Genomic DNA, 63,552 nt, shown 5'->3' on the forward strand with positions numbered 1-63,552 from the left:
ACATTTCTAAAATGCAGCTTTTACAAATGAGGCCCCACAAACCATTTGTTTTGTGTTTCTTTCCTTTGTGAGTTTGGCCAAAATGCACTGAGGAGAACACCGTGGGGCAGCAGGATGTGGACAGCCTGCCCTTTTGCTATTTGCCTGAAAATGAAATCCGTTGCAGAGCACACATAGCTGATTTTTTCCCAGGGTTTTGATCCATATCTCATCCCTCACTTTGTGTCAAACAACTTGGGCGGCCCTTTCATATTAATCCCCGTTGTATAATTTAGATTGACAAGGCATTCCATTTGCATGTACAAATTAATTGACACCATATGCATCGAGATTAATGATTTAAATCAGAGTGCATGGCTCTGGTGTTACAATCAAGAGGAAAGCAGTGGAGCACAAAGATCCTTTTGTGTTGTCTAGAGAAGTGTTCAGTGCCTGGCTGTGAGCCATGTGTCTGATGGACAACCATGTACCATTCCAGAAACATGTCAGGCTGGTTTGAGCCAATCCATTGTGGTATTATGTCTGGCATCCACACCATACTCTGCTATCAGTGAGAGGAGGAATATGTGTTGACACATTTCCCTCAAATGAAAATAAAGCTCTTGACAAAGGTGGAAGAAGCACTTTGTTGTACAACTTATTAACATTTTTTTTATTTTAAACACAGAAGTCATGTCAACCGAACAAAGAGAAGCTGGCTGGAATTGGCTTAGAGACAGTGATACGATAAATAGCTCGGAGAGTAAGAAGCACTTACCATGTACTGTAAGGCAGGAGGCTGCCAAAGTGAATGAGGCTTCAATCAAAAGAATGACAGGTAAAGATGGAAAGAACTGCTGCTTGAACGACGGGATTTGTAGAACCTGAAGGTACTTATGGGCTAATATTGTCAGCCGTTCTTCAGCTTATGATATTCAAGTCATAATATGCATGCAAACTAAATTTAATAGCCCGAGAGAGCAGTAACATTTTACATATATTCTTTTGAGAGCAGAATTAAGAAGAAAGCGGTAAAGTAAATAAATTGATAAAGGCTGGTGGCTACAGTTGAAAGGCCTGCCTGTTCTGCTGAGAGGGCTTCATTACAGCAGTAGGCGGTTTTAAAGAACACTGACATGTACGAGTATTGGCATCTTCCTAGTTGCTGAGTTCTCCTTTCAGCGATTGATCACAGTGTTTTTTTCCTCCGCCTTGCGCTTCTTTCATCTCCGCCGTAAACAAACCAAACACACACACACACACACACACACACACACACACACACACACACACGAATATACGCTCAGTGTATGCCAGTCTGGCACTGCAATACTATAACAGCATGCAACACGATTACCCACATCTATACCAGCACCAAAACCATCCAACTACCCAATTAGACACATATACGCATACCGTACACACACATAAACACACAAATTCAAACACAATCCACAAAGCAAGGCAACAGCTTTAAATCCATTAAGTTTGGCTGTGAAGTGGATTTGAAACCTGGATCATTAAATGAACGTACTGCCATAATGGGAACTGAGTCCTCCCAGTCAGCAGATGCTGAGTTACTGCAACATTAACCAAGATTATGATGGAGGCATCAGGCCACAAAGCTGCGGAGTGGCCAAGTGATGTTCCAGTATATATTTGGACCGGTTGCTGGTTTGGCATCAAGAGGGAATCCCTGAAAAAGAATCTGACTCTAAAATGAGATATCCAACATTTGAAACTGTTACCTTTATCTAGTGGTGGAGATAATACATGAATCCTTCACCTAAGTAAAAGTAGCAATATCATAGGCTAATGGAAAAATAAATTGACTGCAGCTGTCAGATAAATATAGTGGAGTGCAAGGTACAAATATTTCACAAGTCTCAAGTACAAATAATGTAAAGTATAAGTACCTCAAAATTGTACTTAATAACAGTGCTTAAGTCATTTATTTTATTTTATTTTATTTTACTTTTCACTATTGTCCTTATGCAGACAAAATGATGCCATGACCAAACTCATTTTAATCTATAGAAAGCCTTTGAGCAACCAAGGGAAAAAGCACTTCAGATACAGCCGATTGCATTCTTGAAATACTTAGCAATGAACATCACAGATTCATTGCTCATGTTTGATCAGGTTCATTTCATTATTTCAGTGAAGTATAATGACATACGAGCACTAAATATAAAACAGTTCTATTTCAGTAGTGCAGGTGTTATATGTGCAAACCTTTTCTAATCATCCAGGAGCAATAAGTTATAAATTGTCAGGTGGCATCACAATACAGAATTTGAAATTGACCTCAATTTAGTATACAGTATAGAAAAAAATGAAAGTATTGGACCATAAGCGGCTAGAGTCCATTGATTGAATTGACTATAGCATGGCACTGACTTGTTGGATTCAGTCCCAACTGACCAACTGGAGCTACCTTACTCACAGATAAAGATGCTAAATCCTGTTATTCAAGCAGTAAACATTGATGGCCTCTGATATAGTAAATACAGTTAATCCTGTGTTTAATTACACATTTGAATGAACCAGTGAGAGAAAAATGTTGCAATCAGTGATGTCATGGTAGCTATGTTACCTTTGGCTGACTCAAATGGTTTGTGATCAGAAAAGTGTTTCTGCCCCCGAAAAATCATGGATGATGTGCAATAATGACAGGCACACACCCTTATTTCAAACCTGTGTGGACCTACTAGACAGAGACTGGCTGAAAACAGTGTGATACATTCACAGATGTGCTTTTATTAATGTATTAATTTATTAACTCCTCAAAACAAACTGTGTGAGGCAAAGTGCATCAGTGTAGGCAGAAGGCAGACCAGGCAATAAAACAGCCTACACCACAATACACAATATACAAAATAATAACAGAATAATAACTTGCATAGATGCATACTACAATAATTAAAAGCAAGGCAAACAGAAAAAAGTGTGTTTATGCACTCTTTGAAGATATTTGGACTTCAGATAAAAGCCTTTACCAAATGGCATATATTATGGATCTTCTGATTTGGAAAAATTAACTTTGGGATTAAAACTAACACTTAAAGATTCAAGTCTCAAAGCTGCTGTGAATCGTTTTGAACCACCTCAATTAGCGGAGATGCACTGCAGTGGTTTGAATATCTCCAAGCATACTAACTAGGAGATGCTTTTTACATACTCATGACCCATCCGTGGTTAAGCAACAGCTTGAAATATTCTTCGTAGCTTACCTTCACATTTTGCTTTCAGGCATTTAACAGATGACCTTTCAGAGCCGTTTCCAGTGAGTGCAACAGAGCAGCAGATGAATGAATTTAAAGTACCACATTACTAACTAACAGAAAGCTCTCTTAGATTATTGTCTGAATGAAGGTGAGGCCCTTTGGGTTGCAGCCCCATCTGAGAACGTACTACCAGCAGGTTAGCCACATACTGTAAGTATTCCTCTAAGAAGACAACATTAACAACATTAGGGCTGGGTAATGAAAAATTATATATTTCTATACTCATTGTATTGAGTTTTGAAGTATTAAAATGTATAGAAAGGTATAGAAAAACACCAAATATCATTTGGGATTTTTACCATGGGAACTTTTTCATGCTTGTTTTTAAAGGTGAAATAAAGAGTGTGATGTGACTGTGATTGTGGAAAACAAGATTGCTCATTAACATTTGATGATCGCATGTTGACATATGCTTTACTGACAGACACAAATGTCATTTTACAACTCATGTAGAAACTTGTGTGTTGTAACTTTCAGAAGTATTAAGAAATTTCCTACAGTACCTTCTGAGGCATCATCAAACTCATGCTCATGGGTCCAAGACTTGCCTGTAGCTTTAAGGGGCACCACCAGGGGGCTCTGGTTTCAAAGCCAAATCTATTTGCAAAGCAGGGGCAATTAATCACCATGATGTAACACTTTCACAGATCAAACTCAGAGGATAAGACCTTAATGCATCATAGATAACATTAATTACATGCTGATCTCATTGATATACAACAGCATACCCCATAAATAATGGACACTTAGTCAAGTCTACATTAGTACTAGCAGGACCTTGTATCTCTGTATGCAATTACAAGCACTCATGAGACATAGTCATGGATGGAAAAATACTTTAATTTGTCATAAACTCTGTAAGAAGTGAGTCATTTCTTTTTGAATTTCTCCGCTGGCACATCTCCACTTGCAATGAATACCACAGAGGTGCACTCAAATAATTTCTGACAGGACAACACAGCCAGGGCTGCTGCTGCTGCTGCAGGAGGTTTTACCATAAAAATGAAGTCGTCTAAAAGAACCAGACCCCTTTTTTTCTTCAAGCTGCAATAATGTGCTACGATCTGGATTTAGCAAACAGTTCCACTCCCGCCTGTTACACTGTATTTCACCTGGGACACAACTGGTGTTTCACAGGCACTGTGACAAATGCGTTGTGTAATACACACTGATGGTACAGGGGCATTTGTTTGTTTGACAGCATGTGTCCCAAAAAGGCAAGCAAGTCTAATGGGATTTAGCTGGGAGCCGACGACTGTGAATTCTCTATTGTATACATTTCAATCTCAGCCCGCTCAGTGGATGGAGAGCCCTCCTGGTTGGCTGGCATGCCTCTGTATGTTAGCTGTGACCCAAAAGGTCTGCCTTGTTTCTAATTTCCTCTGTTTATTATATTTCTTTGTATCAAAGCCTCCGCATTTCACAAGACCACCTTGGAAGCGGCAATCAAATGTGGACAGCGAGACAAAATACCCAGCTTTTACAGACAAAACCTCAAGGGGTGAATGAGTGTGTGTGTGTGTGTGTGTGTGAGAAAGAGAGAGAGTGAGAGAGAGCGGGAGAGAGATTCCACAATGTGAAGTGCTGACATCTGCTGCAGGCCTTTGCAGGGCTGGAATGTGATACTCTCCTTTACACAAAGGGCCTTGGCCCTTGCAGCAGGCACAAGAGGACCTCTATATGCCCCTCTCCATGGGGGCAACACACATATGAAATGACTGTATCAGTGCCCCATGCCTTCTTTTCCCAGCCATTAACTTTGATTAAAACCATAAAAGCCTCCCTCATACCTTTATGCTGGAGACATCATTGCTGTGCACTTTCTTTGAGGTGGTACTTTCTGAGCTATGTGAGACTGGGGGTAAATTGCTGCAGCATTGCATCATGTGTCTGGCTCAATGGATTCAATATGTCTCCAGCTCTCTTTGATTGTTGTGTCTGTGCTGCAGCAGACTCACCATACAGTGGGGGATACACCGCTGGATTTTGCCAACAATAGGATGGGAGGAACCACATGAAACACATTTGATGAGGTACAACACTGTGCCGGGGAGAAAGGAAATTGGGAACAGGAGGGAGTATTGTTCCAAGCGGTGTCTCTGCTTTGATATGACAAATTGAGAAGCCCTTAAACATTTCCTTCCCCAGAAACATTTAGGCAAAACGCACAACAGCGTGTTGAAACTCCTTTGGCCAAATAAGGGTGTCCACATTTATCTTTCATCTCTCTATGGATAAAATGAGGTTTAAACAGTCACCCCAGTCAGGCTTTGTGGTTAACACAAGCTTACTTGGACATTTAGTGTTATGTAAATTTCCCTTTTGGAACATGAATTATGAGGCCTCTGATGTGCATATGCACTGTACACATCATTGTTCTGCCATTTGTAGGCTGTAAATTTGTTGGATGGGTAAGGAATGTGTCTGGGCAATGGCTAAAAATGCATAGCCTACTAGAATTAAATATATGAAGATGATACTTAAATATACTGCAGCGATACAGTGGGATCAAATGGCATATACAGCAGCAAATGAATGATATAGTAAAAATTGTTAAAAAAAAAAAATGTTTTTCACCTGCAGAATGTATAGCTCTGTTAAAATAGCAGTCAGAGGTTTCTGTGTTGTGTGTATCAGTGTGTAAGTCAGTGAGTGAACTCTCCCACAACGCAAATAAAGTATGTTTTAATAATGTATCCAATCACCTATTTAGTCTAAAAATCTTATTTTTCTTGTTACAAGTGAAAGAAGACACTGTAGTGAGATACTTTCATGTTTCCGATACAAGTTAGCAATTTTCTCTTTTTTTATTTCAAAAGAACACAGAACATGACAGTCCACTCCACTAGTATCAAGAAAATGATAACGGATTCCAGAAAGTCCTTGAGCTGGTTTGCTTTGGAAACAAGTGAAATTACTTCGCCTCCATGCCTTTTTTTCTTGTTATTTTCTGGAAAATTAAGCAGAAGCGTTCACAATATTGCTGCAAAAATAGTCAGTGAATCTAATTTTGAGCATTTGACTTATTTTTCCTTGTATAAGTGGAACATATATGTCAAATAGGAGAAAATTTGCCTTGAATCAAGTATAATTTTTCTTGATGCTGGTGGAGTCAGCTTCCTTGTTCTGCCTTATTTCAAGACACACGCTCTTGTTCCTAGAGAATTCATGAGTCAGGCCAAATTGCATTAGTTGTAGGAGGAATCATCTTTGCCAGTGTGCAAATGAATGAGTAAACCCCTCCGCCTCCCTGGACCAGGCAGCAACGGAATAGTTAACATCCTGGGGAGTTTCCTCGGCTGGGAAGTTTTACTTTATGTATAGCACCTGTTGTGCAGTCAGTTGGCAGTCTCCAAAAACCCAACCCCGGCCGTCTCAGCTTCAGCGACATTTTATCTCAGTCTCCACCAAGTTATGAGACAAGACCTCGCCAGGCAACACAACTTATCTTGGTGTTGAAAATAATTTCTCTGTGCAGAAGGTATCGGGTTGCAAGACGCTTTCGCCGCTTGCGTTTGTGAGCGTTTTCTCTAATGCCTACAAATCTGCGGGGGATTTTTCAGATGGAGTCCAGAACGCAACGTGGACGCAAAATGCACTTGTGCAGTTTCCAGTGACTTCGTGCCACATGTGATATGCCTGCATCTGATAGGACAATTTTACAGCTAAATCCAGGAATCTAATAGTACAATACCAAACTTTGCACTCAACTTTCCATAGAACCAACAGGTGCGCACTTGCATCCAGATCGCCAGAGCGCGCAGAGGCCACCGGACTAGAAGTTTTGGAGAGGACTGGACATAATATAGGAAGATTTTTTTTCTATTATTTTTAAAGGACTGAGCTCACGATTAAGATTATGTGGATTCTACTCTGCGTTTATCCCCTACAAATGTGTCCCAAACAGCACTGCTGCCTTCTAAACGACAAATGTGCGTGGTGATATAAAACATCCAGTCTACAGCGCCTTGTGATCGCCGACCACCACTAATCCAAATGATCCTTCCATTATTATTCCTTCTTGCATCGCTTCTCCAACAATATGGCTCGGAAGCTGAATCAACTCATATCAGCAAATTTCACCATCCAAGCGTAAAGGAACAGAACGGTGAGTGAGTTTTCACTGCGACCTGTCACTTTTAGCAAAGCGGCGGAGTTGAATATAAACTGGTTGGGAATTTCTTACAGCCCCTTAATGCTTACTCTTGCTTATTCTTCCAGGGCTCAAAGCAATTCCTGAGGTAGAAAAAAAAGAAAGCACATCTTGCTTGAATTTAAGCTGCGATGAATGAGAGCGTTTTATTCTGTTCAAACAGCACTATCCATGATAGGAAGTGGAAATTACCTTTTACCTTTAAAGTGTACCCGTGTATGTTTAAGAGGGAAAACCCTCTGAAATTTCATGTCCCCCGGGAGAAGTTTCCTCTATGATCATAAAAAGGCTCCATTCATGCAGCGGTTGTCGCTCCGGGCAATGTAATTTGCTTACCCTCTGAACTCTGCAGAATTGCGCTATCGAATAAAAAAAAAATCTGTTTTGTCAATGCTTAAAGGCGCACGGCCACTTAGTAGAAAGAAAGTATATGCTGTCCTGAACATAAAATGGATCGGGGTAAGTAAATAATTACCCCCAAATGATTTCTTGCCATCATGGGCAATTTGGCAATCAAGCTGTTTGTTGTTGTAAGGCGTGTGTGTCCGTGCGTGTCAGAGTATTTTTGGTGCGCGCGTGCGCGTGCAACACAAATAGGCTGCACGCTACCTCTTATAGCCTACATTAATGAACGTCAGTTATGTAACTTCATCAGCCTTTGTTGCTCTGATGTGTGCTCTCATGCTTTTTAAGATACCCACAGCTTATTAGGGTTACATTAATAACAAGCTGTTTGGAAAATTTCTTTATTGCCAAAAACACACGCCAGTAGTTTTTAATTAGAATGGGTTTGTGACAATCTACAAATAACCTTTTTTCATGACTGTACACTGTTTTCACAGCCTGCATATGTAAAGTGTAGTAGTTTAATACAGGAGCATGGAAAGCAACACAGAACAGAAACACAAAACATTTCCAGATATTAACCCAGCAGCACTATATTGACACTAAACATTTACAATAGACCTTGCAGAATATCTAAGAGACATTAATCCAGATAGTTATTTTTGCACGAGTCAAAGTCTCTGCAAAGACAGTTTAGCCAGTTTGTGCTAAGATAGCATGATGGAAAAAGGTATGATGGAAAAGGGTGAAATGTGGTGCTCAGGGCTCTACCTTATATAGTGAGTAATTTGCCTGAAACACCTCCCTGTCACAGTATTCCTAGGTGGCTCCTGTGTTGGGATTTGACCAAGCCTATGCATATGGGCAGGAGTAGCACCATATGGGCTGTGAGTATTCTGGCTTGGCTCCATCTCGTTCCCACTCTAAAAGAGAGCAACCCCAAAAGGTTGTTACAATCAACATCAGGATTATTTTAATAATAGCCAAGTACAATAAATGGGTCTAAATTTTGTTTTGGTAGCACTGGTGCACAGACATCTCGCCAACTTGGAGAGTTTCACAGTAGCACACAGCGTAAAAGGACAACAGAACTTAACATAAAACCACAGTACAAAGGTAAGACATATCCTGTGAACAGTATACTAGTCAAACAGCACTCAGTATGCTATAGCTAGTGGGGTTGGCTGGCCCTCTGTGAGGACATGTAGCACTGACTTCACTGCAGCAACAGTGGGGGCCGGGGAATCAGAGCCTCCCGTTGGGATCTCCAGGTTTAATCAGGGCGGCTGAGAAAGGAAAACAACAGGGAGGAGAAAGGAGGGGAGGAGGGGAGAGACATGGGGGGGAGGGATGTTAAACCGTCAAAGAGCTCTTTAAAACAGCGGTCACACGTTGGCTGAGAGCTAAACTGGCCTGGCCGGCTGTAACCTTTGACTGGAGCGTCTGAGTACTCACCGTTCTGGCGCACTCCTGATGCTCCAAGTCGATTTGATATTGATCTGAAGGAGGGGAGAGAGCCAGACCTGTCTGGCATGTTTAGTAGTAGTTGCCCGGAGAGTTACGGTCCCCGTCGTATTAAACTTGGCAAGAGGTGGCTGATGACTCTATAGATAGCTATCAGAGGGTTTTGTCTGCCGTTGAGGCCAGAGCAGTGCCGAGTAACAATCCTCTGATGCTGCAAATGATTTGGATAAGAGTCTCAAAAAGAAAATGTGAAATGAGCCCAAGCTCTGTAATGCAGATTGTGGTCACAAATAATGTGAAGATTATGTTCCTCCACCGTGAAAGGATTAGGTGACAATAGCACCAATTGGACACGCCATTTTCACGCATTCATCTCATGACTGTAAAGTTTTGGTCATGGTTTTATATGTCACTGTACCCACAGTTTCAGTCTCGCTCCACCTGCCCTGCTCGTTTGAAAACATATAATCCACTGGGAAATGAAGAGCAGCAGGGGAGGAGGAGGGAGAGGGAGGAGCAGCTATCAATCAATCTGATTATGTAGAGCAGTTCAACTTATGTACTTATAGTGCATGATGAGATAATGCTGTGTATTATTTTCATCTGTCTCAAACAACATCCAGATATCCCTGTTTCTGATTCCTTTAATAGAGAAAAGTTTTGCCCATAAAGAAAAGATCATTCACATTAGTAAAAGTATTTGGATGAGTTGGGAATTTGAGCCAGGCTACCAGGGTTGCAAGCCAGTGTTTCTGTCCATGCACCACTCCAGACCTCCACAAACTTTTACATTTACTTTTACTCTTTCTTGTCTCCACCACATATTCCTTTTGTGATGGGAAACACATTCCTCTCACTTTAATTGCACAGAGCAGAACATTGTGCCCATTTCACAATTTTTCATGATGATTTTAATTTGACAAACTGCGAGGCAATCATTACTGCATTTGCAAAGGCAATGTAATCTTGATTTGATAAGATTAACTTTCCAGGCTTAAAAAAATCTCTGCATGTGACAGAGCTCTTTTTGAGTTGTGTTATTGGTGCTCATGTTTAAAGAGTTACGTTCATGCTTATCACAGTAAAACTACACACTGCAACTTGTCTTCTAGTTTATTACATACTAGACTGTAGGCTTGTTTCACTGCACTAGAATGGCATTGGTTCATGTCATGCTACAGTGTTTACAATGCCTTTTCCATTAGGCTGTGAGTTGCTGGCAGAGCAGCCAGCTATAACAGTGCTCCTCCAGCTACAGATAGATCTCAGCTTCCCAATCAAGGAGGGCATCTGCAGGGCTGCCTCTTGAAAATCACTTCTCCGAGTTAAGTGGTCTGGCTCCTCTTTCCCGTAGAAGGCCATGTTTTCACCACCACTTTGCCCACCCACAAGCACAGGCCGAGGTCTTATTAAAGGAATCCGGCTGCAGATATTTGTAGAAGATGCAGATTACCTGTGGATATTCTCAAGTCACCCCCCACAGCACCGCTGGAGGGAGGCAAGGAACGCACTGGACTTGCCAGTGATCACAGAAGCTGCTGTTCCACTAAAGATCATGAGATTAGGGGGAGGAGTGTGGTTTATGGGGCTCACAGGCCAATGGGCCTATGTGTGTTTTTCCACGTATACATGCTTAGATGTGTGAGGATACTGAGGTGCATTGTGCATTCATTAGATTGCGATGCCGACAAATAAACACTTTATGGTGGACATTTTATACTGGGAAAGTGGGTGGCCTGCCTAGGCTCTGTGACTTCTTTTGGAGAACTGTGACACATACTCATATAATGCATGACTGCAAGAGCACAGTCAAATTAAGTGTTTACACAATGTGTAACTGAAAGCACATTTACGTAGAGTGTATCATTAGAGTGTATCATTATATTACTCAGAGGATCTAGTGTGTGATTTTCCTCCAGAATTTTATGAAACAAATATTGTGCATGTAGAAACTCAAACGTTACCACACCTAAATTTGTGCAAGTTAAATATAGCCAACATCATCTTGTTGTCATGCTTTGTTCTGTTTAGGAGCTACCTTCTTTCCCTATCAGGCAGTTATTACCCAGCTTCTTCTGGCTGGCCCAACCAGAGTGGTTTATATAGCTGCAAGCCTCCTCTGCTGGCAGCTACCAGCTTGGCCAGCTGGCATTCACGTTACCACTATGTTGTGCTAAGTGGTTTCCATTGCACTTAACTTTATGTTTTAATTTGAAATTACGATATGGCTGTAAAACCGGTGAAACAAAACTAGCCGGGCTTGGAATCTCCATTCATTCTTTAATACAGGTCAGATGTTTTCTGAGTCTGTTTCCCTGGGAAAGCTTGTTTCCAGTTAGAAGAAGCAGTACTTTGATGGATATGTTTGGAAATGAATGCAGCAATATGCAGTTAATCAACGTAGGGGGCAGTGAAATAGCGGCCGGTATGCTTGGCTGAATTAAACCCATCAAAGAAAATGGATGACTTGAATGTTTACTGAACTCAGTGGGAATCGAAGACTCAGAAGCCAACAATTACACTGAGTATATCACTATTGTCAGAGTAAAACCACATATCCAGTGAGAGTAGCTTTTTCAGAAATGTTAAAATGATTTCTTATTTCCCCACTGATGGCGATATATTTTAGAATTTGAACAATGGGTTTTTAACGGGATTCATTGGCTCATTCATCACGGAACTCACGAAACACATGGGTTCCCATGTTAACCTACAATTTCAGTAAGAAAAGGAAAATTTCCGCACTGCAGTTATGTGGTTTTTCGATATAACAGCAGTATGAACTTTCTTGATAGTTCTCCCTCACGTCAACCACTGAATAAAGCAGGTCTATGTGTCCTGGCACTAGTAGTTTTTACCCTTAACATCTCACTCCAGAGCAGGGGACCCCGGATAACTGTGTCTGTGTTTTCCCTGTCAGCACTATTTGAACGCGGAGTGCTGTATTTGGCAAGTTAAGCATGCCACCGCCTGCCTGCTGTTTGTCATTTCGGGCAGTGAGTGTACATTCTCCCTCGCAAGCAGCCAAGGGAGTTTTCATGGGATCTGGGTCACAGGTTTAAGCTCTACTGTTGGAGAAATACTCTCCACAGCCTCCAAGTCTGTCCTTTGCCCCGCTGAATCCACGACAGCCGGGTTTTTCTTACACTGGCAGGGCATGTTTTGGTCAAAGCAGTAAGAAACAGGGCAGTGGTAGCAGCCTGGTCTCATGAAATTTTGTGAAATGAGCATTATGTCTTAAAATGCAAATAACATCCTCTGTGCACATGAAGTGAAAGAGATACATCCTCTATTGCAAAAGGATCATGTGGAAGACGAAGAGGTTTGACATTGAACTAATGCAGTCGAAAGTAAGGATGTGGACGTCATCGGCGACGGATGGGTGCAAACATTGACCTTCAAATCTGCAAACCTGGACTGAACTTCGAATTTGTGAAGAAATTTTGCACTGTGAGTGGACTTTTCATTTTCAGTTTAAGTTTCGCTTATTTAACCATGATCAAAACTTGAGCCATAACTATTTTATTTTAGTTGCCTAAAGTTAACCCTAAAGAGGAGAGTGAACTCCAGTGTGATAGTATTTATATGTTTAGAAATCACTGTTATGGCACATTGGCTTCTTGCAATATATGTTTGTGTTTTGTCAGTGGTCTAACCTTAACCCAGACTGCAAATGAGGATGTTTTACTTGTCTAAACTTAAGCGTTTGCTGGCCTTGTAATGTGACAGACGTGTGAAGATGGCATATCCCTCATGTTCTATTGTCACATAATCCTTTTGCAATGAAAGAACATAATCTTCACATTGTTCATGACAGCATCACATACAGCAGTCAGCATTTCAGTGTTTGTGCTGATTTCATTAAATTCTGTGCATCTGTGCAGGGCGATGTGGGATGCAAGAGATGCAAGTTTGCGACTAGAAAGTGTTGTTTGTGACAGTTTAAGTCCTTGGACCAGATGGGAAAATATGGGAAGGAAATGAATGAGAAATGTGTACCTACATCTCTATAGCTATACTGTTGAGATGCCCTCAAGCAAGGTATTTAATTCCAAGCTGTGCAGTGGCTAATAGCAGAAGACTGTGGCTGCAAAGGCCAGCCAACAGGTGTGTCCGAAACAGTATGAGCGCACCATGAAGGGAGTTGCTGAGAAAGCACATGCACGTTCTGTAAACATTCCCTGGATAAATACTGGCTTGAAAAAAATAGAAACATCATACTCATATCTTTGTCAGGATGTTATTTGTTTCCCCTCCTTCAATTTCTCATCAGTCCTGCCTCTTTCCCGGTCTCATTGTCCTCCATCTACTGTTCTCAAATAAGAAACCCACTTCCTGAACTATTTGCAGTTTGTGGATGAGGAATGCCAGTGGGTTGCACCATGAGCTTTATGATTGTATATCAAATGACAACGCCATGGCTGGCGTCAAGCTTCAGCTTTGTCGACATTTCATTGCAAATGTTTCCTCTGTTGTAAAGCTGCTATCGCATCAGCAGGCAAAAAAAAAAAAAAATTATATTGCTGCTTTCCATTGCAAGCAAATAGACTCAGATTAAATTTCTATCAGTTATAGCAGCTTTGTTTCCTTATCGGTGGAATGAAATTACTCAAATAGAACAGCAATTTAGCTTCTTTAGTGGAAGAACTCTGTGAATGTTATCAGCTGCCTGTGCACAATGACTCAAGTAGCTACTGTCTAACTGGCACAGAGCAAAGAAGCTCAATATGAGGCAGACTGAAAAAAAAATATATAGCGCAATTGTGAGTTGAACGTGCATCTATGGCATCGAGATTCCCAGAGGAAACAAACGCACATAAATTTAGCCTTCTAAACAAGGCACTGTAAATAGCCCCAGTGCTAACATTGACTCTGACAGGGAGAAGAAAGTGTTTGCCCGGTGCAGTCTAGACACGAAGGGTGGGGTATGTCTGCCTAAAGTCAGGATTACCTGTCAGAACAAATACCTGTCATTCACAGCAAGGCAGCATCATTTCCTCCAATCCCTTTGTTTCTCTACAGGGCTGAAAAAGCCTTGGATGTGCCGATTGTTGCCCTCGCACATGTTTTTACTGCTGCTGCGGGTCCAAAACATATATCCACAGAGGACGGTTTGTTTATCCTCCCATTGGCACACGTGTTTTTCAAATAGGGTTTTGGCAGTTTTCAGGGACCTATGGGTCATGGAATTGACTCAAAACATATCATAAATGTAATTTTCCCTTCATAAGAAAGTGAACAACAGCAAACCTGTAGTTATGCGGTTTACTGAATACTTTAGAAACACCCCGATTCACACATATCGTTCAGCATCTTCAACCGCACATTGAAACACACTCAATAGCGCAATCAGTAACTCAATTAGTAAAACAGTGGTAATTGATGTATGTGTTTTGTGAGCATGCCAAGGCAGGCGAAGTTTTATATCTTTTGGACCACTATCAAAAACTTAATTTTTCATAAACTATCTCTTGAAGTGTTAAAAAAAAAAGTGATGATAGCTCTGAAAACTGCTGTTGATATCTAAATGTTGGCAGGTTGGATCTCAGGAAGATTATCATTCTTGTGGTTTAAACACTAATTCCCCCTCAAATAGGAGTCTCCATTAATAAAACAACTGGCTGAGCTAGAGCCTTCTGGGAATTTAAACATATTGCCAGAAATGTGCTTCTCTTACACGGACCTAAGTTGTCCTGTGGGTAATGGCGGTCTTAAGGCAACTGAAATTCCATTGGACTAAAAATCTTGGCAGCGGGATGAGATGACCTTGGTTACCGTCTCTCGAGGGCATGTCTGCATAGCTTGGCAGATGTCATCACCTCCTATCAGAGAGGTATTTCAAAGTGTCCTGTAATGACTCTCCTCCTCAATTCACAGGGCTTGGGCGTCACCTTGCAGTTGACTGACAAGGAGCTTGACCCAGAGCGAGAGCTGAATAGTTGCACAGCTGTGTGTAGTGTCTGCGAAGATAGACCCAGTTTCTTCCCTCTGTAAAAAAAACGAAGGTAGTGCTGCTTCTGTGTAGCTCAGTAGGCACAAACATGGCCAAGTGAGGGGGCTACTTTTCTGCTGGGGGCTAATGCTCTCACAGTGCTGCAGGCAATTTGGAGGGAAAAAAATACTCCACACAGTCCATCAAATGGCATATCATTGATGTCACATGGAAACCTTGTTATTCCACTATTCCTGCTGCCCCACTATGTGGTGTGAAAAGTCTCAGACCTCCGGGGCTTTTGAAACACTTTGAAAATCAGATAATGTCGAAAATGCATTAGAATGCAAGCTAAAAACAAGGCTGGCTTTCCCAGGTCCTAACATTTCACCTAGCAGCATTGATATGTCTCATTACATTGCATTAGGGTATGTATATCCAGATATGGGGGTGGCATAATGTTTCAGTATCACAGTAACAAGGACAACACATACTTTTTTCCACACAATTTTGTGCAGAAGTTTTTGCAAAGGACACAACTGTTTTATTTTATATTTTAACAGCTGTAGCCACAGTTGATTTCAGGCAGTTGTCTGTGGTTGCTCTGTGTTTCAGTTGCATGTCTCCAATATTTGCTCCCAAAATCCCACATTAAACAGTGTAGCCACAATTATGGTTTGATAGCGAGAAAGACACCAGCTCGAAGGTCACAGCAGACCCGGCATTGTGGTGCAAACAAACAAACTCATCTGATTTTGCTTCCTCTCTGTCATCATTTGAAGGCTTCCTCATGTGTGAAACAGAGCTACCAGATTCATTCGATACAGCAGAGACATTTCACAGTTATCAAGCCCCATCATTAGCCATGCTAATTTTGGAAACCAGCGATGGGTTACTAATGTGTGATCGGCCTCATGCAATTCAGAAAACCATAACACAGTGGATACCTCAGGGCAGTTATAGACATGAATACCTGGTGTCACCAGACACAATGAAAATAAAAGTACAGTGTATCACAGTGTGACTTTGTGACCTCAAAATCTCAGTGTATACTCCAGAATAAGTAATAATTGAATAAGTATCAGCTAATGCACTGAAGCAGATTGGCTCTCCTTGGAATGAACCCAATTCTATTGTTTAATTTGTCTTAATCAACAAGAAAGCAAATGTCAAACATTTAGTTATTTCATACACTTTATGTATATACACTCTCTAAATAGAATCTCAGTGTATTCTTAAAAACAATATTAGGTTTGTATGCTTGATTAGTAGTTAGACTGTCATAGGATTTACAAGATGCTATGGTTTGTGCCTTATTTATTAGTTAATGTGGCTTATCTCCCGTCAAATATATTCCCAAATATAGTCTTTAGCTGTTGGGCCCTGACAGTGCTTATTGCTATTGCACACCATTATTTCCATTTCCTCCTGTGCTATACAGTGAGATTCTGCATGACAGTCAGCTTAATGCCACTAATAAAATAATAATGAAAAGTAGTCACTTTGTAAAGTCGGTGAATACATTCGGCTTTCTACGTAGGGTTCCTAGTTGTATTATTTTCATATAAACCTCAGCTAATGAGTTCATCTGTGTTAATTAATTTTTTCATCATTCAAACTTTGCATTCGCTGGTATATTAAAATAGTCTTTACATGTCTATACTGCAAAAATATCCATCTCAACAAGTCATTTAATCTTGTACCGAGTCATAAAACCCGACCCCTCTGAGATATTTTTCCACCTCCACTAAGATAGATTAGATTTCTAGACTCAGTAGAAGAAAAATTTGAGTCTCACCTACTCAGAGCACCGGTTTCCAGGCGGAAGCACGACATGCAGTGCTGTAAAAATCTCTGCAACTCCATTCAGTCAGAAGAATAATTTACTTGTCAGGATGGATGTTTTTTTTTCAGTGTTTTCTCGTGTACTTTAGGTCAGAGATGCTCCCGGGATGTTGGGTTGGGTCGGATGGATCTCACATGATTATTATTTATGAACAGCTGAACTGCTTTACATCTTTAATGCATTTGGCTCTTGAGCCATGTATTGTTCATGTGCCACACAGTCCGCCGTGAAGGTGCAACTGTACACGCAACTATTCATCCCCCCTGAGTTCATATGGAGACATTATTCCTGCTTTCAGTTCCTATTGCTTCAACTACTCACAACACTAACTCATAACTCATGCATGCCCATGGAAATCAAACCCCCACTGTGTCTTCTTTATTTGCCATCCGAGGAGAGTGAGAAAAGAACCAGAAACTATTAAATGGAGATGTGAAATATCCCAGTTCTAATGCATTTAGGGGGGAAATAAAAAACGCACCTGTCCCAGTAATCATCGGTGCAGCGCCGTCCCATGCTAGCTGGATTATGTCACCTCGCACATGGTGAGATGTGATATACGACGCTATGCCACCAGCATACAGAGACGGTAACCCAATCACACATACTATTTTGAGAATGTATGGCTTTTCCCAAAGCACAAATAGGTTTTCGGTGCAGACTGGATACGCTCAGCCACGGCATGCTTACACTTGGTTCCCCATGGGAGGGTATCCATTTCTTCGGCCCAAATGGAATGAAAATGCACATTAGCTATTAGGGCTTATAACTGACTAGAATGACTCCAGCAACTGTGTGTCGTGTATGTGTGTGTGTGTGTGTGTGTGTGTGTGATGCCGTCTGCACACTAAGCAGGATCTGCAGCAGTCTCCATTTAACGAAATAAAAGAGAAATGACCTTTTCTCCCTGGTTCTCATGCCAGCTTCTCAATAATACATGATCATTCTATAGTGCTGGAATATCTGTTTCACTTTTTGTTTAGCAGGTGTGGCTCAGACCCTGATACTTCTCATCACCGGTCGCTTGTAATGTTGAGGATCTGGGAATTCACCCACACTGTTGTACTCAAGTAACTTTGGATTAGATAAAATGTAATATAAATGTCATTTGCCTAGAGGGTCTTGATTTTGAGATCACGATAGCCACAAGTTTTTATTTTATGTATTTATTTTGACAGAACGGTGTACAAAGGAACTCTATCTTAACAAGTCATTTAGTCTCAAATTGAGGCTTAAAATTTTGTTTTTCTTTTGAAAGAAGTGAAAAAATCTGACACTAGGATGAGATAATCCCACTTTTTTCCAATGCGAATCAACTTGCTTCCAGAATTTTGAATCAAGTGTCATTTTCTTGATCCTAGTGGGCTGATCTGCTTCATTCTGCCTTGTTTCAACATATTTATACCTTCCTAAAATTCCTTTTAAAAAAACAACAAAAACAACAACAAGATTTTTAAGACTGAATATGAGATTAAATGACTTGTTAAAATGGAGATTTTTGCAGAGGAATAAGGCAGAATATCATCAAAGTTCATGACAAAACCTTTGTATGCACTCCCCTTTTATTTGTTCATGGAGGACGCTGTTCTGGCCTTTTGCAGTGCATGCAAGGTGCTGAAAGTCTTGTACCATGTCTAAAATGCACTCTTTATTGCACATGTTATCATGAGAAATGTCTGTGCATTTAATGTGCTTGATGATTAGAAGAGTTTCAGATTCTGGTTGTGATTAAGCAGCTGGTGCAGAGGTGTAGAGAAGGAAAAGGAGAAAAAAAAACTCACTGCACAGATTTTGCATGGCCTTACACCAAGAAGTATACAGTTTATGACTAATTTAGTCATGTGGCGTAAATGCAAGCAAATATAAGGATGATCTACTATTACACACAATGAGTAAATGCTGAAATCAAAGGATGTTAAACAAGCTTAGAGCTGGCAGTAATGTAATACATGCCTTTGGTGAAGACTTTGGCCATGGCTGCACTAAAACTGTGGAATATCCTTCCCCCAAGCACCAAACCAGCATAATTTTTACAATTTTTAACACTCATTTTTTTAAAAATCTTGACCTTTTCCCAGGTTTTGACATGTTTGCGTATGCCCCCAGTGCTCTAAATTTGTGCTTTAACCACACTCTTACTTCTCTTACATCTTAACTTTGTTGTCAGTGTTTCACATGGCCAGCCGTCTGTTTTCCTTGTTTCTAACCCTACTATTTTGCAAAGCACTTTGGCACCCGTTGGTTTTGTATTTCTAAAGTATGATATAAATAAAATTCCCTTAACTTTCATGCAAAGTGCCTCGCTGTGCCGTGGGTGCGTGCGTTTGCACTGTCTGCGGTCCAAACAGGGAACAAACCCCAAACCTTGACAGCATTAGCATAATGTCTTCAACTGGCCTTAACCATAGTCGTGTTGGTGGCATGCTGCACCCACTGAGGACCAGCAACACAACACAGTACTTAAGCTGTTTTACAGGAATAATCAGTGACATTTTCATGTAAGTGCATCTTTTTGTAACTTTTTTTGGTCACTTATTTGTTTGTCATTTATTCATTCATTTTTTACTTATCTATTTTTTTGTTACTCTCTATTTTACACAACAAGTGATTCCATTTCTGAATTTTACATTTGCTGCTACTGACACCCAGTATCTTTCCTAGGAAAAATAGTGATCTTACATTTCCTACAGTAACAAAAACCAATTTGGTTGAAATACTCAGCGTAACTGGGTGGGTAGCGTGATCATAAATAGCCACCATGGTTGAACAGACAATGAAAAGAGCGCCACCTATAGAAATTTCAGCCTCATCAACAGAATATCCAAGGAAGAAGATGTCACAGTGCTGCCCACATTGTTTGACTGACGGGGCAGTGCAGTACTGAGGAAAGAAAGAACTAAGGGTGTTAATGCTGTGTGAAAAACACTGACCAGATTGTTGAAAACTCACCCCGTGCAAAGGTGACACACCCCAGTTCTGGCTTCTCAACTTCTCAAGACTCCATTACAACAGCTTGAAAAGACGCCTTTTGAATGCATAACGCAGAGAGAGACTGAGAGACTCTGAAACAGGAGTATGACAGGTTACCGACCAGTTTGCAGCAAAGGTGTTAAGCCCCCTCCTGCTCTTTTTTCTTTTTTTTCTGCATCTTACATCTGTTCAGCTGTTTCTAATTAGGGCTTTTACAGACGACGGCATTAAAATGGCTCCGGAACTGGGGCAACTAATGAGATGCCATTGACAAGGCAGATCTGTCATGGCCTACTCCGCTGGCCAAATTCCATCTTTCATTTTCTGCCTTGACAGCCAAAGTTTGTTCTACACTTTGTCTCCCTTCACACCTGTTGACAGGCCTTAGTCAAGATTTAAAGCGGGTCACTGAGTTGGCTTGTTTCAGGCGCAGGTTGCAATGCATCAGATGCTCATGGTGATGGATTTTCTCAGGCAGATCACTGACATGCCTGTATGCAACACGTTGGACAGGAAAAATTCTTCACCGGTCTGTCGGTGCCAACATTTCCATTATGTTGAGCACAATCAATCCATCACTCTGCTCTTGTGAGGCATTTTTTTTTTTTTTATTGATACAAAACATATTTTGATGAAAATGGTGCAGATGAAATTTACATTAGTCTCATCTAGCTGCATACTCTGTATTAACAAGATTAGATTTTTGACAAGCTATTGCATTTCAAGATAGCCTAATTAGGAAATGGCTCTAACACAAACATTTCTTATCCAAACATACAAATCTTAATAATGAGATTATTCAGTAACTTGCATTTATAATAATGGGTCTTTAGCCATAAAAAAAATAAGGCACTGCAGGAGAGAGCAGTTTTATTGCAAAAGCAGATATCCACTATTTGAAAAAAAAATAATAAAGAAGTACTTGCCCTGGAAAAATGATTGATAGTGAGAAGAATCAAACAAATGATGATACTTTTGAGGATAGCAGCTAAAATCCTGACGCATTTGGTTGATAAAAATCCAACAAATTGGATCATCTTTATCTCAGACACACTGAATCATGGGCTTTTTTTTGTTTTTGGTCCCTCGATTAATTCATACCATGAACATGAAACCTAGACATGAAGTTTAACATATCGAATAAATCAAATCTTTGCATTGGTATGGATCTGATAATCAATCTCAGAAAGTTTAGCCTTTCTCTCCCAGTTATAACTTGGAGTAATATATTGCTAAGACAGCACTACAACAAATCAGTCTACATTGTATTTTCTTAAGGCAATATGAATTGGGCTCCTTTTTTTTCTCTAACGGATTTCTCACATAACTTTTGTCCTAAAAGACCCCTCTTTCTCCATTGTAAACACATAGAAAAACAACCCCCGAGGATGTTTTTTCATAACAGTCAGACAAGACAAAGCAAATTCAACCTCAGAGACACTATATAAAATATTACCGGGATCTCAACATCTCTGTCTGTGTTGCATACAGATTTAATTACTGACTGATGTGAGTTTATTAATCTACTCATATCTCCTGTCCCTGATATGCACCCATCTAAAATCTTGATGTGGAGGAGAATTCACCAAAGAGAATTGTAGTTAGGTCTTTTTTTTTTTGTACAGTTAAATGCCACCATAGCCTCAGGGCTGTCACTATTTCTCCATGGAAGGGGTAACTGGGAGGTCAATGTCCTCACTCATCTCTCAAGAAGAGCTTTGAGAAACGAAGTGTATTATACTCTGATACACACATGAGCTTTTAAGTGCATCAGAGAGGGAGGCATCTGTTTCACAACCATTCATCATGGCAGGCAATTAGACAGCTATTGTTCCTTAAATGCAGCCGCATGAATATTCATTGTTTCCAAAGATATTATAAAGCTTTCAGTGGCTGGCAGTATAGTTCCATTTCTCGATTATGTCTCCCTGATAAGGTTTGCCTCACACGGCGGGCACATTTTCGGAGGCACATGGACACACGTGATTGAGCAGCTGTTTTATGAGCAGTCAGAGTCAGGAGACGGGTGCTGGGAGGCCGTGTGACGAATGGATGACAGTCGGAAGCTTAATGACCTGTGTAGCCCAGTCTATTAAAAAGGCAAACTGGATGCTGAGTGTTTAGCGTTTATCCACCCTTTGTCATTTCTCAACCCATTTCCCAAACAAGCACATAAAAATGAGAACCACTTAGTTGAGTGAAGTCCACAACAGATAATGATTCATGCTGAATTGTGTGTGTGTTTTTTTTTATAGGTGTCTGGGTGTAAAAGTTCATTGAAGGTCACATCATTAGGGTTAATTGCAGGTCATGGGCTCAAAGAGACATTGTACAGTTTACCTTGGACAAAAAGGCTCAGTGGGATACATTTACATGCAAAGTGCAACCGCATCAGGTACCCAACCCAATGCACTATGGCACTGGATTAATCGTTATGTGAGTGATTTCAATGAGTAAATCATTATCACTTCAGATTTTTAATGCAATTACAATTTACATGATTGATTTTTAATTAACTGAGCTGTTTCCATTAGGTGAGTTCAATTAAAATAAGAGTGAATTAGTTATATTATCTAATTACTAGCCTGCATGTATAGACAGTCAATGATTAGGCATTCAAGTGTAAGCATATGGGGTTGGGTGGTATTTCTCATTACGTTATACAAATCTCAGTATGGAACTCGGTTTGTTTTGTTTTTTCTCACCATGAGATGTGATCTCACTGTGATATTTTAATGTCTCCATATAAAAAATGTCCAGTTGTGTTTTGTATTGCATTTTCTTGTACATTTACACTTACTTTACCAAGAAAGTGTCTATCAGGGTCAATATAATTCCTTGTACAACTTTAATTGGTGTTGACTCCCCAGAACAAGACACACTGAGTGCCTTCATGCAGGTTTTCCTTAGCAATTTTCTTTTTTTTTTTTTTTTTTTTTTTTTAAATTTAGTAACCCACATGAAGGCGCCCTCATGTCTTTTGGATAAAATGCCAACTAAGCTGTTAATTGATGTAATTGCAACAATTGGGCCATGGTTGCTCTCAGTTTTCAGCAGCTCCCTATGCCTGGGCTGCATCCCAGACTACTTCAAAACTGCCCGTGTTCAGCCACTTCTGAAAAAGTCAGGGCTTGACCATATGGTTCTTGAAAATTACCAATCTGTTTCAAAATGACCTTTTATCTCCAAAATACTTGAAGAAATTGTGGCTAAGCAAATCCTCACTGCTGTGGCAGAAAACAGCAATTTTGAAACCTTCCAGTCTCCCCATCTTAAAGTCACAGATGATCTTTTAAGGAATAATTGTGCCAGCATGTGTTCCTTCTTGTATTGGCTGATTTGAGTGCTGCTTTTGACACAATAAATGATAATATTTTTTTAGACAGGCTGAGGAAAAGGATGGGTATATCAGATATTGCCCTGAATTTAATCAAATCCTATCTTTCAGACAAAACATTCTGTGTGTCCGTCAACAACTATATGTCACCATATGGGGTACCTCAAGGGTCAGTTTTGAGACCAGTTTTATTCTATTTTTCTATGCTAACTTTAGGTGATATTATTTGTGGCCATGGTGTTTCTGTTCACTGTTATGCTGATGACATGCAGTTATATTTCCCCATTAAGACCTCTGACCTCAGTATGTTGAGTGCCTAGAAGATGTAAGAAACCAGATGTCTAAGAATTTTCTTCAATTGAACTTGGCAAAAACTCCAGCAACACAAATGTTAAAATACTGCCATCTACAGGCTACCCATCTGAATACATTAAGCCTGTTTCTAGAAATCTGTGTGACTTATTTGATTGTAATTTAAACTTTGAGCAGCACATTACAAAAACGTATGCAGGCATGCTTTTATCAAGGAACATTGCAAGAATTTGACCAATGTTAAGTTTTAAAGATACAGAAACTATTTTACACACTAAACTAATCACACCTAGATTACTATAAGAGATTTTTCAAATGCCTAAGTAAAAAATCTTTAGAGCAGCTACAGATGTACAGTTCTCATCTGCCAAGGTTTTAACCGGAGTAACAGATTTGAACACACCAGACTGGCTTTAGCCTTTTTACATTGGCTTCGAGTGCATTTTAGAATTGATTTTAAGGTAATTTTAATTATTTACAAGGCACTACATGGTCTGATTCCTCAGTATATCTCAGATGTTTTATCCCCCACTTGTCCCTGGCTGCATTTTGGAGTCCTCGGGCAGGGGCTTTCTATCTGTTTCAGACTCTGGGCTGAAGACTAAGGGGGACAGGGCTTTTGAAGTAACAGCTCTGAGGCTCTGAAACACCCTGCCCAAGGAAATACAGCAGGCCGAGTCAGGGGCTTCTTTTAAATCTAAGCTTAAAATTTAATTTCATTGCACTGCCTTCCCCGATTTCATCTGAATCTAGTTTTTATTCTGTTTAAGGGTTTTACCCATAATTTTAAATTTTTAATGTGGTGTACTTTTATACCGTTATTGCTGTGTTTTTATGTGTTTCTATGTTATGTTTTATGTGTTCTCGGTTTGCTATGTGAAGCACTCTGTAGCTTTGTTTTTGTAAGTGCTACATAAATACATAAATAAATATTTTTATTGTAGAAATGTATGTGATGCTCAAGAGTGACTTACAAAGAGTAGAGAAGGTTTCAGCTCCTTGATCACTAAAATTATAAGTGACTGCTAGAAAGAAATGTGGGGGTCAAAGCTGTATAGTGCACTTACAATATTCCTATAATCACAGAATGATAGAAATGCAAGGAAAAGACATTAAATAAGAGCTAAGTAAAGAAGTAAAGCTTGTTAGAGTCCAAGCTGAGGAGAGAGGATCAGTAAGGAGAGGGTGAGATCGATGAGGTAGTTCTTCAAAAGGATTCAGTTTGAGTTTTGATGGTAGTCGCACTGCTGTTCAAAACTGTATACATCAATGTATTTGCTTAAGTAGTGCTGCCATAGAGATTGAAATACAGTCTTAGGAAACCCTTGGATGAATGCCTCCATAGAGAGCAGCTCTGTGCACAACGGTGCAATTAGACAATAATTGTATTCCCCTCTTATGGGAATTAACCTGCAGACACGAAGTCACTGCCCTTGTCTACAGACGTTTCCCCTCAGAAACATCAATTTTCCCATTTTCTAATCCTCAAATTACTACTCATGTCAACTTGGAAGATCCAGGTAAAAACTTGGCAAAGGCACCCTTTGGCAAGTTGTTTGGATGGGACGTCTGCACAGACATCATCCCCAGGCATTTGGAGGACAAGAGTTTGGTTTTGGCATTAATGGTGGAAAAGACTGGACTGACTCACTTCTGGTAGTGTAATGTTCAGAGGAGCAAGTTTTTGGCGAGAGGGTTGCCTGTATGAATCCAGTCATAAAATCTTGGTCAGGGCAATGAATGAGACATGAACCCCTTGTTTTTTAAACAACTGCTGTCATGGTGCTCATGAGCAGAGCAAGAAACTGTGGTTGCATTGGATAGCAACAGGCCTGTATCTGTGCGAGCTCAAAATAGGATGTTACTGGAAAAGAGCATTTGTGCTCAGCAAACCGACCCTGGGTAAACAGGGGTTGAAAAGAATATACTCTCATTACACAGGGTTGTCTGTTGCTGCTCCCCTTCTCCAGACAGCTGGGCTAAAAGGTGACTGGGGCTTGGTGGGGTAGCAGTAATTAGAGATCCAGGGCAATCCTCTTAAAGAAATCGATCTGTATCTGGGGGAGAATCTCTAAGAGGGTGGCAGAGCCAGAGACCAGAGCATTTTATTCCTTAAACTGACACAATTAAAATGTTCCTTTACTTGTTTCCCTGTCTGCTGCTTTGGATTAATCATTCAATTTGCTGCAGCTGAAAATCTCATCAGACCTTTGAAAGCTTTACCCAGATTTGCTTGCATAGCTCCAAGCTTGTTACAGGGTTGTTAAGACGCTGTTTTTCTACGTCTTTGTAGTTAGTGAAATAAACCGCACCAATCTACTCCATCTTGTTCTCCAGTTTTCTCGTTTTCACTTCCAGTCTAAGCTGCTGATGTGCAGGCTGATGTGGATGGCAGGTGATTAATGGCTACAATGCTTCATGTTTACAAGGGCAAGGCATATACCAGCAAATTAAGTACTGTGAGCTGTGGGAGGTCGTCATTACTTGGATTTTCACCATTTAAGCCACGATTACAATGCAGCAAGGGAGGCATATGTGTGAAGTCAGAGCTCACTCAGCATGTGAATGTGGCCATTATCCAAGTCTCAACCTAAGCTTTACTGAGATTCCAGCACAGATTTGTGGAGTCCCAGATCAATGTTGAATCATTAGTTAAAAACATTATTGACCTATTCCAAGCTGTCCATGCTTCTGTCTTGCAGCCAGAAAGCTGAAAAGCGAACTGTGACTGTCCATCAATCCTGTCAGCTACTTCCATTGCAAAACCTGGATCTCTAATCAGTCTTTATAGCAGAATCTGGATCTGGTAAGGCAAAGCTGTCTTCCAATCTGGCTGGCCACAGATCAAACTGTAATTTTCTCCAAACATCCAGCTGTCCTGCTCACAGATGTGACTACAAAGGAGCCTGGGGTTGCCATCCACAGCTGTGGAGAGAAGTTTAAAAAAGACATGGTTTGTCTGTCAACGCCTGGCTCCCAGCCAGACAGAGAGGTTAGGCCTGTTTTCCAGTGTTTGTGAGAAACAGCTCGAACCTTTCATTTTTTGCTAAATTATCAAGTTAACCATAGAACAAAAATTAACTTTGATACTGATTCTCAACTTGACAGCTGACATGGAAATTAGAGTTGATATGGGGCAACCCACACCCATAGAGCCGCAGGCCTCAGTGTGGGGAGATATATATATATATATGTATATATACACGTGTGTGTGTGTGTGTGTGTGTGTGTGTGTGTGTGTGTGTGTGTATGTGTGTGTGTGCATGTGTGTATTTATGTATGTATATAAGAACTTAGATCATACTCATGTTACTGTAGTCAGACTACAGTAAATTTATCATTGTGTCAGAAAATCTATGAGAATTCACCATTATGTGGCTTTTGGTATAGAGGTTGATGTTAAATGAATCTGGATGGCTCTAGTACATGTCACATGGTTTTGGTCAGTGATGTGGTGATGTAAACGTGGGAACTTAAGCTGGTTTTCATCACGATGCAGAAATGAAACAAATAAAATATTTTGGGATTTTTTATTTTATTTTATTTTGCCCTTGTATTTAGAGTTGTTATTGCTAATACTGTATTTGGTGGACAAAGTCGGAATTCTTTTTTTCCCCCTTTTTTTTGTTTTCTTGTCTTTTCTTTTGACTTTAGGGGTTTTTAGTGCTAAGCAGGCACTGCTGAATTGTTTTTGTGCTTCATTTCATGGATTCACCCAGTCAATCAAAAAATATGATCAGTTGTAACATCTTCTATCACTGGCACTGTTTTCCTCTTCTGTTCAGCCGTGGTGGCTATCGCTGCTCATGCAAACTATCTGGGTCTTTTTCTGTTTAAACAAACTGTTGTTTTTACCTCTGAGAACATAAAAGGCATCAGTTCCTGTGTGGCAGAGGATTTTTTTCTCATGTTAGATCCACCAGGCGTATCAAGCGGCAAATGTGAAATCTTAAATGAACTGGCCAGAGGTTAATTCACTATTGTATGACATTAGTGTGTTATACAGAGCAGCATACACATGCATTCATATAAAACTGTTACATTTTATTATTATTATTTATTACGTATCGGTCAACTTCATTCATTAAATAAAAAGAAGGGAAGGCTAAAGTTAGATTGATTTAGTCCTCATTTCAACTTTCATTTTTTATGGTGATATCATGTCTAAATCCAGGCTCAGAGGCTCAGGAGAAACAGACTTCCAGAGAGTCAACACTGAGCCTAAGCCCAAATAGGCCCCTGTAGTGAAAGGACTGACACCCAATCTTCCTTTGTGAAGATGTCAAACACAAGTGTGGGCACTAATTAGAGGCTGGGAGAAATCATTGAGGGACAGGGAGCCACTGTAACCTGAGGAGAGGCCTTCGCGCGGTGACAAGTTTTAGTCGCTGGAAGGGGCAATGCCTGAGGTGTCGAAAGAAGTCAGTTTAGCTGTGGTGTGTCTCCTTTACACCCCACAGGACATGTGTCTGCACAGTTCTGCATTCATTCATATTAACAGCCCTATTAGGTGGCTTTGGAAACCTTGTCGCATTTTGTAATCATTTCACAGATAACATTTTGCAGATTGCATTCGTGGCACATTTCATAGCAATTATTAAAATGAAATGCTTCATAGGATTGAGGGCTTTTTGGGGGGTTCTTATTCAACACAGGCTATTTTTATGAATGATTCACAGGAGGTGAGTTTGAATTTTTATTGCTATGTAGAAATAGTGGGCACTGTTTAAAATCCTTTTTGAAAAATGTTTCATACACAGCTCTCTATTTTAAGTTGTTGTAAAGCATAAACAGTATTTTTGTGACATTATATATACTTGTTCCTGGCAAAAGAAGTGCACTATAAAGTGAGAGTCTTGTATGTTATTCAGTTTAAAGCTGAAATCCAATTTCCCCCGGTTTCCCTACTTTGTCTTCCCCGCTGGCAGTGAGAAGTATTTCAAATGCTTTTTGGACTACAGCAGAGAAGGTAGCAGCCAGTGTCACTTATGAACCATCAGCTCACAATAAATGCTTCTCATGGCATCACTGGACCAAGTAATGTGACTCTCAACAACTGTAAATTTTATAATGAAAGGGAATAACATTTTGTGTGCCTCTGGCATATCAGTCTGGTTGGCCCGAATTATTCCAATGTAAGCTTTTTGGCTTGTGTAAAGTGCTCACTAGCTAGCAGCACTTGGCTTCCTACATGGCCCACATTAGTCTTACCTGGTCAAATTTTTGAAAAGCAGTTTATGGAGAGCAACTCTAACCAGTAATACTGTCAACTGGTATTGAGTAACTTGATTCCACAATCCAAAAGAATAAAATGATCCATGACTTGAAAATAGCCACAGATTCCAAGCTAATATTTCATTGTGAATGTTCTCAAATGTTATTACTATAGCCAAAGTTCAACTTTGAGATACATTTACCAAGAGATTCAGCAGTTTGCATCACTTCTTCATGACTATAAAGTGCAAAATATTGATGACGCTCGACCGATACACCTTCTGTGGGAAAGTGTCAGACAGAATATGGCAGAAAGAAAGACACTGAGGGGGAGAAATGTAGTTACAACGTTTCTCAAGAGCTCTGAAACACAAACTCAAGAGAGGTTAGTGGCTGCCTCCTTACTTTCACTCATCATGTACATGTGCGCGCAGACACACACACACACGCACACACACTTAGTCTGTGTGGTGTCAGGTTGGGCCATCTGATATGATGCAGATGTTTTGCCGTGCTTCAGCGATTGGTGTCAACAGACATTTCTCCTGCCCCCTGTTAGGGTTGGCAGGTTGGTCTGGTGGTTAGAGAGACGATCCTTCAACCAGAAGTCGCAGGTTCAACCACCCATGTCAGCAAATATCCGCCGTGCTGAAATGTCCTTAAGCAAGAAACTGCATCCATACCATCTTCTGGGGCACTGCTCTGGCCTCCCTATAGAGGGGGGCAAGTGGAAGGAGCATTTTATTACAGGAATCAATAAAGTATCAAATTATTATGTTGTGGCAGACCGAAATCTGAAGAGAAGTTCAGTCCTCTAAGTGCTGGGACTGAGATCCCACCTTCATGCGACCTTCGACACCGTCACTCAGAGAGACTTAAGAGCTTGTGATCACCCACCTGTTGCTGACATGGACTGATGTTCAGCTTTAAAAAAGCAGAATTGACTGGAGGGAGGTCTGTACTCTGGCCAACAACTAATGTAACCTCAAGTCTACCAGCATTCAGTTCCCCTACACTTCTACCCAATTTTACCTTTCGCCCTGTGCAAAACACATAGGCAACGGAGAGGAAATGGAGAGGAAATGACCCCCGGAGCTTCCTGAGGTGTTGGATCTCCCTGTTCCTGTTGAGCTTTTACCCAGCTTTGCCTTAATAGGTTTTAATGGATCTCTCATTAATCTGTCTAAAGTGATACTCTAAAACAAAATAATGCTGGTGGTTGGAGGATGGCTAAAGATACCAGAAGGTTACTTGCCAACCAAGGACACATCAAATGTCGATTGGCCAATGAGAAGGAATCTTATTGCATCCATCACATGCTGTGGTGTGCAGCACAGGGCACTTGGGCGTCTAAGCTGATGTCAAGTAGCTCCTCAGCTTGTCTCGAATGGTAAAGATCCGTTCTGTTGGTGTATTCTTGAGAAGTTTCCGAGACAACTTGGAAAAATCGTTTTGCACAAGTACCCGAGTATCACCATGGCATTTTTGGACTTGATATTCAGATAATGAGCCCAACTGGTCGTCCACTTCAGTGCCTTCTCCCACGACAGTAGCCAGACAAGCATGACTTATGATTTGTATTTGACATTATAGGCATTTGGCCAACCTTATTAATAAGATCAGCCAGTCTATCGTTATCCATCTATCTCTTATCCAGTGTGACTTAGAGTAAATGAGCAGGTAGGGGTTGATTGGCTTGTTCAAGGGCAGAAGGTTGCATGGTTGTTGATGCACACGGGTTCTGCAGGGATCAAACCTGTGATTTTTCTGCCAGGGGATGTGTCTGTAATCGCTAAGTCAATCATGTGTTGAGATAAGTAAGGGCCACGGGGTTTGTTGCTGTCCATCAAACTGTATTGACTTTGATATCAGCCTCTGAGTCTTTTTCCCTTTTCTTTTTCTTTTTTTCATTAAATATTTACCCAGTTTAAAGATACAGTACAACGGTAACCCTGAGTAAATACTGTGTCTATACTAAGTGCACACTGTACGGACATGCAGTACTACACAAACACAAATTACTGTGTAAACACAAATTCATACGCATGCACATACATGCACATACATGCTCACACAATCACAATCCATTTAATTCTCACATGAAGTGTAAAGTCAAAGTGCAGCATCTCTACACATGCACATTCAACATTCAATGATTAAATGCTCCATATTTAGTGTCTCCTTTTGCTGAGTCATCAGTTCATCTCCAGCCGCAGCTACCTTTCTGCTCTCATATCAATAACCTGCAGGGTATTTGAGTGTCAAACCATTCCTGCTTCCTGTTTAGTCCGATACCAGGCACCATATTGCCAGCAGATTGAATCGCTGCAGAACGCTCCCATGAAGCCAAATTATTTTTTTAATGGCATGAAAGATTCCCATGGCGTGTTTCAGCCTCTTTTTGCCCGACCGACTGTAAACCCAAAGGCAATAAATATCCTAAGCGGGGTCGGGAATTTACTGCACCTGTAGTAACCGCTGCACAGACCTAATAAGAAGCAGATGTTGATGTGATTACATCGGGCCGAAAAAGGCAGCAAAAAAAGGGAATGCATTGTAGGGTACAGTTTCATCACCTGACCAAAGCAGCTTCAGCTCCTTCGCTCTGGGAGCTGTATTCGTTTTGATCAGCAGGTAACAGGGCCGAAATTAAAAATAATTTGGATATAGTGTCACAAAGGCCGAGCTGTTTATTACTGGATAGGAAATGGCTGTCGTGACTGGTTTACTTGATGCATTAAAGTTACTGTGAGAACAGTGTGGTGCTCGGCCAATCTTTGGCCCATAATGTGTGAAAATAATAATTTGGCTATTTTAGCAAATACAACCCCCGTGGCAATGTAATGTATACCCATTTCATGGACCCTTATTGCATAGGGATCCATACCAATTTGGGCTCCTTTACATTTTAGTCAGGACCAATTGAAATGGAAAATAATGGCTATACCTCTCTAAAAGAATCTGGTCTGACCTCATATTTAAAACAGCCAGAAATACTTACTGCTTTGTCAGGTCTGACTAGTGGTGTGGCCTGACTTAAATGGCCCTGGTCCTGCACAAAGCCAAAGTTATGTCTACTATATCATGCAGTGTGACTACCAGATAAACTCCAAAGCTTAAGAGCTGCTGCAGTGGGACATTGCAATGATATAATGTGAAAACTAGAGAATTTAGTGAGCCCAACACAAAGCCAGAATGAATGTTTTTCATTTGTCCCTCTCCTGTTTCATGAGAAACATGCAGGAGACTGGAGAGGAGAAACGGCGCTGTTCTCATTCAGTTTATCTGTGCTTGTTTGTCTTAATGCATGCATTAACATTTATTCATGCATGTGTGCATGCGTGTGAATATGTATGTGTGTCAGTCTCTCTTTCCCTCCGTGTGTGTATGTATTTAGTTATGTGTGCATGTGCAAGTGAACTGTATCTTGCTTGTGGACTTTTTAATTTCTGAATCTGTTAAGAGCAGAGCCATATAATTAGTATTTCTGTATCTACATTTAATATTATTATTGTTAGTAGTAATAGCAGTAGTAACAGTAGTAGTGTGCTTGTGTGCACTTATCCTCCAGTGTGTACATCTCTATAGGTCTGTGCATGCATGGTCCGATTTTGTTTCAGCGGGGGAAAGGTTAATGTTTAACAGCATGAATGGTTCACCCACTAACGTGTGAACAAAGCACAATGGCTGCACTGTATAGGCTCCTATTTATTCAGACTCACTTCCTCCCTTAATAGTCGGCTCTACTTTCCTTACAGAGGAAAAAAGTAGGTCAAGGAAAAGTCATGTTTGAGGTAATTCACTCTGGGGGGACTGCTCCTCTGATCATTAGATGACATTGGTTAACCCCGAGAGTGAGGTCATTTTTGAGTCGAAGCTACACCCAGAATCCAACTCGACTGGTGGCGTGTGTGTGCATTTTACAGTCTGGAGGCTCAATGGGGAGGTTGGGGAAGTTTTCAGGGGGTCTATCAATAGGAAAGTTGAAAAGAGAACAGAATGAAAAGGCAGCATTGTTGTATAAAAAAAATAATAATGAAACGCTTCAGGAAAACGGAGTCTCCGTAGTGTGGGGGCTGGTTTTGTGACCTTGCGGATCTTGTTTTAATCATACAGAGGTTTTCAGTGAAAGTACTCTTAAGGAGCATATTCTAAAGGAATTTCTGCTTTGATGCAAGTGAACAAAAGAGCCACAGCAAAGAATCACTTAGATAGTTCATTCCTGTACTTCATGCACAAAGACCCTCAACAGGAGAGGAATGCAAACACATTGTTCCCCCCACCTATTGCAATTACTTGTGATGAGTACGTAAGGATTAAACAGGATATTTGCAGACTTTTTTTTGGATTAAGTATGATTTCATCCATGCAGGTCTCAGGAATACCTTTTCATCAGGGCCTAATTCTTTCATTCATGTCAAGGCCCTCTTTTCTTCTTTCCCCCCTTTCTCTTCCATGGCAAGCTCAGATTTTCCTTTCACATTCTCCCCTTAATTACAGCCTTAATAAAGGAGCATTCCACTCAACATTTAACTGATTTCTACCAAGGAATTATGTTCAGGAGTGGCTTCCAAAAGCATGCATCTGTTTATAAGTGTGCAAGTATTTGCAGGCTTCCCACACATCCTGGAAAACATGGAAAACCTACAAATTAAATTATTTTTCTAATCATGGAAAACACCTGAAAATTTTGTACGAGAGGGTGTATACCCAACCTGAGCCTGATGGAATTCACTGGGGCCCAACAGCACGGGCTGGCTTTGGACAAAAATTTGGAAATGATGTGTGGGTTCAGGTCAAGTTAGGTCACATCAGCCACATTGCATAATGTGTGTGTGGGGGTATTATAACAATCAATCTGTAGCCTGTTTAAAAAAATGCCCTTTAACGGTTAGAAGTTGTCCACACATGTTCAATCTGGGTACATTAACTGCATCAGGCCCAGGGTGGGTTTGGACATGGAAAAAATAAAAAATAAAAAACAGATCAGGCTTAGTTACAACTCTTTCAGACCCGAGTTGGGTTGAGACAGAAATATGCCGTCCGAGCCTCACTCTAGTTTGTATACAGCCATTGTGTTTTGGCATTCTGTAGTCACATGTATGGAGGTCCAAATACACTAGATCAACAACACTCAAAACAGATGCTTTCATCAACATTTGTTAGTGTGTTATAACATTATATGGATTTTTCCCTGCCTTTTCATTGTAAAATGGAAATTGGAACCATAAAAAATGAGTAGAAAAGTAAAATCTATAAATAAACAAAAATGTGGATGCCAATTCTGGAAGCTTCAAGCAACACAGCATCATATAAATGTGTTACAGAAGCTGCAGTCACTATATGGTTAAACTAAAATAACTCTGTGGACTAGCTACAGTTCCATCAAGGAATTAGTACTGTAGCATAACGTGCTCCTAATAACAACATGCTGTATAACACACAGTGCTGATGACAACATCAGTTGCACGCAGTTTTGAGCTCTTGGGCCACTTTGTTCATTTTGCATGTGAGCAACAACTAACATGCACATGTCATTGAATACATCCTCGCAAGATCCTGGAAAATGATTTCCTTAAAAGAGTGGGAACCCTGTTGTGGTTGAGCCACTTACATTAATACCATATGTACACTTACTGTTTCACATGCACAACAGTACAGCTGGGGTCATATATTAAAGAATCACTTATTTTCCACATTAATCATTAGGCACTTTATGAGCCTATATGTTGGAGTCCCCTGTAATAGGGATGTAATTAAAAACATGTCATTTTGATGGAAGGCCAAGCTTTAATAGCATGAAAGCTATCGGCTTGTTTCCTCCTGAGCCAGCAAATGGATACACAAAACAGTCAATCAAACCTGGTGTGCTGTAGCTACTTGCATTGCAGATTAAAAGAGCAATCAGACCCTTTTCTTCAGTCATTTCTGCAGAGACATCAAAGAAAGGTGGACTGCAGGAACAAGCAGTCAGATAGATTTATTTGAATGGGATCATGGTGTTCATACCCTGGGAAATGGGTGTAGCAGAGGAGGTTTCTGTGACAATAACGTACAGCTTTGAAGGGGTCTTTTGTCCAAGCCAGTGCTGCATAAACTATCCATTTTCTGTCTGCAAGGAGTGCATTTTGCAAAAGCATGATTTGCCCAAACAAAGTGGCCCTTATTTGGTTAGACAGTTTGTATTGGAAGCCAAGCTCTTGACAGTTGTGAAAGAGGCTGTTCATTGAGAAGTCATGCCTGGGCTTTGTTTTTCTTTGCATCTGGCATACTGTCACTCAGCCCTCTCCCACCTGGCTTACCACCAATCCTAAATGAAAACATCAAAGCGATATCTGAAATCTGATGTAATTTAAAAAAAAAAAAAAATTGTAGTGTCATCGCTGTTTTATATACCTAATATTTTTGATAGACAGCGCCGTGGCCTGCGCCAGTGGAAAAAGCCAGACTGTCATCAAGTTTTATCTTGATATAAAGCTGGTTCAGAGTCGCTCAAAAAATGGAATAGAACTGGCTATCAAAAACAATACCCACTTGTACCATACTTATTTTTGGCATGAGCACTGATTTTGTCATATAGAAATCAGATCTAAATGTTTGATTCCTGCAACAGAAACTCAAGTTTCCCTTTAGTTTAAGGGAATTTTAATTGAGAAAATCAGTTGAGCATATTCTTAGTTTATTCTGAGAAACAGTGTGCACAAAGGTTAAATTCACTCTTTTACAAAATTAAATGTGATTTCATTCAGCATTCCGTTTTTCATTTTTACTAAATTTGAATGATCAGAGCTGGAATTGCTATTGACAAATTTATAATAACCAGCTTTGGTTAAATTTCCTCTGACTTGTTTGACCACTCCCTGGGTCTGAGATGTTGTTGTTGGATCCATCCTGAGCCACTCAAAGCTGGTGGGGAGCCATTATTTGAGATTGTCCAGGGTTAGCACATGGCACAAGCTTAACCTGCCTGTTTTTGTTTCTATTGAAAGCAAATGAACTCACAGTGAATCATGCTGCAGGGTATGAATCACATTTCTCACTCAAATTTATGGCAAAATAAAGAGTAATCAAGCTCAAAATGTGTTTCAAATGTAAATTTGTCCTCACAAGCTGCACTGGGGAAATGGTTACTCATCCGTTTAATGCACTAACAAACTTCCAGCAGTGAGTTCCATCTCACAAGCACATTAAACCCCCGCTGGTTCCTCTGACAGCTAGGAATTTTGGATTGGCTCATGAATACTGAATGATTATCAGAGGTACAAAAAGAAATACGGCTGAAACAAATTGAGAGGACAGGCTTGGGATGGGCTGAATTTATTTTGTTTTCTTCCACAAGTATGAAGCAGTGTGATCTCTTAAAAAGAATGTCACATTTTCAACAGAGCAAATGACAATCACAGCCGATTTTGAATCAGTGTGTGGTGTTATTAGCGGTATGCTGTCAACACAAGACAAGACAAATTTGTGTTGTACCAAACGAGCTTCATGGAAGTGTTGAGGTGAAACGTGCTTTTTAAAGGGGCAATGTGTAGCATTTTAACACCGATAAATCATTACTGAATAAACTTTGAGACAAATTACTGTAAACAAATGAAACCACTGTGTGACAGCTGGTGGCCTCAATGCATTTTATGTTGTTTGTCACCGCTGGCATTGCTGGATCGTGTTATGGCACAAAACAGTAAGAGGATGCCATGGCAGATGGTGGAAGGAGTGAAAAGGCCTATGGAAAAATCTCCTCCAACATGTTTATCCTCTTTGTTAAAACCACAAAAAAAAAAAAAAAAAAAAACCACCAGAGAGGTAAAGAGAGGACAAGACCCCCTTTGGTCAGGAAGTAAAAGGATTTTCGGGAAATGCGGACTGAATATTGAGAAACACAAACACTAACAGCACCACTGGCATGAAACAGCAACGCCGTCTGCCAGGAGTTCGTGCAATAGTCGCAAAATTTAATCTATAGAGTCATGTCCACGGCCATGAATTGACTTTTTTTGTGCGTAGGGACACAAATTTAATTTGCACCTGTGAACACAGATGGTTCTTTACCTGTAGTTGCTCAAAGTACTTCCAGAATGGGCTACATTTTGGTAGCTTTAGACAACAAAAATGTATATCCAGGTGGGGAAAGGTTACGTTTAGACATAAAAAATTTTTTTTAAAAAAAATCATTGAACTAAAGAGAGGCTCCCACCCAAGTCAGTCATTTATTTACAGTAATTATAAATATGAAAGTATTAAAAATCAGGTGGTGATGTTCAGTGTACTGTAAAAACACAACACAGAACTCCTGTTAAATGCTTTTATTGCTGTAAGTGCACAAATGGTTATTCCTCTCTCTCTCTCTGTCTCGTACGTTCACATCTGATCTATTGTTTTGAGTTGACAACATCAGTCTTGTGGCCAGGACGGGTTCAGGCTGTTGTCATGGCGATGGGTGGGAGGCTCAGGTGGGAGGATCCAAGCCATGTTTCTCCTGAAGATGACAGAGTCTAATGGAGGGCTGGGGGTGCTGAGTGACAAGTACGGTCGCTGTGATTTAAACCCCGCGGCCTCTGGGGCCGGCGGGCACCAGTCGACCTGCGAGAGGAGCTTGTCAAAACCCAACACGCTGCCCTGCTGTTAATTATCCCTCCATGTTCATAACGTCCCTCGGGTTTATGGAAACAAGCATGAGAGACAATCAGTGATCAATACATATAGATTTGATTGTGTGCTTGCTATGTTATACATTTGTTACATTGCTCTTACACGTATCGCTAGCGATGTTGACCACCTATATTATTTCCATCGCAAAAGAGACAGATACAGCACTTGCAAAGAAGGCACCACCTCATTTTTTTTTCTCATGAATATTAATGTTATGTGTACTTTTGTACGTTATTTGAAGGTAATTCAAAGACAAAGCCCAAAAGAAGTATTTATAATATATGAAATGTTCCAGGTGGCTAAAAACTGCCATATCGACAACTTATAGTATGTTACAGCACATAATGCCACATATGGTACACATATGAGAAACGGGGCACTGTACAACCTGACATGGCAATCCATGGGCAGTACAGTATGGGCAAAAAGTTACGTTTTTCAGGTATGATGAAAATAATGTTTATTTCCTCCTGTTCCTGACTCATGTTTATGCATTCAGCAGAGCAGAATGGCTCATTTTGCTCAACTGATTATCCCTCTGTCTTGTCACTGTGTAGGTGTTTTTATCCTCGCTGATCTTTTGTAATTCTATGCTTTTCTAGCAAGCAGATTGCAGTTTAAGTCATACAAACCTTTATGGGTGGCAAAGCTGTACCAGAGGCAGAATTCATCTTATTGGTGGAGTTCAGACTCAGTGGGCAGAGGCAAACAATCACTTTTTTCTGCCTAAGTAAAGTCACACTGGGGTGCAGTGAATCAGGCAAGATGGAAAAAGGCAGTATGCTAACTGGAGAGTTGACTGAAGTAAGGAGCATTTAAGGCTCAGCGGGCAAAAAACAAGAAATAAACATGTAGAGCCATGTAGATTCAACGTTCGGATTTCAATTTCATTTTTTTTGTTTGTTGTACGGGTTTTGTCAGCTGATTTTAAAAAGGTCCTCACTCCAATGCAATTTTACATTGTGTGTCTTTGATAATATGATATTTGAGATTATTTTACGATGCCTATTGGCTATTGGCTGCAAACTGCAAAAAATACACTCCAGCCTTAATAAGTTATCTATGTTACCCTAGCTGATGTTCGAAGTTCAAACTTGCTTTACAAGCCTGTAGCTATCAAGGTCAGGTTGTTACTAGCCATCTGACCTTTTATTTTGACCATTTTTTCCATTGCCATTCAAACTTCAGAACAGCTCGGCCTCCAAGAGATGTTTAACAACAGTAAAAACAGGTCTGCTTGAGGTGAGCTGGAGATTTTTTTTTTTTTCAATTGCCTGTCTGTTTCTTCTTTTAGGAGTGCAAGATTCCCAGCAGGAGAAAATCATAACAGTGTCCGGAGAGGGAATGGTTCACAGCCCAGATTTCCCAAACACCTATCCCAGGAATACTGTGCTGGTCTGGAGACTAGTAGCCACCGACAACATGAGGATCCAGCTCACGTTTGATGAGAGGTTTGGTCTAGAGGACCCTGAAGATGGAATATGCAAGTAAGAACTTCTTAAATTCACGGATTCCACTGGCATGTAAAGAATAAATATAAACATATGAATAGAACAATTTTTACCTTTTAAAGGAATATACCAGGGTTTTTATGGATGGATCCCTTGTGCCATTGGCAGAACATTAGCCAACTATCATTATCCACAGTAAATTAAAAGCTTGTATTTTTTTATATTGAAAATATATCATTTACTCAATACAGCTAATATTCCCAGGTTTATTATGGTGACTTTTTCAGGTGAGCAACTATGTGTTCATCCAGGTCACAGCTGGGTCAAACTTTTTGTCAAAGTTGTCCCTGGTAGATTAAAACAGCATGGTGCTGATACTTTGGTTTATATTTCACCAATTTCTAATTTTAAAAAAATGTCAGTCAGAGATATGATGATGGTTGTTTCCCACCACAAGTCAATATGTTGTTATAAGAATTAGCAGGAAGGAGTGGGGCCAGTGACAAAAGACCCTGGCTGTCTACACAAACTCACAAAAACTCAAAGTAATATTTTAATGGCTTATGAATGATGCTTTTGAATATGAAAAAACACCGGCTTTATCCATCCTCAGAGGAGGCGTTGTTCTGGACACATGATGAAAGATAACGCAACAGCGGCAATTGCATATTTCCTTTCATGTAAGAGTTGTATCCAAACGGACCACATATCTATTCATTGCAAAAGTGCATGGTGAAAGTGTCACTGACATCAAAGCCAAGCGGAGAGCAGCCTCCTCCTCCAGCAGCAGCAGCAGCAGCAGCAGCAGTAGAAGCTGTGCCACAGACAGAATTGCTTCCGCCTGCCTGGCCAGCTCTCATCAACAGGAGGGCTTCCCCAGTTGGCATGCTGGAAGCACGCTCTGCTTGGGCTAAAGATGTGCGTCCTGGCCGTGTCGTGGTCCATTTTTAAAGATTTAGAGTCAGAGTGTGGCCATTTGTGAAATTGCCTTTGGTCTGCTGTGGCAGCCGGTGAATATTGAAAACCCGGCAGCGGAGTGATTTGTTTCACCCAAGACGCCATAACGACGTGCCCGGTGCAGGCCAGCATATTTCACTTGATTTAGTCGATATTTTTAGTTGCTCACGTGATTGTTCAAAAGACACACACAGGTCTCACCCGCACGCACACACATACACACACACACACAAACACATATACACACACATATACAAACACAAACACGCGCACACATCCTCTACTTTATTTAGAAGCCCACTCTCAATTACTGCCTGGCTCTGTCTCTGTTGCCATTCATTTGAAACAGGGATTGCGAAGCCCAACAATCGATTTACTCTCTGTGCATTATGCTCAGTGACCTGCTGTCAATATATCAGAGCTGACTGGTTAGCACGGAGGAGCCCACTCAGAGGCCAGGGAGAGAGCGGAGATGGAGAGCCGGGGGAGGGTGACCTCGCTAGTCATTCCTGGAGAGCCCCCTAATGGCTGAAGGAGGAACGACAGATTCAGTTCCCCTGAGAGCTGACTAGATCTGCGCCATGGCAACACTAAATCAACACGTGTCACTTAAGAGGTTAACCGTACCTGTCAGGAGACGAAAGGTGGATCTGTGTTTAGATCAGCGTGTCTTTCTAGGTTAGCTGTGTTATCACCCACTCGTATTCTCTTCTCATTGATCATTTGTGGCTGAAATTAATCTCATTGATCACGTGTGATTCTATAAATGTGATTCTGATTCTATATTTTTGGCCTAGAGGTGGAAAAGGCATGGGAGTGCCAGATAAATGACATTAAAATATATAAAAATAAATAAATAAATAAAATAAAGATTTAATTTATGTAGCACTCAACACAGACTGTCCCAAGTGCTCCACAACATAAATATGCTTAATTTGCATACAGTATGATAATGTTACCCCCATTTTCTGTGAATGTGCACATTCTAGCCCTTTATATATTGTTTTCCCCTTTTGTATAGCCTTTTGAGCCTTATAGGCTCATTTTATGTGTTTGTATTGACTTTTATTGTTGTGTTTTATGTGATGTGTTTACTGTCTTACTGTCATTGTGTCTTCTGTTGTCTTTTATCATACCATGCTGCAAACTGAATTTCCTCTTGTGGGGCAATAAGTGACTGAACTGAACTGAACTCAATAAAAATACAAAGCAGGAGATGATATTCAGTGAAAAATAACCTTGTAGTCAGTAAAAAGCCATACAGTGTGTGTGAGTGCAGGTAATCTGAGCCTTGAACACACCTCCGTGGTAGGAGGTGTTGACGAATGGGGTTAGTGTTGCTGTTGAAGCCCCGTGAGGGAAAGTTCCACAGCGGGGCAGGGTGCAGACTGACAACTTTTGTACCGTCCTACCTTTATACAAGACTGCACTAGTTGGCGTCCCCGAGGGAAGAGGGGCGAGAGACAATAACAACATCCTTTTCCAGGGTCATACAAGTCATCACCACGTCTACCGCTCCAGCACTCACATTTTTCATCCCCCCCGCCCCCTTCCTCCTCCTCCTCCTCCTCCCGACCGTGGCCCAGCATGTTTTGATCAGATCCCAAGATACACACCGTTGGCAGGGCTGGCAGACAGATGAACGCAGCGTGCGCTCACAAGCAGAAACAGACACATATTCACAAGTCTATCTATTTCTCCTTTCTCCTTTCTCTGTCTCTTTGTCTCCCTTGTATGTACTCTCTCACACACAGACACACATACTCTCTCACGGTCACTGTGTCCCACATGAACATACACAGACATTCCCATCTAAGCTTCTGGCCTGTTATTTCATCTTTCATGTGTGTCAAAAAAAAAAAAAAAAAACCCAAAAAACAAAATTCAACCTTCATCCTAACCACGTTCGACCAAAAACATTCATACCCAGTGTTATCAATTTGCATCACAACCCAGCGTGATGCAAATCGACGACAGTGTAATCTCCCGTCCTGTAATTCATAGCAATGGCCCGGGATAAAACAAATAAAGGCTGTTGCTCCACACTGGCTGCGAGCCTGGAGCAAGTAGTCTTCGCTAAGATGAGAGAGAAGCTCTGGAGTCGTGATGCTCATCTGCTATTCTGTTTGTCTGTGGTGCGATGAAAAGCATTCTTACCAAATCCACTGCAGGAGAGGCATATTGGAGAGGGATTGGTCTCGCTGCCGGTTGGCATGGCAGCAGGATCATGCCTGACGGCTCACAGACAGGACTGTTCTCAATGAAGCATTTATGCCCTCTTTAGTCTGCATAAAGAACACAACTAAAAACAGTGTTTATGTTGTTCATCTGCACCATTTCAGTGGAAGATGTAGCTACTACTTATTAATCTTGTGTAGGAAGAAAACTAATAGCCTTTTGAATAATACAGAACACAATTTCTAGCTGTGTGTGTTACAAAATAACCCCACTTGCAAGTCTAATCACATATAATGTAGTGCTGTAGTTGCTTCATATTTATCAAGCAGAAATGTCCATGGCTCCTCCGTTGTCTTCCTGACTGTTTTCACTAACTAACTGTAGGTACAGTACAGTATATATGTCAGTGCATTTGTAAATCTGAGAAACCGCTGTTAAACATGGTGGTTCTGAACACATGGCGATGTGTAATGATCAGCCCGTCCTGCATTATTGATGAGCCATCTGTCACAGCGCCAGAGCTGTGTGAGGGCTGGTTTTTAGACAGGAAAGCCTCCATTTTTCACTGGCCTTCATCTACAAAGCAGGACACCGAGGCTAAACTGATATTTTGTCTATTTCCAAAATCATTTCTGCATTCATACCAGCGCGATTTGCATGCATATGAATCGTTGAGTGAGATTTTGACTTTACCTTGTGAGTTTGTTTGTACCACCCTACAAACTTCCTCCGTAACTCGTTCCAAATCAAAGGCTGCGGTGTCAGGAAATTTGTCGACCTTCTCCCTCCAGGTTTATTTAACATCACAGAAAATCCATTTTTAGTCTTGCTCGTGTCCCTCCGTGTTGTTTTATTGAAACCAGCTTGAACTGAATCTGTCAAGCCTGCTCAAAATGTAAACAATGTCCTTGAAAACCAAATATCCGAATTGGCAGTGCTGAATGAGAGGTTAGTGTTCCTGTCGACGCAAACTGCAAAGTGATTAATCCCAGACAGTGAAGAGTCTGTGAAACAAGGCTTTATTGAATGCAGTCCGGCTGGTTACACACACAGGTATAAATAATATAGGCTGAACTCCTGAACTGCATCTGCATTAAGTGCTGGGGTTGATCGATGTTAGCCTTGGCACATCAAAGAGGTCTGGAGCACAGCCATTGCTTGTGCTTCTGCACTTTACAATGTTTATTGGTGTTATGGGGTAGCGAGACGGCCTTAAGGTTAGAGAAACTGTCATGTATTCAGAGGGTCATAAGTTTGATCCCTACAACATGCCCAACAAACCAAAAAAAAAACAAAAAAAAACAACTGACACTCAACTGCAGTCTTGAATTTTTTTCTTAATTAAAGTTTAAATATATGTTTCAGGTAAATTTAATTAACCTTGTGCCTTGAAACCCCACTGTATCATTTTTAAAAAATACATGGGCATCATGAGGAAATAAGTGTGCTTTTCCTCATTCTTGGAAAACAAACTTTTTTGCAGATACAGTATAATGATTTTCAGGCGAAAGCTGCTTATGCCTCTGCACATTTCACTGTTTATTGGGTTGTCATATACATATAATGTTAAGTATCTTGCAGTCCAATTACCTGGGCGATGTCCTTTCATCTGGGAGGAGTCTGACAGTGAAAATGTAAATAGGACTCTGAATATTCAGAATCACCCCCTTTTTTGGGTCGGTGGGTGGGAGGGGGGGTGTTACATAATTAACAAAATTAGTTTTGCAAAGTAACAACTGAGAGTTTGTTTTGCAAGCCAAGTAAGAAGGCCTGGAGACAACCACTAATGAGCTCAAGGTTTAATTAGAAAACTAAATCTTAACAAAATGACAAGGTATGCATGCAACATGAAACATCACTGTAATAGGCTTGTCCCAAGGTCTACATCAGCAACCATTATCACAAACCAGTAGGAGCAGCTGTGAACGCTCCCCTTGCAAGCCACCTGAGATTGGTCTTCAACACACTGGCAATCTCCAGCCCGTCATTTACTTTTTTTAATTCAGGCTGTAAATAACAGAGATGGATCACATCTGCCTCCACTGAGATATTATGGACTGCTGTTAAAGTGAATTTGTTTGATTAGTTTTCAAAACTTTAAAGGTGCACTCTGCAGAATTGCTACGGTCGACTGAAGTGAGGACAGATTAGACTCAGCTGACAAAAAAATGGCACATCATTCCATTATCAATAAGTCAGCAGTGAGAAATATGTAGACTCAACAATCAAATTTCATGCTTATTCTAAACAGTCTTAGTGTCATAGTGTACCATAATGAAGTTAACCTTTATTTCCCTTGATTGTTTCAGAGATCTTTTTTTTTTTTTTTTTTTTTCAATAAAGGCAAGCCAAGAAAACAGCACCATAGCAAACACAAAAAAGTGCAGAGAACCAACTTATCTAGCATCTAAACACAATCAACATCACCTACAAAGCTCATATAAAAGTTCAACCCATACCAGGATGGCCGTTTGGTTAGCGAGTTGTCACCCAACTAGGGGGTCCAGGTGTAAACCCCCTCACAGCCATAACCTCTTCAACTATCCTCAAGCAGCTAATTTAATTTAGTGTTTAAAAAAAAAAAAAAAAAGTTAAAACTGCTCTGTGAAACTTGAAAGTCGTGTACGCAGCTCCATCGTGTGAATGCTTGGCTAAAATACTTCACTAAAATTACAGTAAACTGATCAAAGTGTGCACACTTCAGAGGAGCTGTTTTGCCATGCACATTCAAATTCTGCTCAGCGGCCCTTCCTCAGTTTTGTTGTTAGTGGTTTTAATTCACTGCTCGAAGGGCAGAACACATATATAGTCAAAGTCCGAGATCAGCTTAAAGTTGCATCACAGAATATACGGAAACTTAAAGAAAAAACTCTTCCCGCGTTGAATGCAGATCACGTTTGGTATTAATGCGGCAATTTTGAGCGATTATAATACAGTCAAACAGTAATTTTAGCAAACATCCATACCAGCCGAGCATTCACAAGATGGAGATACCTACGCGTAACAACTTTCAGGTTTCACAGAGCAGTTTTTCACATTTTTTGAGCATGAATGGGAGTGAATCGGGGTAAGTTAACCTTGACTTCTAAGCTACCAAATAATATTCTGTGCACACTTACCCAACCAATATTGGTGACTGACAGATGCAATCGCAACTGTTGACAGGAGGTCAAAATAAGACTGGCAGAGTTTTTTAAGCCCTACCTGTTCCAGGGGCATTTCTCCTGGCTAAGACATTATAGGCCGCTGTTAGAAACCGTTTAGTTACAGCGCAGCTCCTCCTATAGAGGGCAGATGAAGATTAATGAGAAGGAGGGAAAGAAAGTAAACTAAAAGCTCCTAGAGGGAAGAAATTGTTATTGTTTAACAAAGCCGCCCTCATTGTAATGGGACACAGTTTAGGTGCAGGCACAATGGACCGGTGATATTGTAGGCACCACAAGCACACTGAGCCAAATTCTCTAATCTTCCTCTTCTCTCTCTATCTTTGTTTCTTTCTCTCTGGCACCCTCCCAGGTATGACTTTGTGGAGATAGAGGACCCGACCGAAAACACCATCCTGGGTCGCTGGTGCGGGTCACAGTCGGTACCAGCTGGTCATGCGTCCAAAGGCAGTCAGATCAGGATCCGCTTCATCTCCGATGAGTACTTCCCATCTGAGCCCGGATTCTGTATCCGCTATTCTCCTCTGCCCGCGGTAAGTGTGTTGAAATGTGTCGACACACTGGAAAAATGTGCGGTATATGTTTCCTCTATTGTCGGAAATGCAGTTTTACCGACAATGGATTTGAAACCAGAAAAATAAAACGGAATTGTTTTCCATGTAATTGCCTGTTTGGTTTATAACCATTTCTCTTCCTCTGTCTCCATTTGCCAGTACAATGCCTCCACTTTTAGCCTTGGAGAGCTGATATGACAGTAAGCAAAGCACCTTAGGCGAAGCAAAACAACCACTTTTGCAGTTTGCTGTTTCTTACATAACAAGGTTTATTGTTTTGCAGTCAACCACTTTTGCCTACTCCAAATTTCAAGCATTATTGACAAGTTATATTTGGCTGCGTGTGTCACATGGCGGCTGTATTGTCATCTGGCTGCACTGCCGATCCTGTCAGATGAGTCCGGGAGCAGAGGTGCCATGTGTCACTGATTGTGTTGCTTGAGACTCAGCTGGAGAAACGAGTGGCTTGCCATTCACAAAGAGGGCTGCTGACCCTCGGTGGATTCATTCAAGCTCTTGAAATGAGAGCAGGAATTAAGGGATAAAAATGGTTTCGGTGTGAAAATTGTTGCCCTGATCTCTGTCTCTTTCATTTTGTGTTTGAGTCGCATCACCATGTAGACCAACAATAATATCCTCTTTTTCTGCTTTTACAGGAACGGTCTTATTTCAGAAAGATTATTTCCTTCTATATACTGTAATTAAGCACATAGCTAGCAGAAAATTACAGCCCATCATTCTTTTTGCTGATTCCCTCTGTTTGTCCCCACCTGCCTTTGACTACCTATCTGCCTTTGTCCCTGCTCCTATTTAAATTTACTCTATAGAGCAGGCTTTTAGCTGACGCTCTTATTCAGAGTGACTGTAGGCCCAAATGTAGTGTTGCATCCAAGTGAAGCCACAGCTTGCTTGCAGAGAAACACGTGAGAGGAACTATGAAGTGGCCGGAGTGTAACAGTCACGGTTCCTGCAGCCTCATGTTTTACGTTTTTGGAGGGCTGTACGTCCTCTGTGGCACCGCAGGCACCAGCAGTATAGTTACCACTGTAGTCGCATTTACATGGCAGGTTTATATTTTTTCCCACTTTGTTGCAAAAGTATTCATCATCATAATCTACCTGCCTGTTGCCTTTTTCACTGGGTTTCAGTCTAAAGTTAACCAGAAAAACTGTTTGGCTCTACCTATTAAACTTTAACTCAACCAGTGTGATTATTTATGCCTTTTTTAGCAGCGCTGTGTTGGAGAAATGTTTGAGTTACTAAAAATTTTTGTGTGGAAAAAAAAAAGCACAAATGGTTTCTTGCCTGCAAAGCCATCTGTCTGTCCATCCCTCTCATCTCGCCCTCTTGTCCACTTTCCTCTATCTCTGTGCCCTCAGTCTTTAGACCACACACACACACACACACGCAGAACCCTTCCGTCCCTGCATCTTTCACCGACAAAGCCCGGAGATAAACTGAAGTGACGATTGCCGTGTTTTAACCTGTCAAGCTGTAGTTTTGTTCACTTGCGTAAAGTAAACAACATTTCCCCTCATTAATCCCTAATGGCCTGCAGCGCTGTGAAATCTGGGCCTCTTCTTCCCTCTTTAACATGTTTTTTTTTGTTGTTGTTGTTTTGCACCTCTTGTAAGTCAACAGTTTTTTATTCATTAGGTTTAAAAGTTGTCATTTCGATTGTTATGGCTTTTTTTTCCCTCTTCTGCTTATTTACTCCAAAGGCAGCACATGTATTAATAACCAAACTGAATGACAGCAGGCATTGTTATATATGTCATGCTGAAGAATTGTAAATGTGTGGGCCTCTAACTCTCTAATTTTATGTTCCTTGCTCCTGTGACAGAGTTGCTGATAAATTTACTTTAGTTTCACTTGATAATGTAGATAATAGTCCAGCGTTTTGGCAGCAGCTTGCCAAATTGATTATGGAAGCTGCCCAGTAGCTGAAAGGGAAAGGTTGCTGGATCAATCTCCGGTATTGTTGATTCCCACTACTGCAGGATTCCCCCTCAACAAGGACTCCTAACTACATATATATATATGGCAATAGAGAGCAGCAAAAAAGACAATTATTAATGTGAAAATCTGGATTATTTGAAGGTCATGCGAAGTTAACTGGGTCAAATCACCTATATTACAAGATGAAATACAGTGTGATGCATGGATACAGTGTAGTGCCAGTTTTAGCCAACTGAGCTTTCACTTTCCCTTAAATATTCCCTTAAGTAGCTCCAAACATTTTTCCCATATTGTACCACATCACATATATATTCTGTATCTGCTGTTTGTAATGCTTCATTGAAACTACATCACGCTTACATTGAGTCAGTTATTTGAATCCACGATGCCATTGTTTTATGGCTGCACCATTACAACGCGCAGCAAAAATATCTACATATCTCACGCTTCATTTTAGACACATTGAATTGTAATTCAGCATGACATATTTGATATTTTTGGACGCCTCGGGACCTCCGCTAGAATTTAAAATAAAGTTCTGTGGGTTTAAACAAAGCTTGGCTGCACAGCGTGTATATGTAACGCACCGACTGATGAACCCACTGATGGGACCAGCGGGGCTGAAGACATTGTGTGGACGGGGTTGAGAGCCAGAGTGAATTTAATCGATGATTTCATTTGATAATGCATTCCATTTTTTTTTTTTTTTTTTTTTTTTTTTTTTTTGTTAGTGTCAAATAATATAACAGAGCTTGCAAAACATAGCTTGCAACTTTTGGCCAGGTATTAAAATTTGAATCGGGTAAAGCTACTTTGCAGTCCCAGTTTTTTTTTTTTTTTTTTTTTTTTTTTTTTTTTTTTTTTTTGCCACCGACTGTAAAATCAAACAAGAGCATGAGACAGTTTGTCTTTCATATTCCAGCTCTGGAAGTTGTGGAAACCGTGAGGGGAAAGGGAAGCTTTGCCTGGCCTCCCTTTGAACATTCCTGTGACAGTGGAGGAGCACGCTAGAACAGCAGCACTCTGTTTCCTCTGTGGTAAACCAGCGGCTACTGGAACCTGGTGCCATGCGGGGGCAAGCAGTTCAGTTTATATTTAAACAAGCAATAATTCCTCTCCACCACTTCCATGGAATCAGGGGGGGAGAAAAAAAAAAAAAGACCCGGTCTGTAATTCACAGGAAGAGATTTTGGAAAAGCTAAAGGGCCGAGGCGAAGAGGTTGTTAAAACACAGCAAGGCTCAGAAGAGAAGGAGTCTCTTGAATGGGGAATGAGGGATGTTAAGAAGTGGGCTTTGTGGGTAAACAGAGCAAACAAAACATACATCTCTCTCTGCAAGGTCCAAATCGTGAATTTAAGTACACTGCTACCTCGCAAGATTGCCCTACTGCCCAGCTTTGTTTATTTGATTTGACTGAGGAGATATTTACACTTTCAAATTGGACTGAACAGGTTTAAACACTCTCAAATTGTTTTAAAGGGTTTTTTAGACTCACAAATTCATTTAAAATCGCTCTGGGTGACATTACTACCCAAACGCTTACAATTTGTATGCAAATGTGAATTAAGAGACCGGGATTCGGGGAGACAGGAAGCAAGGATTGTGAAAGCAGATGGCAATGACTGGCAAAGCCATGCCGGGCTCTCAGGAGTCACAGAGTTGGCATGATGAAATAGAGGTCTGTTTTTATACCAACCTCAATTGCAGTGTGTGGCGGAGTGCGAGAGAAAAAAGTTTTTTTCACGCACAACAGACCTTGTTGCTTACTCAAAGTGCTCTTGTGCGGGGAAGTGGTTTGCCAGCTCCATGTGAAAGAGAAGATATTGTTTTCCAGAGCTCTCCCAGGATGCTATTTTAGAAATTCTCATCTTAACAGAGTTAGATGAACCTGTCATTTTAGTTACCAGAAATAAATCTGTGTGGTTGTGCAGTGTAAGAACAAAGAGAGCCGGAAACGAGGTAATCACAGCTTGTAAACGAGGTTCTTTCTAGAGGGGCAGGGGTTTTTGAGAGCTTCGTGGTGACGAGAGCCTCATCACCAGCCGATCACGCTTTGGTTTGCCGCTGTCTTCACAAGCCGCCATAGGCAAAACCACACTTACCGGCGAAAAGACGGAAAGAAGTGTCTTTTTCAAAACATACAAGTAATTTCACCTCAGTTGTGCACTGGAATCCAATCAAATAATCTGTAATGCTTGTATTATATTATGTATTTATGCCTGTTTTGTAAATTTTGCAACCGCACCTATTTCAGACATCTAGTCCTGGTGCATCATCATCTGGAAACACCTTTCAGCAAAGGGTCAGGGGAATATAATAGAGGCCAGTCTGTGTTTGGCTTTAATACCTTGAGATTAATTCCCACCCGAATATAGCCCCCAAGATTAAAGACTTAGTATCAGTGCACAAAGAAGAAAAGTTTGCAGTGAGATCATGCTAAATTAAGTAAGGTTGCTGTGCACAAAGACCATAGAATTTAGTTCATATCAAAAGCAGCAGAAATGATCCTTGGTATATTTTCTAATCATATGGCAAAAAAAAAAATGCCTGAACTCTCTCAACGTACGAGCAAAACCCATGATTTGCTGAGCTAAATCTGTAATTGCAGTATGGTGCCCCCACTGAGACGCTGCCACCCCAGTACAGGCTTCATTTAAGCAGTGTTTTATTGAACAGCATATGATCTATTCATCAGCAAACGTCTTGAACAGCATAGATCAGAAATCTAGAGTTTATCTGATAGCAAATAAATCGTGGATTGGGTCTTTAATAAGCCCAATTGAAAGCCTCAGGTGCTCTTTTCAAAGATCATGTCATGTCTTTTCTGCCTTTACATCCAGTCTGTATGCGCCAAACCTAAGAAATCTTCAGAGCTGATGCAGAGCAGAAGCTAAGGTGGTCCATTTTGTTACTGAATACCTTATGTGGGAGCTCTCATTTGCAGCTTATAGCTTTACTCACAGCGTTTTGATCTGTCTCCGGAGGATTGCTTGGCTACTCTATCTGAAGCCCAGCTTGCAGAGTACCGCTAATTGGAGGAGTGTTGCATCGTCGACATTCACAAGCTGTTAATGGTTTCCAGTCCACACCTTTAGCCACTGCCAAGGCTAAGCTGTTAGAAAATCGCACAGCAGCTCCTCTTTTGAAGGGAAATATGGCTCTGCTCTGAAAACGGATCATTCAGCGCCTTGCAATTGGTGACATTAACACGTCTCGTACACCGGTGCCACTGAACGTGCCGCACGGTCACTTCGTTCTGTTCACGTTTGTCTCTGTTTACCTCGTTTGGTATGCAAAATGAATCCCCCCAAAAAAGTGGTTATTGCAGGGCAGCCTCATTAGAGCAAGTCAAATCTGCCACATGAATGCAATTTTGCATCAGCTCTATTTTTGTAGCTTCTGGTGCAACCATGTCAAAACATTAGTACAGTACTTGCTTTTCTCCTCAGGGTCTTATCATTCAGTGCCAGCTCCAAAGACAGCTGAATTTTGAAGAAGTGCTGACTGTAATTTCAGCATATATAACATGGAATTATGCTGTCACTGAATCAGAATGGTGTTTCCTGTGTCGCACCTATTATTCAGTATGACAATGCCACTCCACTTGCAGGTCTGTTTTGCTGACTCACTTCCTAGACCGTGTGTCTGATTGAGCTGAAAATCTGTCTTTTCTGTCTTAACTCCCTCTGCTGCCTCCATTGGGACTCAGTTAAAATTGCTCAGCATTTTTTCTCTGGATTGTTTTGTGGATGCCATGATCCCAAAATTACACATTAACCTTTGGTGGCGTGCACATTGTGCAGTTTTATGGTTTTAAACCATTATATTCACAATTAGTGGAACATCTTTTAAGAGGAACACTCTGATTTAGAGTCTATTCCACCTGATGGAAAGCTTTTGTCCAAATTGTTTTACAGTACGCCGAATACATGCATTTTTAATGTAAGTAAGTTGCTCAGACCCTTAACCCGTTTAATCTTCCTCTTGTACCCGCAGTTATTATGGAATTTATTTTTAATTCTCTCCTTGAAGTCGTCTGGAGGACGATCCACTTTCTTTAATCATTTTCATTTCAAACATTTCCGTCTCTCCAAAGGCTTAGAGACTCGGCTGACGAGACCGTGTTTTTCAGCACTCTGCAAGCTGCATTTCCTTGCAGGTGTCACAATGTTGCCTTTCACCTGTCAGTCACGTAAGATTAGAGAGGCCAGCAAGCTGACATGTTGACATGTTGGACAAACCCGGTGTCACAGGACTGAAAGGTTTAAGAGATTTGCCCCTTTAAATTCCCTCATGGGGAGACCAGTACCCCAGGTATCAATCTCCTGTGCAACCTTGCCGCGCGTTGGAGAGTTAGCAACTTGAAACAAACAATGCTGCTGCACATGGGGACAGAAAATTGGATGGAAAAATAATTACATTTGACAATTTGAACAAAGGCTGTAATTATAATATGCTCTTGGACAGCAACAAGCAGGACAAATAACCTTTGTTACTTGTTCCACTGGTAAATTTTTCCAATGAAACAAGCAAATTTTCACTTGTTTCAAGCGAATTTTCACTTAAAAACAAGTGAAAACAGTCTAAAAACAAGTTACTTCTGAGGTGATCATGTCTTATTTTAAGTTTGAGATATTTTGACTAGAAATAAGACATTTTGACTTGAAATAAGACATATATTCTTGGTAAGATTTTGAGTTTTTGCAGTGTACATAGAGTATAATACACCTTTGTTCACTCATGTGACTGTAAAGAAACTTTTTCCTCCAATATGTAGAAATACACTCATCTCCTCTTCCCTGTTTTTTTCTGCAGAGTGTGTCAGAGCCTGAGGTTCCTGTGGTAATTCCTCCATCCCTGCAAAGTGTTGAGGAGTTGTCAGAGGCTGTGGCTGGACTGAGTACAGTGGAGGAGGTCATGAAGTACCTGGAGCCGGAGCGATGGCAGCTGGATATGGAAGAGTTGTACAAACCCACGTGGCATGTGCTGGGGAAGTCCTTCATCCATAATAAGAAAGCCAGAGGTAGGACAGCTCTGTTACAACTTGACAAAGAGGTTGTACGCTGAGTCAATATGTCTACTGTTGCAGAAAAGGACACGTAACAGCTACCGTTTTCAAGTCCAGTCACACTGTAATGGCTCACAGCCGATGTTTGGTATGTAGACAGTGCACTGAAGCACACAGAGGGCGTCAGGTCAAGCTGCCCTCCGAGGGGGTGACATGCCCTCTTCACCACATGCCAATCAAAGATCTCAGATCTGCCTGGCTTAGACAAACAATTTTACTGGATTTTATTTTCACCAAGCTCTCTGTTTCTATGGTTTAATGTTACACTAAGCCATATTTTTTATCAGACTAAATTACAGCCTGGGTCTGTATTGGAGAAGGCTTTTCCATTCACCCTGATTGACAGAGCATAGATTTGTTGTTGTTTTTGCCTAGATGAAGTTCTTGTGATGGGAAATTCAAAACTGTGCATAATCTGATGAAAAAGTGAAAAAAGACAAGAGCAGTCAGAGAGCAGTCTCTGCACCACCCACAACATCAACATAATGCACATAGCTGCACTTTTCTATGATGCTTCTTTCTGGAGATTTTGCCCAAAATCTGATTTTTGACTTTTGGGTGGATGACCTTGAGTTTGACCCATGCCCTAGATAATCCAGTTGCTTTGCCAAGTTGGTTTTAAATTAAGGGAAAACAGCGAAACGACCAACAGTGATTGCACAACTTAGTCACAGACTAAGTTGTACTTGATGAAATGAGCTTATTTTAATCAAGTGTTCTCCTTACATTTTAGGAGGAGCTGATCTCAATTTGTTGAGGGAGGAGGTTCGGCTGTACAGCTGCACTCCACGCAACTTCTCCGTCTCCCTGCGTGAGGAGCTCAAGAGGACAGATGCCATTTTCTGGCCCAGCTGCCTCTTGGTGAAACGCTGCGGAGGAAACTGTGCCTGCTGCTCGCACCGCTGCTACGACTGCCAGTGTGTTCCTGCCAGGGTCACCAAGAAATACCACGAGGTAAAATGGAGTTAAACTAAAAAAAAAAAATGAGATTGTCTCTGTAGAGACACCCTGCAAATATAAAATCATATGAAAAAGAAAGAAAGAAATTAACTTTTTTAACAAGATTTTTGAGGAGGGAGTCATTTTCTTTCAATAGATGGAACTAGTACTTTCACATGTTCATAATCCACAACATTTTCATGCCAGTAAATGGCCAATTTGCAGCTCTTTATCACCAACTGATAATACCCATGGTGATCAGTAGGAATAGTGACAATGGACACCTGTCCTCTTGAAATATGGTGTTTAAATTTTCACAACTTAGGCAAATAATCTTCCTATGTACTGCAGAAACCCATCAGAAACATCTAGGGAAATGGTCATTTTATTATTGCATCTTTCAACCTTCAGGTAAAACCTTTAAACCTATTAAAAACTGTATAATTCCAAACTTACATTGCGAGTAAGCACTCTTAATTCCTGAAGATTCTCTTCCTCTGGGCATGTTTTGTGCAGTAGCACCATTACATAAGGTGTTTAATGTTTAGGAATTAAAACAAACTTTGAATCCCCGTCTTATTCTTGGCAGGTACTACTGTTGAAACACCGAGGCGGCGGACGGGGCCTGCAGAAGTCCCTGACTGATGTGGCCTTGGAGCACCACGATGAGTGTGCCTGTGTGTGTAAAGACGACTGGGACTGATCTCAAACCTGTGCATCCCGTGCCACTGGAATCCCAGGGGCTGCTAGAAATGAACCTCAGCCTCGCAGCCATTTCCCATCCATTTCCTCTGGGTGTTAACAAGGCTGTCTGCTTATCCTGTTGTCCTTTCACTAATTGGGTGAAAGCAGAACAGACTGGACCCTAATAAATCTTAGAAATGGATTTGGCTGCCGTGGAAATACCTGTAGTCTAGTTTAAGCGCATTTAAGAGACAGAGAGAATTCACTGGAGTGGATCTAGAGTATTATCTATATGCGCTGAAGACATTTCTCCTAGAGATAGGAACTCTATTTGGCTTTTTTTTTCTTTTCATTTCAGAAGGCCTTTTTTGTCTGCTCTTCTTGAGGACTTTTTTTTTTTTTTTTTTTTTTTTTTTTAAAGTTCAGCCGATGTGGGCTGATAGTGTCATGGAAAAAGGGAGCTTCTTTGTTCAAGTAGCCTACTTTTTCTGTCTATAAGAGAGCTGGCTGCAGCTGCCTCCCTCCCTCTGCCCCTCTATTATTATCATCAAGAGGAAGAAAGGTGTTTTTTTTTTCTTTTCTTTAAGCAGTGTTCTCCTCTGCTTTCCCCACAAATTTGATCTGTGGTGCAATACAGCCATGATACCGCTGAACCACCTTACTAATGAGACTGTATGATATGTAAATATTTCATTTCATAATTCTTGTTTTGTGTACTGTCATGCTTTTCTACCAAAGATTCTCAAGGAGAAGATGAAAGTTGCACATGTAGAAGCAGTTGGGTGTTGTTCAGCACAACTCTGCATGTGTCCCATCTCAGCCATGCTGGTGGAAAATCTGCTTGCTTTAGGAACGCATACGCCTCGAGCAGTTCTCGGCACATTTGAGATTGTCGATATTGGATATTTATTTGTTTAATGAAAGGGAAAGTTAAGTCCGAAATGCCTTGTTTGCTAAATGAGTCATTGTACAGTACTTTTAGTCTGCATTTTCATTGTTATTCATTTTATGTTGCCGTCTTGTCATGGGTGTTTTTGTTTCTGTTTTTTTTTTTTTTTTTTTTTTAATTCTCTGTATACCAAAGTTATTTAACTCTACTTTTGCAACAAGTGTTTATGTATTTCATCGTAATGAACGTCAGAAATAAATTCTTAAGTTTAGAACTGGAGGTACAGCACGTGAGACTGTTGGGCAGTGAGAACACATTCCCATCCACAACCAAATAATAATAATTATTATGCAAAGAGAGGGAGAGATAAAGATAATTTGTGACAAAAAACAGCCACAAAGTCAGGTCAGTGTAAGAAAAGGCAGTCACTCACGGGAAGAATGATGATATTTTGCAAGGATTTGTGGCTCACAGTATGATACCAGTGGGAGGAAACGTGGACACCATCAAGTAAGTGAAGATGAGAGGTTCCCTGTGAAAGACGCAGAGGTCCATTTGACTTTAAAGTGCCAAAAAGAAACAGAAATCCTCAGCGCGCCATGTTCCTCTCTGCAGCATGACATCAGAAAATGACATGATGTTCATGTTAATTAGCAATGAAAGGAGGGTTATGGTTGCTGCTAGTGTTAGGGATCCGTATATTGACTGTGATTTTTTTCTCGGATGTCTCCTATTAAAATGTGTGTGTAATGTAGGCCTAATAACAAATGAGATTAGGAAAAGAAACTATATTTGCTGCATGTAACACTTCTCCAATTGAAAGTGCTTTACAGTGAGGTGGAAAAATAAGAATTGCATCATCCATAGCCCTCTGGCTTATAGGGCGAGGCAGGTTTATTTATATAGCGTCTTATCATACACAAAGGCAATTCAAAGTGATTTACAGGCAAAAGAGAAGGAGAAAAAATAGGGAACCAAGAGTTATGCAATGGACAGTAAGGGCCACAACTAGCTGAGCTTCACATGTGGTCAGCAAAATCTTAAAATCAGTTCGACATTTCACTGGTGAGCGGCGGAGAGGTGGTTAAAAAAAAAAAAAAAAAAAAAGTTGAACCGTGGTCTCTGGTTTTTGGCATCACTTATCACTGCACCTGCGGCTTTCCGAACAAGCTGGCGACAGGAACGACGTCTGAATGAGACGGGGGATCAAGGGAGCTGCTGTCGTCTTAGCAAGGTGGGATAAAACTACAGATAGGGTTCACCAAATCTGCGAAGCTTCAGAATGTCTTGATTTTTAACATTTTGCTCAATTCTAGGACGCAAGATCTCACTGATCTCGTTACCGGCTCTTCAATATCAGGTCATTGTCAAAAATAATCCCTAAGTTTCAAGAGTGTTGTGTTGAAGTCTAGACCATTCCTGGATCCAAAAGGGCTAAATAAGACTATTATTCAAATTTGCCACTGCTGCCTTCTAAAAAAAAAAAAAAAAAAAAAAAACTCTGAAATATCCAGCACTTAATGTATTTGCACAGAGGCATAACAGCATATTGTCTAAACAGCAATGCAGAGAGATGCATGATATTGCATTGGGAGTAGGAGCATTTACTCACTGAGTTGTTATTTTCTTGGAAGTGAACCCACTAACAGCACTCAGACATGCTGTGAAACAATTCATTTTCATCAGATAATGCCAAAGTGTTTTTCCTGAATTATTTATTATAACACATCATATTATGCGCATCATAAACACATTATAATTACATTTTAAATGCATTGGGGGGGAAACGTACCACCAAAATATATGTCGCTGTATTATACTATTAATGTATCAATAGTAATATGATCTAACATACAGTAAGTGGGTTATCACCAGGTGTTTTTTTTTCTTTACTTGATCCGTATATCAATTGCATCTGATGAATATATCTTTCAAATGACATGCACATATCATTGATTAGTCTTGACAGATTCATCACACATCACTGCGTAGTATGACATTTTCTGACGCCGCTGATGCAATTATAGCTATTTTGTGCAATTATATGTATGATATGATTTATAATGCATTACATTTTGCACCCTACAATTAAAGTGCCACCAATAAGGACAAGCAGCAGCTGACTGGATTCCCGTTGCAGCACCGGGATCCTACAGAACAAAGACCCTCTTCCTGTGAACTAATTAAGCTAACAGCTGAAATGTAAATCTTGGAGATTATTTTCTTAGGAACTTGCCAAAACCATCATTACAAAGTGCATTTGCATTTCACAGCATGACAAAAATAGTTTTGTCAGTTTCAACAGCATTTCATATTACACTTGATTTACCTTTTCCACTATGCTTAAGAGAATGGCCAAACAATAATAATACTCTTTTCACTTAGAAAAAGGGATTTTAGCTCTCTTTAAGGGAAAAAAAGAATGGGATTTTGATGTTATTATCCAAAGGCTAAACAATATTATACATCTGTATTATTCTGTAAAAACAATGGATTAGCATAGCCATCATAGGAAAATTCAAGTTGTATAAAATCAGCAGTGGAAAAGTGGTCATATTGCATGTTTAGATAGATTATAAGATGCTGGTACAATAAATAAATAAACAATACTGTAGGAACTTGAGTGCTGTGGGACTTGAACCCACGACATTTGGATCAAGGTGAAACAATCCAACCTGACCTCTGTCCACATGGGTTACATTCACATTCTCAAACCGCTGCAATGAATAAATAAATAAGAGATTTACATAGATTTTTAAAGGAATTTTCAAATTACAGTGAGTGCAGGCCTGGATTAAAGCCATCAATGAAGTCTAATTGAAACCTATGGAGATATAAGGAAATAACTCCTGTGCTGATTACATCCCGTCTGGTTTGTCACGGTTCACTGGCGGGAGCATCTGGGAGGGGCGGAGCTCCCAGACACAGAGAGAGACAGCACAGGACATTTTGCATTCACACTCCAGGCGTTTTGCTGGCACTCACATCCAGCATGACTTTGACAGAGTGAACGAGTATTGTTTCAGCGTTTTTGCTCCGAGACACACCGGATCGAGACACTTCATTCATGACAAACTGATGAGCATACAAACTGATACCACCGAAAAAAAACCTGTAAACTTTTAATTACAGGGCAGTCTTTCAAGCTACTTCACCCCGTGCATATGTGTGTGTGTGTGTGTGTGTGTGTGTGTGTGTGTGTGTGTGTGTGTGTGTGGTTAGGGTTGCTCAAGAACACTGTCAGGGCACAGCTATTAATAGGCACACTCACACTGCTGCAAGAATTGAACTTTTGACCTTCTGATGTACACAATGGTCCTTCAACCAAAAGGCCCAGGTGTGCGAGTGTGTGTGTGTGTGTGTGTGTGTGTATGTATGAGTGTACATCCATTCTACAGCATGTCTATAACTATGCAAATGTGCAGCTTTGCATACCGTGACATGTTTTTACTTAGAACAACATAAACAAGCCAAACTTTTCAATTTAAACCTGCAAGCCGCTGGCAGTCAAAACCATAAAATCACGATCTCCTAAGTTTGCAAAAGTGTCAGAGCTGTTTATTTATCATCTTCAGTGTATTGGGTGTAGCATTAACAACTTGGCCCACAATGCCACCCATAGGCATGCTGCATGAATGAGTGAGCGAGTGTGTGAGTTGAAGAGTCTGTGTGTGTGAGGAGGAGACAGAGAATGTCAGCGCCTGTATTTCAAACTGGGTAATTTGGGTTTTTTTTTGTGAGAGTGAGTGTGTTTGTTAGATGCTTTGTGAAGTGAGTGTTACTGTTTTGTTCCCCCTATTCCTCCCGATGTTAGCTCTTAACATTACACATGCGTTGCTTTACTTCTCTGTGAAGTCTATTGTGTTTTTCTCCAAGCGTCGTAGAAGACACTGAGCCGTGTTGTTCGCTCTCCCCCTCGGCCATCAGGTCACCCAGGAGGAGGTTCTCATTTGTCCATCTCACGCTGCTGTCCTGGCCAATTATTCTGATCTAATGTGCTCCCTGGCAGGCATCCGCGGCGACGCCAGATGCTACTGCATAAACCCGCCGGCTCCCAGTGTGGTTTTTATAATATTAAACAGACTCCCTCCCCAAGTCGGTGCAGAGTTTCTTTGCAGAGGAAACCTCACTGCACTGGCACAAGACATGAAACAGCATGGGCAGTTGGTCTGGCTGTTGGGAGTGTGTTTGTATGTGTAAGTGTGTGGGTGTTTAGGTGGATATATGAAAGTGTGTGTGTGTGCTTACATGTGTGTGGCTGCAATCCAGTATTTGACACTTCTACCCTTCATCCAAATGTCCCTGGACTCATTGCCTCCCACGGTATCAGAACCTGCCTCATTGTGAAACCGGAGCAGCCGTAGTCAGGCTAGACTTCATCGGCACTGTAGCATAACCGAAGCATTTCCACTTGCAACGCGCTCAAAAACAACTTTTAATTCATTTTGTTTCAGGTTTACAGACCCATAACCTGCACCAAACGTACAAGAAAAAAATTGCACAGCGGCTAGTAATCTGACATTTTCCGGGGAAAAAAAAGGTTTTTGCTTCTCTCTGTTGCTGATTGATGTAATACAACAGTGATCCAGTTTATTCACAGTCCACGAACGCTTTTGAAGTAGCTGTTACAAACACCCAATGTTGTCATTTCTGATTAAAATCCTCTGGTGCAGGGGAATTGATGCATTTTACGTTGATGGAGGCAAGTGGTGTGAAAAGAAGAGACACTTGGTTGTTAGCATGAGAAGTGTCAGTTAAAAAGGCTGAAGAGACAAAGAAAAGAGCGCCAAGACGGGAAACTTAAACTTCAAACTCTCTTGCTCGTTAGTTCTTTAAGTCTTTTAAGGGTCTTGGAGTCTTACGCTTGCTCTGGACTTTTGCCCTCTCTCCTTCTTCTGTTCAAATGCATGAATCATCTCCACAAGTAGATGCTCCACCGCCTTGCATGTCACACATCTCTACCTACAAAGAAATGCACAGGTACTGCATAAAACACTATTAATCTGCAGATTTGACCTTCCCCTGAGAAGATGAAGCCTCTAACACTTGGAGGACTGAGCGACATCCATATTCAGTGCTGTTTTATAACATCTAGGCTTTGTCCCTCTGTTCAGCTGTACTCCCCCTCATGACCATCATATAGCATATAGTCAAACGTTTGTTATAAATGCCAAAGAGGTGACTGTTAAGATGACTCACAGAGCCAACCTTCACTTAGAGGTGAAGCAATGAATAAGATTTCGATTAAAAGTGTTTCTTTCAGTATGCTGCTTTTCAAAAACCTTCATGGTGAAACACAAAAGATGTGCTGCCTTTCACCAAGGTGCGCAAGATGTTTTAATTTCCCTCCAAGTGGTGCATTTATATAACTCTTGACAGCAACCATAACTCATGCTCACACACTTATTTTGTTGCGTTTAATCTCGTAGCACCACACATATCAAGTGGATTCATTTTAAATTAAAGGCATTGCTCCGAAAATGCCACAAAGCAAAATTAGTAACATGAAACTCGGGTGCCTTTATTGCTACTGCAAATCTGTTTGCACTGATATGTGAGTATTTTGTTATGGATGCCACAAACACAGAATTTAAAGCTTTAGTACAAAATTATTACACTTAAGTAAACATTTGTTATGTTCAAGCTAATGCCAAAGAAGTCTCACAGTGATTATTAAGCCTATTACCAACCTGTAAGACTTCCTGCATTTATACTTCAATTTCTAGTCTGTTTCACTTCAATTTCTAGTCATTAGAAAAACACAACAGTGCTGCTGCTTTTAGGAAAACTAATGTGGAGGACTTTATTACAGTGTGGAATACCGGTGTAAAGAAAGTTGTAAGTCTTTGAGATTTTAATTTTCATATTGTGGTGGAATGTATGGAAGTCAATGGCTGGAAAATGGTTGTAAAATAATACTAGAAAAGTGCAGTTGCTGGGGAAACTGCGTGGGCAAGCTGGAAGAGTGACAGTGGTGCTTGGGAGAGAATCTCCTGAAAGTAGTGGTCAAACAAATGCTTTTTCCTCAATGACAGTAAGTCCGAGCAGAAAATAAAATGTATCATGAGAAAGGTAAGGTTTTGGGCTTTCAAACTGTGTAAATTTATTTTTTAACTCCCAAAAATGCCTGCCCTAGAGCGAGTTTAAAAAAGTGTGTGTTTCTCCTTCTCTCCCCAGATTTTGGGTTCCAGATATAATGGGAGTCTATGGGGGAGAGAGCTGGCACTCCTGCCTTGTTAACGGTCACCATTTAAAAAGTTTAAGCTACTTTGCTTTTGTATTTAGATTTTTCAAAGCAAAACTAGTTTTCCTACTACTTTACCCGAATTTATGCACGTGGAGTGAAAATTGTGGCCAGGAGAGCAAGTTAAAGACAAAATTTTTAGACGATTTTCAAGGTCTGCTGCACTCTAGCCGTGATGTCACTCACTCTGGCACGCCGAACATTCCGCCATTAGTGTGTATTGCGTCCAAAAATTCCGACTTCAAACTGGGATTGCGGAAAAACGTAAAGTCGGAGCGCCTTGAAAATCGACACGCCGCTTCTTCTCCACAAGACGCACGTTTTTCGTATTTGGTACATGGACACAGGTCAAAAGCTTTGTGCTCTGGAGCCTTCGAACTTTTGGGCATTCATTTCGGATGGACAAAAGTTTTCCGTAAAATTGGAATTGCGAAAATTCTGTAAGTTGGATTGCTTATAAAAGTAACAGCGCACTTCTCCCAATCGGGCCGCACATTTTTCCAATTCATTGTGTGGGCCTAAAACGAAAGCTGTAGGAGGAGTTACATGCCAAAAAACGTACGGAATAATAAATAAAGCTGCCATCTTGCCCACTAATTAGAGTTCAAAAATATGGCAGCTTGCTTTGGGAAAAGATTAGCAGAAACATGCACAAGTATATACATTTTGCAGGTATTACGCTAAACATGCAAAATTGCTGGTAGCGTCCTTTACAGCTGTAGTACATCACGCCAAAGTCTTAAGTGACTGTTTGAGATAGCTGCTTATGCTCATGAATGCATCTTGGACGGTCTCAAGTCCAATTTGAATAAAGGAAAGGAAACAGTTGGCTGCCCCCTTTAAAGAATTCAAATCATATATTCATTTTCCAGTGGCATCACAGAGTGCAGATTCGAGCCTGAATGTCTGTGTGCTTTCTTTCTTGCTTGTTTGTTTTGCACAATACAGAGAATAAACTCCATCTGTCACACTTGTCTTTTTCCCAGGAGCTTAAAAAACTCTCTGGCCCCGTGTCAAATCTCAACCACCAGCACTTTTAGTCGATGGCAGCAACAACAGTGGTATTGAGTTTTTCCACGTATCTCTGTCATTTCCCTTGTTCCGGAGACTATTCCTAGACTGTTGCACAGTGCACACAGAGAGCCCTCAGTTACAGCGTGTGACTCCCACTTACCTTTCAGCTACCTGGAAGGAAAACTGTGACATTTTCAATCCATGTTACCTCATGGGGCTTTGATGGGAAATTGTGACATTTTCCAGTTTTTAGATCTGTTCTCAAGACAGTTTCCCTAAAATGGCTGTTAGCATTCCCCCCACTGAAAACACAGGTCATAACTTGCTGCAAGAGCATCGTTGACTGTGCCCCTTGGTTTAACTGTGGAATGCTAATGATGCCAACAAGCCGTTTTAGGAACAATGAACAGCAAATATAAAGTGTCACGTGAAGGGAAATGAAGAACTGTGTTTCAAAATGTCAGAGTATCCCTGTGACTTCCCATGGAGGATTGAAAGTTTGAAAGTTCATCAAATGTCCCGCAGGCAAATGTGTCACCTATTTCACCACTCAGCAGAGTTGTCGCTTGATTTAATTTCATTCCACTTGTCTGTCTATCCATCTATCTGAGCCAAAATGCATAGGTACCCAAGCATTTCCACATTTCCCTTTAAGCAACACTGTTACATCTACAAGGAGGAACCTTGGAAGATTCACTGCAGCCGCTGCATAGCCTTTGCCTCTGCAACCCTTCATCTTCTGTAAGTGGCAACTGACTATAAATTTCAACATGTGGCCTGGGAATCGATTGTAACTTGAGGTCGTTTATAATCATGCCGGGTCTTTGAGAGAGCGGAGTGATGGGGGAAAATACAGCAGCCATATCCAGATGATATCTCCGGCATCCCTAATTGGTTCAGGGTAGGGAAGGAAAGGCCAAATTGACGGGTGCATGTTATGTTTTGATAATTACAGGGTG

General features: G+C 40.7%; 1 protein-coding gene across 1 annotated transcript; it reads left to right on the plus strand.

Moving 5' to 3' along the window:
- Positions 1-7,241: 7,241 nt before the first annotated feature.
- Positions 7,242-54,465, plus strand: pdgfc (platelet derived growth factor c). Its single transcript, XM_030062246.1, has 6 exons — positions 7,242-7,374; positions 38,786-38,978; positions 45,594-45,774; positions 52,571-52,778; positions 53,560-53,777; positions 54,352-54,465. Exons 1-6 carry the CDS (start codon positions 7,263-7,265, stop codon positions 54,463-54,465), a joined length of 1,026 nt encoding a protein of 341 aa, XP_029918106.1. The 5' UTR covers positions 7,242-7,262.
- Positions 54,466-63,552: the final 9,087 nt, after the last annotated feature.

This window comes from Myripristis murdjan, chromosome 10 (assembly GCF_902150065.1).
Source record: "Myripristis murdjan chromosome 10, fMyrMur1.1, whole genome shotgun sequence".
Taxonomy (NCBI): domain Eukaryota; kingdom Metazoa; phylum Chordata; class Actinopteri; order Holocentriformes; family Holocentridae; genus Myripristis; species Myripristis murdjan.

What these genes read in the sequence shown, in the direction of transcription:
- pdgfc (XM_030062246.1), top strand. Translation starts at nt 7,263, where the DNA reads ATGATCCTTCCATTATTATTCCTTCTTGCATCGCTTCTCCAACAATAT. An exon ending in GCTATTCTCCTCTGCCCGCG is followed by an intron (nt 45,775 to 52,570) that starts GTAAGTGTGTTG and finishes TTTTTTCTGCAG; the next exon opens with AGTGTGTCAGAGCCTGAGGT. An exon ending in TCACCAAGAAATACCACGAG is followed by an intron (nt 53,778 to 54,351) that starts GTAAAATGGAGT and finishes TATTCTTGGCAG; the next exon opens with GTACTACTGTTGAAACACCG.